This window comes from Carex rostrata, chromosome 2, assembly GCF_964058835.1.
Source record: "Carex rostrata chromosome 2, lpCarRost1.2, whole genome shotgun sequence".
In the NCBI taxonomy this organism is placed as follows: Eukaryota; Viridiplantae; Streptophyta; class Magnoliopsida; order Poales; family Cyperaceae; genus Carex; species Carex rostrata.
This window is the reverse complement of record NC_135919.1, coordinates 4,478,556-4,550,644: the sequence shown is the minus strand read 5'-3', so window position 1 is coordinate 4,550,644 and position 72,089 is coordinate 4,478,556. Positions and strand designations below refer to the sequence as shown.

The following is a 72,089-nucleotide window of genomic DNA, read 5'->3' as shown; positions in this document are numbered from 1 at the left end:
CCAAAAATTTAAATGACACAGAATGTAAAATTTGCTGCTCCAGTTAGCAAAGTTTTAGTTACATTCTTGATTCTGTTAACAAAGTTTTAATTATATTCTTAATTATATTTGTTTAATGTAATTGTTATTTATTTAGTGATCAAATTCAGATTTAAAATTAGTTAGTTAGTTTAATATTTTTCCAACAAATCTTTGCGGAAGAAATTACAAAAACATGACGCAAAATCACTATAACAAGAAATCTTTATAATTTAAAAAAGCCAATAACACAATCTCTTACATTCTCTTATAATTTTATACAATAAAATATGAAATTGTCAAGTATATTTTAGTGAATTCAAACAAAAGAGCAAAACTTGGAAAAGATGGCTTAGAAAAAAACCATAGTAGGAAATATCGGCCGATACCGATCCGTATCGGCCGATACGTATCGGTATCGGCCGTGACCGATCCGATACTGGTCCGATACTCGCGATAGTGTGTTAAAGAGCCTGAGCCGTATTGGCCGATACTGATCCGATACTGATCTGATACTGATCCGATACTGGTCCGATACGTATCGGTATCGGCCGTGACCGATCCCGATACCGATACCGATATTTCCTACTATGAAAAAAACCTCAAGTGAGACTCAAAGTATTATGGGCTTGTAACCAATTTCTGATTTGACTTCGCGGTATTTCCACATACATTACAGTTCATGCCCCTGGTTTTATATCTATTCATTTTTATATAAATAATTGTGAGAATTCGGACATTGATTCAATTTTTACATGTGCCTCATTACTCGTTAGAAGATTTATTTTTAAACTGCAAGTTTGCAACTGCAACTTCGAAAAAAATGAAAATGAACATGAAAATTTTCATTTAAGCAACAAAGTTTATGCTTTTCTTTTTGGTGCCCTCCAGTAACTTGTCAATGTCTCAAGTTATCATGGTTCAACAAAGATGCATTTTCAAACCACTTTTGAAGAAGCAAATGCTCTTTGGCTGCTATATGGTAGGTATCAGCACCTTGTTTGTGCTTGCTTGAAGGGTTGTTTTTATCATGCACTTTGTGCTAATTTGTAAGTCGATATTTACCTCATGTTGTATTGATCTCTCTTTTTTCTGAGACTACAAGTTAATTATCCAAATACAGTGTGAATCGTGCTCTTGTGCTGTTGTGTGCATCAGTAAAACCTTTAAAATGAAATCCTATTAAATCATTCGGTTACAAACTCCCATGCTATACCATTTAGAAAACCAAATTGAGTGTATTACAATGACTTATTGAGATGTAGTTAATAACCCAAAAACTGTGTCCTTGATTCTACAAAACAAGCTAGCAGTAACAGTTAGCATGCCTTCCCTCAAAGTCGTAGGCATCAGTATCACTATCATGTTAACCCATACTGATGTTCTCTATATAGATAGGTAGACACGGCGATGATATTGTCCTCTGTGGTTTTACCAGAACATAATTCATAATTATATTTTCTTAATATTTAATTATTTATCCCAAATAAATCACAGAAAGAAAGAAAGAAAGAAAGAAAAGGGTACAGGAGGTCTTGTTAAGGGGCTGAGAGCACCATTGATGAAGAGGGAGCCTGCAATGGCCACTGGAAATCTGGAACACTAACACCAATTGTGTGCAAGCCTGAAATGGAATACTTGAATATCAATTTATCTTACGAAAATTGTAAGTATATATGACAACCCACAAAATTGTACATCCAAAACGAGAGACAAAAGAGTACTGCTAAATAGGAAAAGAAATTGTGAATTACCTTGATAGGTTTCCATTATGTAGATGAAGGAGGCTAGGGCGCTATGGATGTGCTGAGATACGGAAAAAAAAAAAGTTAGCTTTAGATTTGATTTTAGAACTGTAGGTATTAGTGACTATTCGCCGACTGTTTTTCTATCATATTCACCAACGTTTTTTATTTGTAGACAAACCATTGGTGAATATTCAACTATCGCCAACAGTTCTTTTATATGAACAGTTGGTGATTGATGTTATATTCACCAACAAATTCATCTATAACCAATGGTTATGCTCTATGAAGAGTCATTGAAAGTTGGTTCACTTTCACCGACTCTGTTAGGAATGAACCGTTGGTAATAAGTTCAACTTATTTATCAATTTGACACATAGGATAAACACTAACTGTCACATACAATAACCGTTTAGTGCTGTAGTGGATTTTATAGATGGCTAAGGGAGATAAAAATATACATTCTCCATAAGATTTAAAAGCACATAAGAAAGCAAAATGGAAAGAGTTAGAATATATTGTCTTTTGTTTATACACGTACCTTTGAAAGATAAAAGTGACAAGGAAGATTATAAATATGTGTTCCCATCTAATCGGACAAATGGAATATGAGATATCTTATGCCAATCATCCCCTTCAGTGGGTTGGCATCGGTCTATTAGATATGGGCATTCGTCTATATACAGTTCAGCAAGGTTCTTTGGTAAACCGTTTTCAGGTAATGAAAGCATCTGAGGGCAATCATCAATGTGTAGCTTCTTCAAGGAAGTGAGTAACCATAATGTGGAAGGAAGGCATTTCAGTATACAACACCGGAACTCAAGCTTCTCCAGAGATGTTAATTGGATGAACCAACTTTCTTCACCTGTTGTATATTCTGCTGCAGGGGACCATTCTATCAAAAGTGTACGCAGTGACGACAGCCTTCCTACTCTTGGGAGGCTCTGAGTACTTCCGCAGTTGTGGCACAGGTGCAGATAAGTTAGAAATTGCAAACATTGCTCTTCATTTTCTTCTTGAGAAATCTGATCATTCTCTTGTTCTACTTCATAGGACTCTAGAATTTCATTGAAATATTTTATTACTAACTTTCTCAGGTTAATAAGGGACTTTAACCCTTCAACAAGGCAAAGTTTCTTAATACCCTCGAGGTGCATAACCTCAAGGGAATTTAACGGGGTAGAATATATAGACAAAAATTCAACGTGGGCTTGAGTTATGATCAAGTGAGAAAGAGAAGGCATCCCTTGCAATACTTCTCCAATATTACGAAGGTCATAACAGTTATGCAATTTAAGCTCTACCACTGATGAGATGGAAGAATCAGTAGGCAGTTCCTTCAATTTGCAAAATTCCAAGTGGAGCTTTTTGAGGCGTGGAAATATCATCTTTCTAGCCTCTCCATTCGACCAGTGTGTCCATGAGTCCATCACACGGAATTTCAATTCCTTCAAAGATGGAAATACCACATCGGACCTGCCATAAAATTCTCCACCCACCTTCTCAATTAATGGTAAAGAATCAAAGCAGAGTAGTTCGAGGAAAGGGAGCTCACCAAAAGCAGGAAGGTTTCTTAACCAATAGCTCTTTACAGAAATATCCTTTAGATTGTTAAAACCATGATGAGGAGAGAACACCCAATCTGGAAAAGATTTCCATCTGCAGCCATACACTTCTAGAGTTTCTAAACTACGGGCTGGCTTTAGAGCATCAAGAACCTCCATATTCACCTTGGTTCCCGGCATTTCTTCATAATCATTAATTAACGTTAAACTTTTGAGGTATATTTTCTTGTCTAATTGAGATTTTACTGCTTCTTCTTTACTAGGTACTGCTTTGAGATTACTTAGAACAAGGTGTCCGCGGAGTTCATTCATGTGCATCAACTCACTGATCTTATGCCCCTTGTTGATAACAGGCCGCTCACTGTCTTCTATACAGAATTCCTCAAGCTCTTGGAGCTTGGTTAGTTTCCCTATACCGGATATTAGAGAAATAGTATCAGAGCTTGCATAAAAATGTCGCAAGCTTATAAGTCGATTCATTCGTTCAGGTAACTTTTCAAACTTACAGCCTCGCACATCTAGCACCTCAAGATGGCATAAGGCACAAAATTCATCAGGAATGGATTTAATACCAGTGAAGGAGAGATCCACAAATCGAAGATGCGATAGTTGACTAGCGACATTAATGGGTTCATTTGTTTTAAGCTCAATATAAGATACATCCAACACACGTAGACGATTGTATTTGGCAAAGATATTACCAATGGATTCGGCACTGCATTTTGTCCAATTACCAAACAAAATCATAGTCCGTAGTCTTGCACTATCCTTGCATTTCCACTCTACCTCTAAATTATCACAATCTATTCCCAAGTGGCGGGCTAAAGATGGGAGATGTTTATCGTGGCTTTTAACAAAACAAAATTCATTAGAGGAAACGGCAATAGCTAAGTCCCGCACTAGATCATGCATGAGGTACTCGCCATCTCTTAATGTTGGCTGAAAGAAGGATCTGTCAACAAGTTCATCAAACCTCTTCTCTCCTATATCTTCTATTCTTTTTTCTCCTTTGTCTAGCAAATATGTCTCTTCTTTACTGGGTTGAATAAATCCCTGTGCAATCCACATCTGAACCAATCTTTTCCTTTGAAACACGTACAGTTTTGGAAATATGGAACAAAATACAAAACATTGTTTTAGATCAGGATCCAAATAATTATAGCCAACACCAATTGATGGAAGGATGTTCTTGCGAGCACCTTCAATGTTCCACCAATTGCTACGACGAATATCTTCCCAGAATTCTCTTTCTAACCTCTTACTCAACAAGGTCCCAATAAACTCGCCTGCTAGAGGCAACCCATGCAACTTGTCAGCTATTTGTTTACCAATCTTTTTCAAGTCGTCATGTTTTGACGGAGACAAAGGTGGTTGATCCTTCAAATCTCCTAATTTTAAACCACCAAATGCAAAATATTCAAATAATTCCCAAAAGGATTTTGTGTCCAAACATTCCAGTGTTACTACCGGTAGAGTTCTTATTGTGTTTGCAATGATTCTGCTTTGGGTGGTTACAACAACGACACTTCCTACCTCCCCAAAACAGAGCAATGACTTCAGGTCATTCCATTTGAGCTCTGTCATGTCTCTCAAATTATCTAAGATAAGTAAGAATCTTTCATTTTTGATAGTCATTTTAAGCATACGTCCAAGATATTCCAAATTCATCGGAGTATAACTTGATAACCTATCTCCAAAAGAAAGTATTATGTCTCGCAAAATTTTCTTATCATCACAACATTCTGAGACATAGACCCAGGCTTTTAAAGTAAAATGCTCATTCACACTCTCATTGTTGTATATCTTTTTAGCAACAACAGTTTTCCCAACTCCACCTACACCAAAAATGGGAATAACCGCTAGTTTGTGATTTCTGTTGAAATGAGGTTCTTCTCTAGTAGTAATCATTGTTTGTTCTGGTTCATCACCCTTTTTAACTTTTTGACTTTGTTCTCGCACATCACCCTTTTTAACGTTTTGACTTTGTTCTGGCACATCACCCTTTTTAACGTTTTGACTTTGTTCTGGCACATCACCCTTTTTAACTGTAAGAATAGACTTTGGTGACCAAGGATTAATCAAGCTTGAAAAGCTCTTGACAGATTTTGGTAGGATATCCCAAAATCTACTGCTCGCTTCTCCTAAATTAGGATCATCTATAGCCTTATGGTAAAAATCTCCATGTATAATGTTGAACATCAGGTCCAAAATAAACTCAATTTCTTTATCTCGGCCAAATATGGGTGCATCAGTGGCCAAGTCGGATCTTGTTTCACTACCAGGACCGTCCAAATGTTCTTTCCTTTTATCACAATTCATTATTTGTGATATTTTAATTGAATCCTTATTGCACAGTGTATCAATGTTATTCACAACAGATTTCAACTCCTTCAAATCATTATCAGAAAAAACCAGGTTTTTAACCATCTTAACAGATGAGGAGGCAATTTCACTAACCTTGCCCTTTCCCTTGATACTCCCACGAATCCTCTTGGCCTCAAAGTTATCCACAACATCTTCTGCCTCATATACAGCATCTTTGAGCTTCTCCAGCCATTCCGCGAGATGCTTGTTGGTAATTTGTCGCTTGTCGGCTTCTTCAATCACGCTTTGGATATGGGGAAGTTGAATCTCCACCAAGTTTTTGAGCAACTTTTTGCTATTGGTGTGCAGATCATAGTTGTTGCCGAGGTAGGAGCCCCCCAGATTAACCACCTTGGCAATAACGGTACCTACGAACTTCCCTCCAATAATGAACTCCATTCCTGTCATTTCGACAGAAACAGCAAAGAAAAAGAGAGGGATAGAACTGAGGAATGATATGTTGGGGTCAATGGGGTGTTTGAGGTAAGAACTAAGAAAGATGTACAGGGAAGGAGACAAGACGGAGATTAGAGGAGAAATATTCGGCGATCTAGTTTACCATCAAGAGCAATCATGTTTCTACAGAGTCGCCCACGGTTTTCCTCAAAAAAAAAAAAATGTTTCTACGAAGTAGGTGGATCGTAGCACTAATACAATTTTTTTATTAGTAAGTTGACAACTGACTTATTAATAAATGAAAAAATATTATCTTAAATTTTATATTGAAAATTTGTTGAATCAACTTGCATTTAATTATTCCAACTTGATAAAATTATGTTTTCAAATGAATTAGTTTAACATACAATGTGTTTAATTTATACATGAAAAATAATCTAAGGACTCGTCATTAGGGCTGCTAATGAGTCGAGCCGGCTCGCGAATCAATGAGTTGAGCGGCTCAATATTTCATAATGAATCGGACTCGAAACTAAAAAATGCCCTAACTCGACTCGGCTCACTTTTGAAAGAAAAAAGCTCGGCTCGGCTCGACTCATGTAAACACTTGGCTCGACTCAGCTCAACTCGCAAGCTCGCGAGTCGGCTCGTGAGCCGGCTCATATTACATGTTAAGAAAATGATCATTTAATTATTTTAAAGAAATGATTGAAGTGGGATAGAGATATTCTTGTGACTTTAAATTACATGTTGAAAAACTTTGATTATTTTTTAAAGAAATGATATAAAGAAATTTGAAAAAAATATCATTTTTTTAAAATAATTTCAAAATGCCGGCTCATATTACATGTTGAAAACTTTGAAATTTGAAAAAGAAAAAATTTGAAATTTGAAATCTGAAAAATTCGAAATCTGAAAAAGTTCGAAATCTGAAAAATTCGAAATCTGAAAAAATTCGAAATCTGAAAAATTTTGAAATCTGAAAAAAATTTGAAATCTGAAAAATTTTGAAATCTGAAAATTTTGAAATCTGAAAAAAATTTGAAATCTGAAAAATTTGAAATCTGAAAAAATTTGAAATCTGAAAAATTTGAAATCTGAATAAATTTGAAATCTGAAAATTTTGAAATCTGAATAAATTTGAAATCTGAAAATTTTGAAATCTGAATAAATTTGAAATCTGAAAATTTTGAAATCTGAATAAATTTGAAATCTGAAAAATTTGTAATCTGAAAAAATTTGAAATCTGAAAATATTTGAAATCTGAAAAAATTTGAAATCTGAAAAAAATTTGAAATCTGAAAAATTTTGAAATCTGAAAAAAAATTTGAAATCTGAAAAAATTTCAAATCTGAAAAAAATTTCAAATCTGAAAAAAATTTCAAATCTGAAAAATTTTGAAATCTGAAAAATTTGAAATCTGAAAAAATTTGAAATCTGAAAAAATTTGAAATCTGAAAAAAATTTGAAATCTGAAAAATTTAGAAATCTGAAAAATTTAGAAATCTGAAAAAATTTGAAATCTGAAAAAATTTGAAATCTGAAAAAAATTTGAAATCTGAAAAAAATTTGAAATCTGAAAATTTGAAATATGAAAAAAATTTTGAAATCTAAAAAAAATTGAAGGTAGGCCTCATGGCAAATGAAGATATACATGTATTACAAATTTGAAAATATTCGTCTCTACATGTAAATTAATTAAACATGAGCATGAAGGTAGGCCTCATAGCAAATAAAGATATACATGTATTAAAAATATGAGTCGGCTCATGAGCCGGCTCGCGAGTTCGTGAGCCGAGTCGAGCTTTTTCTTTTATGAGCCGAGTCGAGTCGAGCTTTTTCTTTCATGAGCCGAGTCGAGCCGAGTTTTTTCTTTCAAAAATGAGCCGAGTTAAGAGCCGAATCATTGAGCTACAATTGACGAGCCGAGTCGAGTTTGAGCCGAATCTTAATCATTATCAGCCCTACTCGTCATATATTTCTACAAAAAGGATCAGAGCTGTACCATTATGTATATCCCTTTTGCAACATATCTAATACATCATTTAGTAAATATTTTACATATTTGTTTCTCGCTAATTTTAAGTTTTAGCTATCATGTATATATGAAAAACATGAGGTATTAGAACCCTCCTCATATATACATTAGTGTTGAACTACTGTGCAATTTGTTCTTTTCGTTTTTGTGCCAGGCTACTTAATTTCAATAAAAATCAATGGCAAAAAAGAAAACCCTGATATTTGTAGGGAGTTGCTATGACCTTGCTGATCAGGTTTAATATTAAATGTACATCAAAAGAACAGAGTGCTTAAAATTGCTTGTTCTAAACCTAAAAAAAATGCTTGTTCTATTGCTCCTTGTTTGGTAAAACACGGGTAAAGATTTTAACAGATTACTTTTGGCTTCATGCAGTTCACAGACTATAAAATCAAAACAGCGCTACATACGGTTTGTGTGCTGCATGAAGCCAAAACTCCACTGTTAAAACCTTTACCCGGAAACGCCTTTTTATTATTTTATAAGAAAAATGGGGCTCAATTGATAAGATCTCTTCATTGGGTCAGGCTGAGAAAGCCTTCCAACGAAACAAGACCTAAAACCACTTCATCCAGCCCATTATTTTAGCCCAAGATGCTTTAATCCCAAAGGCGTTTCTCCGGTTTACTACCAAAGTTTAACGAGCATTGTCCCAAAGCGAAATTGTAAAAGGAAGAGGAAGCCCTAATATATGTGCCGTAGCACCATCTAAGCACGACCTTACTTGAACAGGATCTGTTCTATAGGATCGTACTACTGTCTCCTTGAGAGGAAAGTAGACAGGCACCAAAGTCTGGTTGATGAACCACGACCACTGGATCAGAGCGTGATTAACGGCCCTGATCTCTCTCTGGAGATCCGGTGGCTGTAGAGGATCGTTCCCTGCTTGGCCTTGGTCTGCTGGGATGGTCCAGTGGTTGTCTGACAGACTCCCTTCCCTTTTTTTTTTTGGTTTTTTGGGAGGGACAAATGACGGGGTGGATGTGTTGTCTTGAATCTGTTCGACGAAATGCTCCTGGAGAGAGCGGCAAATTTATTTTCAGTTTAAACACAGCTTCAAAAGATTTATCCCAAAATCAAGGTTATGCGTTGCTTAACAAGATATTTCTCATCATACAAGGAGTTTAATGCTAAGATGATGAACCCATTCTTAGGTTTTGCTTTTTGGTATCTTTTCCTTTTCTTAAGTATGAATATCCTACCATTTTTTTCACTGCAAACAAACTGTTTGATGCAATGCCTGATAGAAGTTAGATGTCCCTCTGTCATGGCTTGCGGCCTTCAATCTAATGATATACTTATACTAAATAAGTAATTTAAATTTGGAAAACAGCACTATTGTCATATTCATTCTAGTTGTCACTGATCAGCTGTCACCGATCTATGGCTAGAGCAGTGATTTTCTCTCACGCTGAAACTCTTATCCACGTCAAGGCCAAGACCAAGTTTCAAGCAGGTATAGGAGCTTCTTATGCTTTGATACCAGGCCTCAGTCATAGACCTTATTACCTCATTTTTTTGGTATATTTCTGAAACTCCTTTACCATTGGATTTTGGAATGGAGCTAAGAGGGACATTAGCTGTTCAACATGTTCAATCTGAACTGTTCAACATGTACAACCATTCAACATGTAGTTATTATCAGACATGAGAATCAGAGCTCCAAACCCTTTACTTTTTTGGTTTTTTGGAATGGAGTTAAGAGGGACAAATGACGAGGGGGATGTGTTGTCCTGAATCTGTTCGACGAAATGCTCATGGAGAAAGCGGCAAATTTCTTTTCAATTTAAACCCAGCTTCACAAAGATATATTCCAAAATGAAGGATATGCATTGTTTAACTAATCCTAAGGGAACATTTTCATTCTATACCTCTATTTGAACTTAATCATCACCTCTTCTCTTTTCCCCTGTACACCTACAACAACCTGGCAATTGAAATTCTGTGTCAAAACACAAAATAGGGTTATATTAAGGCCGTTTTTATTATTTTATAAGAAGAGGTGTTTGATGAAATACTTACAAATAGAGGTAAGCACTTAACAGCCCAGCAAAAAATCATTTTCAGTGAAGAACAAGAAGTTATTTTCCAGACTTTTTAGGAATTTTTAAATGAAACCTAAATGACAAGTCAAATCAGCAAGAAATAATTGATTAGATTGTTGACAATAACCTTACCTTGGATTCTCTTATATACTTTGATTAATATATTATGGTTTAGTCGACTGTCAAGCTCTGCTGAGATATTGTATGCAATTGTACGGACAAAATGGTAGTTGCTGGGCAGCTGGGGCCGTAGCAATTGCAGAAGGGTGCAATTAATTTTGTACAATGAGATGAAAATGATTGGTGGTTAGTGGTTAATGTATGGCCATTATTTGATTAAAATTACGTACTGATGAGATAATTCAAATGGCACATTTATTACCAATTAGGTATGTTACATACTTGATTAAGATTAAATCCAGACAGGTTCGGCTATTCGTTATCAGTTGATTTAACTTTTGGGCAGGAGCAGAATTAGAAAATTGAGATTAAAAATGCTAGGAAATCAAATATAATGTCATTTTATTTTAGAAGGGAGATTATAATGCATAAAAAATTTACAAAATTTAATGGACACATTTACAATTTTTGGATTTATAGAGAGGTTTGGGGCTAATTTCTTTTCTTATCTTTCTTAACAAAATCGGTATAGCTTATATTTACAAAACTATATTTTCACTGATAAAAAATCATATTGTTTTACAAGTAAAATATAGTGAGGGTGCATTGTTTTATTCTGTCTCACTTAAGAAAAAAAAATTGTCATTTAATTGCAAATATGATGGATTCATAATAATATTTATTGCGTGTTGTGTGTGTACTTCTATTTATGATTTTCTATTTTTTAAGAAGCAAACAATGAGCTTGTACAATAATTGCTGGAAGCAAAAAGGAAAATGCACCGTATCTGGCTATTAGGTAAGATACTAATTTATAACGATATCTCGGTGATTTATATAATTTAGGTATAATATACATATCAGAGAATTTCTTTTCTTGAAAATAATCCTAATGGCTTTTCTTATTTGGTGGTTGCTGTGTCACACTAGAGAATTTGTTAAATATGCCAAAGTATTATTTGAAAACGCCATTATCCCTCTCCACTTTCTTTCTTGATTGTTCAACTTCGTCAGTATCCATTTTAGTTTCGCCAACACGGCGACACGCAAATACATTCACAGAAAAAAAAAAATGCTTCACAATAACTAATATAAAAAGGTTGAACAATATAATATTACTGTGATTCTTTTTTAACATAGAACGCAAAAGAATAGAGAAAAAAAAAATATGGTGAAACTACACATGAATTGAAGGAGCCTGCATTTACCTCAGACCTTGAGTTTGAAATCTGACCGTATGATCAGAATTCAGATCAATTCGGTCTGTGCTTGTAATGCATAGAATCACTTTAATATCTATACCAATACGGGATTTGGCTACGGTGCTACGACTCAATATTCGAATTTTCAAAATCTTAACGGTCGATTCAAACTGTTCATCTTGTTCTCCAAATTAATATGTGTTTGGAGACCAAATTTTACATTTGTTTGAAAAAATTTTACTATTTTTTTAGATTTATTGAATATCGCTATTCTTTATGGTCCAGATTTGTCTGAAAACAACGATATTCAATAAATCTAAAAAAATAGTAAAAAAATTCCAAAAAATGTAAAATTTAGTATCCAAACACATATTAATATGGAGAACAAGATGAACGGTTTGAATCGACCGTTAAGATTTTGAAAACTCGAATATTGAGCCGTAGCACCGTAGCCCTCTATGCAACCCATAACACTGTAGCCAAATCCTACCGATACGAATTGGACAGTTCGCAAAAACTCAAAAATTAGATTACTACAAAACGATATAAATTCATATTAAAGGACTTGATAACGTTTACACGCTCATTTTTCAAATCCATATCCTCTAAGGTAACAAAATATTTCTGTTTACATCTGGGTCGTTCGATCTGAATCCGGATCAATCTGATTCAAAGTAGAATACACATGGCCCATTCAATATTTATATGGATTTTGATCGGACAGTCCGGATCTAAACAGAAATATTTTGTTACTTTATGTGATATGAATTCCATTTTTCCCACTTCCCCTACGTACAAAAAGAAAATTCCGGAGCAAATTAATTAGGCCGAAAAATGAAAAATTAAATATATTCTATCGGACGTACGGACTTATAATATGACAAGAAAGTTCAATTCGTGTGGTGTGATAAGAAAGTTTGAAGGGTAGAATGGGAACTCAGGGTAAAAAGTTTAAAATGACAGAGAATATAAATTTCAGTTCGCACGCAGCTGATTCAAATTGTAAGCGAAAATAATGTGTAGCCTTGGAGGAAATATAACCTGGAGGTCTCTAGAATTTGCGAAGCAATACCAAAGGGATCCAAATCCAAGGTACATTTGATTAAAAATATTCGACGAGCGTGCCGACCGTCTGATTAATGGGTCCGTTTATCAAACCCGCTTATCTTATCTAGCCCTGTTAAATTTCAGATCCATAAATTAACTCAAATTTTAGTTTAAATCGGGATCATTCTTACTAAAAAAAAAAATCTTAAAGCAATTTCGTAAAATTTTAAATTAATAATAATTAGCTTGGATTTTGATCAGACAATCCGAATTTCAAATTCAAATTTAAGTTACTATAAAAATAGATTACAAACTTGATTTAAATAACAAATTCCACCTCGTTATTTGTATCCAATCTTATATTACAAACTTTTTTCTCTATCAATTAATTTAGCAGCTTTATTTTTTATATTTTATATTTTTTACAAGTACTTAAATATGGAATGTTCTTCTTATTATATAAAATTACACTACAGTAAATTATTCACTGTTTTCAATTTCAATTTTCTAATTTCATCTCTGCTTATTTGTATTTAACATAACTCAGATAGAAGATCCGAACGAGTTTAAATATTCTGAGGTAATGCCTCATTTGAGTTTCAATTTGAACCGTGTAATTAGAATCTGACCCAATGGCGTAATGCACATGGCCTCTTTAAAATCCATGCTAGTATATAACGAACAGACCAGATTCAAACTCAAAAATTGAGGTACCTTAGGTGATATGAATTCAAATCCAAACCCCTCCACTAGAGGTCCGGATCCCCTAAAGTAACCCAATCTTTGGGTTTTTGATCGGGACCATCCGATTCGAATTCGTCGGTTGTGTGCACTCCATTTCAGATAGATTATCACGAATTCAAATCAGACTGTCCCAATTCAAAACCCAAAGATTGAGTTACTTCACTGGATCTAACTCCTTCACTAGATTAGTAGATTATACACATGACGCACCCGTGCCAGAGGCTTTAAATACAGAGGTTAAAGATCAAAGCAAGCAGAGAGCGCGAGAAAGGAATTCAATTTTAAATGGTAGGTCCAAGAAAGGCATATTATTGTACCCCTGTACCGCTTACCACATGGTCTTTGTCTCTACCATTGTATTTGTCACAATAAGGATTCTATAAGGTGAATGGGTTACATTTGCTACAATAATTGTTATTATAGCACAAATATAGCATCCTATTTAAAATCGTTTGATTTGTATTGTATTGTATATGTTAGACCTCACCTGACATGTTTAGGAGAATGATTGAAAATTTGTGCCTATTTGAATCAAACAGTTCAAACCATGTGTGATATTTGTGTCATAATAATAACAACTATGACAACAAAATAAGAATCTTTGTCATCTGATTTGCACCTCGCAATGATATAAGAAGCAAGCTAACATAGCGAGAAATATTAAATTAATACACTATAAAGAATGTTAAGTCTTCAAATTTACATGTCACATCATTCATATTTTTTATTCAGTAGCCGAGACAGATTTTCAAGTTATAAAGGTCAAATGCATACAAAAAAGTATGAGGTCAATCATATAAAATTTTTTAAAAAGTATGGAAGTTAATTTTTCAATGCTTATAGCATTTTATTTTAAATTATATAATAAAATCATGTCTGACCAAAAAAAATTTGTCCGCAGTTTTAAACTGCAGTCGTGTCAATGAAATTCTGATTAAATCATAGTTATTATTTTTTTTTTTAAGATGGCATAATGAAAGCAACTGCTTTCTGTCTCGAAATTAATTTTTTGTTCTTATAAAAAAAGGATAAAGTCAGACACTAGATTAAAATTGGAATGCACTTCTGTTTCAATTATTAGCCCAATATACAATTGTCCACATCATTTGAACTTTTTTTTCCTCAACTAATATGTGGTGTATTGGAGAATTATCTGATTAATATATCTATTAAATTCAATTGTTCTTTTATTGCTAGGGTGAAATTAAAAGCGATTATTTTTATTATTTCCGTTTTTTTTCCTTTTCCGTCAAAGAATCAATTTAGGGACATTGATTACATACAATATATTTAATTCATCGGATGACAGCAGTCAGCAGAGAGCAAAAGCTATCTCATAAAATTAATGTTTTTTAAGTGCAATTTCCAATTTTTTTATATATCCACTTAAAAATCACACGCTCATGTACATATACAGTCTTTAATCATAAAATACAGAGTAAAATTAAAATGCTACATTGTTTCTCATATTTTTAAAAGTCTAAAACTCTAAATAGTAGATCTAAACTGTTTGCTCAATATGATCTTCATATTTACTTAGAAATCAAATTTTATAAAAAATAATTATTTCGTACTTATCTTAAATGTTAATTAAAATTAAAAAAAAATATAAAAGTTGGTCTCCAAACACATTTTAATTTGGAGATCAGCGATTCGGATCAACCGTTTGAACATGAAGATAAATAAGGACGTGAGTCATGATTAGCGCATGAAAGCAAATGAGAATTTTAACCCTACTCTGCCACTAGGTTATTAATTACTGACATTGGTTCTTAGCATTGTCACAAGATTCGCGAATTAAACCTGAATAATTCATTTTTTTGTGATGCCGATCAAATGCCGAATTATTCGGTTGACCGAACTTTGACAGAATTAAACCCGAATAATTCACAAATTTTATGATTTTTTTTCGAATTTTACGAATTATTCGCAAACTTTTTCCGAATTTTTCCGAGAACATTTTTTTTTTGTTTTTGCTTTTTGCTCTCTTGCAGAACTGAGATCTATGATCCAAAATAATTCCGAATCATTCCTGAATTATATCTGAATTATTCTCAAATTACTAATTTTTGAACTCGCCGAACCTAACAGGAATAATTCATCTATTACTATGGTTCTAAGTTCTTAAGAGACTTAGTTCTTACTTCATCAAATTCGCTGATGTTGAAATAAATTTTTTTTGATACTTTTTCCTTCCTACTTAGGTTTTATAACTCCACACCTTCACCAAACAAAAATACTTTAATTAAACCAATCTAACTTTAAACAATTAATTAAGACTCCTTAACTTTAAGTCTTCATTAAATAGGTCCAATAGTAAGATAACTTGATAAAGAGAATGCGGGCCCACATGTAGGTTGCTCGCCACACCATGACCCCATCGACCCATCTCCTCAATGACCCGCGTCGTTTTGGTGGTCCCGCTCTTTTTTAAAATCAAATATTGGTTGGTTGCACAACAAGCACAGTCAACACACAACGCATAGTTTCAATACAGTATTGTATCTTGATCTGTTTCTGCTCAAATTTGCCAAATATTTCCAAAATTCATAATTCCCTTGCATTGATTGAGAATGTGAGCACTATGCTTTTAGAAAGCGCTTCTACTACATACGGTGCCTCACAAGAAAATTCTAAATTCATTGATTGCATGTCAATTTGCAAATAAACTTGGCGTACCATAATTCGTATCCTCTGCATTAACGGAACGTGCGTTAATAGATTTGGACCGTCTGATTGAGATTCGCATTAAGGCCATGTTCGGTTGCACCAGTGGGAATAGGAATGGGTACGGGAATCAAAAATTTTGAACTGAAAAATACTGTTCACGTGGGAAAAAAAAAATTCAGTCTGAGTGAATTTTTTTTTCTCACGTGAACAGTATTTTCGGGATTACATCCGAACAGGCCCTAATATTAAAGAACTATGTGTATTATAAGCGTGGGTCAGATTGGCTTCGACCCTGATCAAACAGTCGAAATACATTAAACTCAAAAGATGTTAATGTAGAAAATGCTGACTCGGTCTTCGTTGATACCCAAAAGGTAAAAGGGGGAATTGGGGGTGATGGATATCGAATCAAATTGTCAGTACAAAAATGTAAAGAGGGAACTTGGGATGGTCAAGTTAAATTTGGTCTTATATCCGGTCGGAACCGTTTGATTTGTATCAATATTCGTACAAACAACTTTAGAAATCATGCAGATCAAATGTATATAAATCTTGATGCAAATCGGACAACTCGATTCCTGTCTAATTGTTCCCACTACGTAGAGGGAGCTCTTTTTGGAGCAATTTTTATATAGCATGGTTCAAATGTCTCATGTCTTTCATGCTTCAATAGTGTCTCACATTTTTATCTTTGTTTTCCAATTTCAAGCAGTTGATCCGAACTGTCCGACGTGATTTTCAAATTAAAATATGTTTGGAGACCAAATTTTATATTTTTTTTGAAAAAAAAATCACTATTTTAAATAGATACAAAATCATTGTTATTAGATGATCCAAAATCTTCTGAAAAATAACAATTTTGTACTTCTCTGCAAAAAATAGCCATTTTTTTCTAGAAAAATATAAAATTTGGTTTCCAAATACGTTTTGATATAGAGATTGTGTTAAATGGTTAGAATCAACTGTTTTAACTTTAAAAACAAAAATAATATGAGTCAAGGTATGAAAGACACAAAAAAATTTAACCCAACTAATTTCTATATCTATACACATAACAATTTGAGTTCATAACAGGCTTGAGGTCAGGGATTTACATGTACTAAGATTTGGGGGCATCTCAGAAATAGGTAGTCTGTTTATTCTCTCTTAACTAATTGGAGAAATGTGGGGGCTGAGTGGGCCCACCTTGACAGTATATCCCAAGGTTTGATTGGGACGAACTAACCACATGATTGGGCCCCATTTAACTCACCATTACATTTTATTAAATTTTTTTTAATATTCTATAGTGATGTATTATAGGACTTATCCTCAATTATGAATCATGGTACCTAGACAATCAAAATCTAATCTGACTGTACTTGCTAGCCATACAATTTTACAATGCAATTTTATTTTGCAGAAATTGTTGGTAAATATGGTTTTATATAATAAACTATGATATGATCACTAAAGAAATTTAAGTATATGTCTATATGATCTAATACATAATCTCCAAGGATATTGGATGTTCATAACTCGCCACACCAAGTGGAGATTTGTTCCGAGTAACAGAAGATCTTTCTTTTAGAATTCTTATTTTTTAAGTCTTTTTACAATGTAGCTAACAGGCTAACAGCTCTTCAATGCAAATTCTTTTGTTTGCATGTGAGAAACAACATGGATTAGACTCCTCCTGGTTCCCCGGAGGAAAGTTTAATTGAATCAGTCTGAGAATTTATCACCAAGTTATGGGTTGAGATATATACAAAGTTATTTTGATTCCATGCATCACATAATTAACAGATACAGAATTAAAAAAGAAGATATATAATTGATGTGTTGCATGAAGTCAAAATAATTTTGTTAATATCTTTATCTCAAATTCTGTGAATTTATATCCTCTGCATTATCGGAACATGCATTTATAGATCTGAACCGTCCAACTGAGATCCGCACTAATATTAAAGATCACGGGCATCATAAGTATGGACCGGATTGACTCCGATCATGATCAAACAGCCGAGATGCATTAAACTCCAAAGATCAATCTTTTGAATTAATGCAGAAGATGCTGACTTTGTATTCTGCAATGTTAGAAAATACATATGAGTGTGAAGTAAAATACTCATTTTACTTCGTAAAATACCGTAATTCAATTGTCCCAACTCTCTCTCTCTCTATATATATTTGGAAAATAAAATATCAATTATGATATTTACATGCTAATATTTGTATATTATATAACAACTCGTTATCAGATGATGTATGCATTTCAAAAATAAATGGTACAAGAAAAAGGAAAAATTATAATACAATTAGAAAACGAAGCCGTATAACAAGATATTGAGTGATGACTGATGAGATGTTTATATTACATATCTGATTTATAATCTGTGTTGTGTACTTGTGTTGATAGATGTTTATCTCTTCGTGGATACAGACATAAACAAAAGATATAATACTCTGGTCTAAGTTCCGAAATCCGAACCAGGGAACCAGCTCACCATGTGGTGGTAGTCGATTAATATATCCCATTATTAAAAAATTAAAACCGGATATTAATATATCCAATTATTATATTAATTCATATTTCATAGTATGACTCTGTGTAGATATGTGGTAAAAATAGAGGTGGAAAAAATGCTTGTAGTTTGTGGTTTGATCGTGACTCGTACGTCATACCTGACTTGCTCATTTGTTACTGGACCGAATTATTAACAAGCCAGCTCGTTATTAGCTTTGTCCAGAATTAATAACGAGTACAAAATGGATCCTAGCTTGCTCGCCAGTTAGTTCGGTTAGGCATCAATTTGTAAATTTGTATGAATTTGTGTGCATTTTATACTGTCCAGCTTGATCCAACTTGATTCAACTCGGTTCAAAAAGTTGATAGAATTTATTTTCTTTTTAAAACAAGATCCAGCCAAATTCAGTGAGCCAGCTAGTCAGATTACAAGCTAGCTTGATGCAGTTCATGACGATTTCAAACTGCAATTTCAGCTTAGACCTCTAAAGTTAGCTCGCTTGTGACTCGGATCAACAATCTCGTTGCCCCCCCCCCCCCAATAACCCCCAATAAAAATACTATATATAATAGTATATATTTAACTAGGAAAGGTAAACTGGTAAACTGAAGGTGAAACCAAAACAGTGGGGTATCCCGAGACAGAAAAACTAGGAAAATGGGACAAACAATTAATTAGAAAAAACCGAATATATATATAAAAAAATGTACCCTCTGATTGTTTACTGAATAACAGCATCAAATTGCTGTCATTATGTTGAACTAATTAACGTTTCTCAATTGAGAAACTATTTCTTTACAATTATTTGATAGAAGTACTTGCTTATTATTTTCTCAAAATTCAATTATTATTATTATAAAATTTCAATTTAATATGTAATGGATATTGTTTTTTTCAGAGCAAAACTCGTTCAACGGTATCTAAGCACAGACTGCAGGTTTAGTAGCATGCAAACTATGTAAAGTTCATATTCTGGTCATTTAGATTTAATAAAATAAAAATTAAGTAAAATTAGAATGGGGATAATCCTTAAATCCTTAATGTTAACATAAAAAATTGCAATTACAATGGCGAGTTGTGTCAAAGAAGCTATAGGCTTACATTTGAGTGAGTCTATGGTACTATGCATATCACGGGTTGTTATCGTGCTACGGCTCTATATTTGAGTTTTCAAATTCTAACGGTCGATCCGAACCGTTCATCTTGTTCTCCATATAAATATGTGTTTGGAGACCAAATTTTACATTTTTTTAAATTTTTTTACTATTTTTTTAGATATTTAGAAAATCACTTGATCTGAAAATTCTGGACCATCCAAAAACAGTGATTTTCAATAAATCTAAAAAAATAGTAAAAAAATTTCAAAAAATGTAAAATTTGGTCTCCAAACACATATTAATATGGAGAACAAGATGAACGGTTCGGATCGACCGTTAGGATTTGAAAACTCAAATATAGAGCCGTAGCACGGTGCCAAATCGTAATATGCATAGTACCATAGACTCACTCCTTACATTTTGTCTTTATTCATTCTTTTACTGATAGTTAGTAAAATAAATTAAGAAAAATATGGTAATTAATAATATACATTAAAATTGGACATATTTATGGAGGTTGGCTAATATACCAACATTGGCACGGAGCACTTCATTATATGAAGTGAGTTTTTTATTTTATTTTTTTTATTTCTAAGTTTAAATAGTCCATCTGAAGCGCTCAATGTGTCCTCCATATTAAAACATGCATGCTTGGAGATCAAATTTTATATTTTTAGGAAATTTTTTACTATTTTTTTGGAATTTTTAAAATAACTGTTTTCAATTTTTTTTATCATATTAAAATAGTGATTTTAAAAATTTCGAAAAATAGTAAAAGCTTTTAAAAAAATAATAATGTTAAATCTGATCTCGAGTCACATTTTAATATGGAAAATACGTTGAAACTTCAAATTAATTATTTGAACTTCAAAATTATAAAAATCCACTAAATATAACAATATATCAAAGAGCTAACCTCCCTTAATATGTCCAATATTACATCGGTACTTCCTTACATCTATTAACAAAACCAATCATTTTGACAGTGATTCAAATTTACATCTGTTAGTTTCGCACTTTCGCACACTGGTCGTTGGTGTTTGTCAAAACCAATCATGTGATTATTATAGTGCATCGTCTGGGTGCAAATTGGAGCAGCTTAACGTAAGTCTTGAGAAAGATGTGAGAGAATATACAAAGTTGGTACTCGGTAGTAAGCAGAAGAGCTATCTTAAATAATGTATTCCATTATTTTATTTTTCTGAAATTATTATCATTTTTTGAACCAAACCCTCCTCTCTTTTGTGAGAGAAAGCTCCATTTCTTCTTGCCTCCCTCCTCCTCCTTTCTCACCTCACGCCTCCCCTCAAATTGAAATCCTAAGTTGGCACAGCTGCTGAAGACCAGCATTGTCGTTTAACTTCTAGATCCTTCCTTCGTTCTCCATTTTTGGCGGCGCGCTTTTCTTTTGAAAAGGAGTTATCGGGAGGAGAAGAAATGATTGGTGCTATTGTGGAGATCGGCTGTTTGTTTGCCAATTGGTGTGATCTAAGATGAAAGAAATACAGAGAGGGTTTGCAAAGAGACCTTATTGGATCGGAAGAAAACGACGGAGGAGCTCCGAATTCGAATTTGAATCTGATTTGTTGATTTCATGGCTGCCAACACCAAACGCGCTTACAAGCTCCGTATCCTTTTTTTGAACTTTTGCATTTTTTTTTATCTTGCTGAGAACGTGCTGGGGCATTAATTTGCTTTTAGTTCGAGAAATTTCCTTTTAAAAGCTTGTATTTAAACTGCTTGATTTGGGTTCTATGGCATTTTGGTGTAGGCTCAGTGGAATTAAATGGAGTAGCTTGTCTAAAGAACAAATGAAGTTTGAGTTCTTTCTCTAGTGGGTTTCTATTAGTTTAAATTAGCTGATAAGTTACTAATCTGGAAGAAAAAAAAAGTATGTACTGGTTGTTTTGATGAATTGTAGGGTTATGTCACATAGATTATGCTAGAATACACTTGAATAGCTTGACATCTAGTGTACTCTTTTGTAGTTTTTATCTTCATAAGTATAAATAAATGGTGTTTATGTTACTTTTTTAGAAACTGTTTTGAAATTCTTGACTTACATGGAAACTCAGAGGAGTTTGTCGCGCACTCTTCAAATGTGAATTGCCTCAAAATTGGTAGGAAAACATCTAGGGTTCTTGTTACTGGTGGTGAGGATCACAAAGTCAATTTGTGGGCCATTGGCAAGCCCAATTCGATACTGGTGTGTACTTAAATTACCAGAAACTTCTATATTTGTAAATATTTTGACTTTGAATGACAGGCTTTTACTTCTTTCCCTGTTATTTTGCAGAGTTTATCTGGACACACTAGTGCTATTGAATCAGTGAGTTTTGACAGCTCAGAAGTCTTTGTTGCTGCTGGTGCAGCTAGTGGTACAATCAAACTATGGGACTTAGAGGAGGCCAAGAGTATGCATTTAATTTCAAAATATCTAGCTTTTCTATTTTGGTACTTTTGCATAATATGCACCCGATATTTATTACATTTGCAGACACCAACTCAATTTTCATATATGCAACAAGGACCAATATTTCTTGTGCATTTTTGAAATGACATCCAACTGTTAAGAGCAAGGTCATGTTAATTATAGAGTGACTTGATTTACCCTGACTTGTCTATGTTTCTTGACACCTCAGCTGATACAAAAATATTAACAGTCTCCAAAATCCAAAAACATATCTTCTTTGGTACAGATACACAATCGATAATTGACGGATATAAATTCGGGGTCGGATGTAGAATGGATAATTGACGGATATGAATATTGATACTATCATTCTACTAACAACGGTGCCATCATAATAAAAATAATCTTTTTGGCATAATAACATAAAAGCTACAAAATTACAAAATTGATGACACATGCATATTATTTGATATTCATAATATATAACCAGCATACAAAATACGATAGTCTTTCAACAAAAAAGAAGAAGAAAAACTAGGATTTGTGATTGGCTGATATAAATTTGGATAACTGCATCTCTTTAAAGGACTACAAATCATTCCTATCCACAATTTGTCTTACCTAATAATTATCTGTGTTCGTATCTGCACGGATAGATATTTTGATAAAATCATATAATAATTGTGCGGATATGGACATGGATTTTACAAATAATATCTGTTCCATTTACACCTCTACTCTTGGTTCACTTCTAGTTTAACCTGGACCAAGGGGTAATCTTATATGAGAAACAAGGTCTTAGTTGCCCATATAAGAGAGAGTGCATTTTTTTTTCTCGATTTTTTTTAGACAACTGTCAACTGTTATTTTTCACCATCTCAAAGAAATTGAACATTGGTTCTGTCTGCAAATGCTGCAAAATTCTGGGTGAATTTGCAATGTGTCCATTTTTATTTTTGTGAAACATTTGTGCTTAAAGTTTACAGCCTCCTTTTTTTTTTGTCAGTTGTGAGAACCTTAACTGGTCACCGGTCAAACTGTATATCAGTTGATTTCCACCCATTTGGTGAATTCTTTGCATCTGGTTCTTTGGATACTAATCTGAAAATATGGGATATAAGAAGAAAAGGTTGCATTCACACATATAAAGGCCATACCAGAGGGGTAAATGCAATTCGGTTTACTCCAGATGGTCGATGGGTTGTTTCGGGTGGTGAAGATAATACCATAAAGGTAATTTTTTTTTTTTTTGACATTTCATGTTTCAAACAAAGAAGCAAAAAACTATTATGTATGAGCATTATGCTGATATAACCTTTGTATTTTTACATAAATAATTTCTATTGACAGCTGTGGGATCTGACAGCTGGAAAATTGTTGCACGAATTCAAGAGCCATGAGGGACAGGTTCAATGCATAGATTTTCATCCTCATGAATTTCTCCTGGCAACAGGTTCAATATCATTTCTAATGATATTTACTATGATTAAACTTTGTATTACTATGACATTTACTATGCTAACTAAATTTCTTTGACAAATACAGGTTCTGCCGATAAAACTGTTAAATTCTGGGATCTTGAATCTTTTGAGTTGATAGGAACTAGTGGACCTGAGGTATGTTATTCTATAATAAATGAACCCCACTTGATGTGCACAGAAATGTCAATTATACTTTGCTATAAGCCCTTAATATTTTCTATTTTAGACAACTGGGGTCCGTGCCATGACCTTTAATCCTGACGGCAGAACTTTGCTTTGTGGGTTGCATGAGAATTTGAAGGTATGATTTTTACATCCTATAAGGATCTAAGGTAACTTAAAAAATTTCTTTCTCTATCAGATCAAGCAATTATATCTGCTGGTTTGTTAACAAGTTAATTGAAATCAACTTATAAAAGCTTTTGAATATCTTTTAGCTGAAACAGTTGATTTGTAAAACTTGAAGATGCTTCAAATGCTTTTAGCAAGTTGTGAAGCATGAAGGCAAATAGTAAATATTAGATGATTGAACTAAATTATGTTCATACCATTGAAGATTACTGGGAACATTAAAACAGCTAATCTCAATAAAAAGGAGAAATAGCACTCTGGCATGGCGCATTAGTTTTTATTTTTGTATCTTATCTATTAAGCTGCATTAAAAACATAATTTAAATTAATTAATTAATTATTTACTTTTTACAAGACTTACTCATGGGAGCCAATCAGATGCCATGATTCAGTTGATGTCGGTTGGTCAAGGCTGTCAGATCTAAACATCCATGAAGGAAAGCTTCTTGGCTGCTCCTTTAATCAAAGTTGTGTTGGTGTTTGGGTAGTCGATCTCTCGGTAGGTCAACCTTTTTTTTCCATATTTTAGAAAGTACATTTAAATTATTTTTAATTCTAGAATTTTCATGAGATATGATTGCTTTTCTTTATACTGAATATTTCTCGGTCATTAGTGCTCTTCTGAGAAATCCATAGCCAGTAGTTGTACATTTGAAAATATTTGTTAAAACTCTTGTAATAGAAATAGTCCCCTGTAATACATCAAATAATACCTGAAAGGTAGAGTAAATTTTCTATGTGTGTGTGTGTGTGTTTTCAAAAATTGCAGGATCTCTAAAGAAAGAACAAACTCTCTTTACTAAATAAATCTGTTTCTATAAGCTTACCCTGCCCTACAAGTGACAAAATTAGCCTTTCTGCTATTGACAACACTTACTGTGTTTTTATTTTATTATTTAATAGCGTGTGGAGCCATATGTAACCGGAATTAGTGCAAAGCTGAATGGCCTAACAGAACCCAGACCAACTTCAACTGTAGCTCAGAGTGAAACCTCAATAAAGAGTAGCATGGCCCGCTTGTCAGTAGCACAAAATTCAGAGGCCAGTGTGAAATCAACCACTGTAGGCAGAATTCCAATTGCACAAAGTAACGATTCAACGACCAAGGAGACCAAGCTTGTACCTTGTATGTTTCTTATACATGAATTTATTCAATTTTTCGATGGTGGATTGCGGCTGAGTGCCTTAATTTGTATTTTAATTGTCAAATTTTGTGTTTTGTGATTTTTAAATCAAAACCAAGGGCACTTCATTCGTGGGGTTCTGATGATATTAAATTCTTTTGTCAATCTTGTGATCTTTTTACATAGTTAAAAAAAAATGAAATCCAACTGAGATAAAGTTCATTGATTCTGGATTTCTGATTCTCATTTGTCTTTTATATTTGTCCTTTTCAATCGATCAAGCGGTTTCAGCAGCTCCACCGAGCACTCCTCAAAGAACTGGAGTCTCCAGTGCCAAAATAAACACACCAACTGCATCATCTGGCACTCTAAAGAGAAACTCATCAAGAAGCCATGGCACGGGTAATTTTCAAGCACCACCTGTTATTGTCCCCAGAGCCACCACAAGAAGTGAGATGGGACCTGATTCCAGAACTGAATCTGCTGATGTGGCACCAGTTATTGCCCCCAGGAGCAACACAAGAGCAGGGCCCACTCCCAACTCTAAAAAAGAGGCTTTTGATGTGCCGGTTCAGATCTTTGTACCACCACCAAGCTCGAGAAATGAAGGGAGAACATCTCCATTTGTGCGAAACAGTAAGTTGTCAGAACCACTAGAGGGTGCAAGTCAGAATCTTCTTCCAACAAGAAATGGTTCTAGTCATGCGAGTGTTTCTAGAGATGATTATTCTGACATCAGGCATTTTGGCGGGGGAAGGGTGGGGCCTAGTCCCATGGCAGAGTCAGCTCCAAGTCAACGGTTTGACAGTTGTATGTTACCACTTTTGATTATATAACATTACTTATATGTCTAAATTTTGATTTTGTATTAGTTGTTTTCTATTTTCCTGTAATTAATTTTGAGTTGTATATCGAAAATTTTGTTTTCCGCATGGCATTGATCCGTGTCAGAATTTTCTCACTAAATATTGGCAATTTGCAGATAATATGAGGGCAGCTAAGCCGAGAGAATCCTGCTATGTGGAAGTCTCGAGAGGAGGTATATTTTTATTTATGTTGAACTTGCTCACTGTAATCTTTGTTTCAAGTTTTAATAGTTGGATCTTCCCTTCATAGGAAGAACGAGATCATTAGTTGCCAGTTGGGAAAACCGTGAGCCATCCCCTCCTAATGACCCCCCTTCACCGAGCGGGACATATTCTTCTGTAATTTTTCATTATTGTCCTATTTATTTTTTATCTGTTGATCAATTAAGTTGAAAAACTTTTTTTTTTATTTGTTTAAGAGGCCTTGTACGAAAAGCTCTTGATGTCCAACTATTTTATTATAGTATTTCCATGTTTAACTGAAGTTGCAAATTTGCAATATTTTCAGGAGTAGGGTTAAAATGCCCCATTGTTTTCGTGCCCCGATCATGCCTCACATCCTTGTGTCCGTTTTCAAAGTCCAAACAGTTGATCCGAAGCTCAACATGATCTCCATATGAAAATGTGCTTGGAGACCGAATTTTATATTTTTTGGAATTTTTTTACTATTTTTTATATGGGTACAAAGTCACTATTTTTGGCTGGTGAAAAACGGTGATTTTGTACATATCTAAAAAAATAATAAAAGATCTCCAAAAAATATAAAATTTGGTCTCCAAGCACATTTTGATATGGAGATCATGTTGAGCGGTTTGGACCGATTTTTGGACTTTGAAAACGGAGATAAGGATGCGAGGAATGATCGGGGCACGAAAACAATGGGGCATTTTGACCCTACTCTATATTTAGTTGATCTTTAATCATTATTACTTAAATATGCATTAAAATTTTGTTGCAATTTTTCAGAGAGCAAATGCCCTATCTACTGACAAGTTGGACCCACAAAGTGATGACGATGGTGTTTCTGAGTTAATGGATCAACATGGCATGTTTTTAAGCTCAGCAAGGTCTCGATTAACCAAAATGCAGGTAGTTCACCAACATAGAAAATTCTTAATTTTGTGCATTAAATTGTTGTCTGACTCGTAGAAAAGTAAATTAAATATTTGATATCATTTATTTATTTATTAGGTAGTTCACCAGCATTGGGCCAGGAATGATGTGAAGGGTGTTATTTCTTCTTTGGAAAAGATTTCTGATCATGCTGTATGTACTATTTTTACATCGGATATTCCGTGTTAAAAACCTCTTGTAATCATGCTAACAACTGTTTCTGTGCTTGTTATCTAAACTACAGGTTTCTGCTGATGTGGTGAGTGTGCTCACTGAGAAAGCGGAGACTATTACTTTGGATTTATGCACTTGTCTCCTCCCTCTTCTCGCAGTCCTTTTGGAAAGTCAAACAGAAAGGTATTGTTATGGGATTGTTGTACATATAATTTAACCTTGTGATGTTGCTGTGTTAGCATAGAACCTAAAATTTGATAGTATTCTTTAGCTTATAGTTCTATTATGATATATTGATATTGTAATGAACTTTTTGGTTATTTAAACCTACAAAATTTTCTTTGGTGATACACACCAAGGATTTGTGGTAATGAGTTTAGTTCTGTGAATTTGACTTACTTCAGGCATTTGAGTATTTCCTTGGAGCTGTTGATAAAACTTGTCAGAACATTTGGGTCAATGATACACTCTACTGTAGCAGCAGGCCCATCATCAGTTGGTGTAGACCTCCAAATGGAACAAAGGTTTGTTTGGTGTATCATATTGATATTTATTATAATTATAACTGCTATTGCTGCTGCTGTTGGTGTTTGGAATATTCATGTGCGGTGTGCAAAATATGAGATATCCTCCTCTTGCTTTACAAATTGAAAAAAAAGCCCTCCTTCCACTGATTGTATGGTTTGTAGTTATCTAAGAGCAATTTAAAAATTTTCTATGGTGTAGACAGGATATTTAGTTTAGTTTACATGGAAATTCCTTTTTTTTTTTTTTATAGTATTTGTTTGTTGATTTTTTATTTTTCCAGGGTTGAACGGTGCAACTTGTGTTTTATCGAACTGGAAAAGGTCAAAAATAGACTCTCTTCCCTTGTAAGGTTAGTAAGGAGATTAGTCTCTTATAATTTACTTGGTACCTATGCATTTGCTATGTGTCACTTTGCATTGATTGATTTATTTCTATTGAATTGTATAGAAGGAAAGGAACCGTTGGAAAGACAGCACAGGAGCTGAGCCTGGCTCTTCAAGAAGTTCTTTAAGTTCACTGACAACTACACTGATCTCTATATATACACAATAGTTAACTGCAACATGGTTGTTACCTTTGTGGCACCACCGGTGTGGCCTTTCATGTGCTTCATTTGTTCTTGATGGACACATGCTAACCCGATTGGAGTGTTTTGTATGCAAGTGCCTTGTTGCCCAAGTGGTACATCATGTGAAAAATATGGTAATCGATCGGCTGTGCAAAATTTGGTTTGGGCATCTGATTTGTGATTCAACCCATGCTTAGTGTAGTAGAGATAGATCTGTTAAAGGTGTTTGTTTTGGTAGGTTAGTTCTTCTTATGGATTATACTCAACGAATTAATACTACTTTAAAGTGTTCAAGATATTATGGTTTGATCCAGGACCATTATAGTGATAAGATTGCTACTGTTTTTCTGACTTCTGTTCGACTCTTGTGGGACGGATCTACTGCTAATCGTATGGTTGCTTAGTCATTCTTATGATTAAATTTTTTTTAATTATGTATATTGAATTTTTTTAAAAGTTTTCATATAATTCAGTCTCCATCATGAAATGCTAAAAGTGTTTTTTAGATTTTCACATTGTGGTCATAGAAATTTGAGTTCAAATTTCACTTGTAACATATGCATTTTATGTTTCTCTCTAATCTAAATTTTTTAATTCTGCACCATTCTAGAGATGAGTGCTAAAGAAAAATTAAATGAAAAACAGCAGCAAAGATTGTCAACCAGCTACATAATTTACCGATGTGAAAATTAAACTGTTTTTGACAGAAATAGCAGCAAAAATAAGATTATGGTGGCCGAGATAATTAGATAACGCTTGACTATCGTTACGTAAGAAGTATTATCAAGCTGATTTGACAGGCTTGGAAAAGGTTTTGTAGTGCGTAGATGAAAGTTTTTCACGATTTGTTTTTTTTTGTTTACGATAGAACGTTAATTAGAAATTTATCGCCTGAGTAGAAGCAAATTTAATAAAACACCAAACAAAAAAGGTCGCGACGTCTGAAAACTTAGATACAATACAAATGATCGTTTATATATGAAGGGTTATATATATATTGACTGTGATTTTGTACGATTGACATGACAGGTAATATAACACTATATATAAGAAGGATTCATTAAGAAAAGCAAAGTCATTTTTCTACTTATTACTACAGTTCTAATTTTGATATTTATTATTTTCTTATTTATAAAAGCATATGACGAGTCAGTAAATTATTTTTCATGTATAAATTAAACACATTGTATTTTATACCAATACATTTGAAAACATAATTGTTTTCTTCAAGTTGGAATAATTAAATGCAAGTTGATGGATTTTTTAATTTATTAATAAGTTTGTAGCAACTTACCAATAAATAAAATGGGCAAAGGCTTCTATGGACATAAGGACCTATTTATAAAATGAATATATTTTTATTTTCAAAGTTCAAACAGTCGATCCGAACCGTTCATCTTGTTCTCCATATTAATATGTACTTGGAGACCAAATTTTACATTTTTCTGAATTTTTTTACTATTTATTAAGATGGGTACAAAATTCAATGGTCTGAATTTGATATTTTTTGTACCCATCTTAATAAATAGTAAAAAAAATTCAGAAAAATGTAAAATTTGGTCTCCAAGCACATATTAATATGGAGAACAAGATGAACGGTTCGGATCGACTGTTTGAACTTTGAAAATAAAAATATGTTCATTTTACAAATAAGTCCTTATGTCCATAGAAGTATCACTCAATAAAATGTATTAGTGCTAGGACCTAGGTGGCATCGAGTTCGAATCCAGTGAAATAATTCAATTTTTGGGTTTTGGATCGAGACCGTCCGATTCGAATCCGTTCCTCGAGATCTGAAGTGAAACACACATCTCGAGTAACGAATCCGAATTCCGAGATAATTTTGAGGGACGGATTCGAATTGGACAGTCTCGATCCAAAATCCAAAAATTGAGTTACTTTACGAGATCCGGACCCGGTGGCAGCTACCCACTGCGAACGGGAGGTCCAAAGTCCGATGCCCATCAAACCAATTTTAGGTTAGATGGACAAATCCACCGTAGAATATTACATCAATCTTCTCGCGTTAATCAGATTGACGGAGCAGTTCGTTTCGGTTTTAAACCCGATAATTAAACTAAACCCAATTAGACCGATCTCCTTACTTCCCAAGTTCCGCCTCTCGACTCTCGAGTCTCGACGCCCTCTCTCTCATGCGTTTCTCGCTTCACCTTGCGGAAGATAGATCTAATTGGGTTGAATAACTCTATCGGGTCTATTGATGAAAAGCACTAGCAGTTTGCTCCGTTAATCATATCAAGAGGAGTTTCATAAAATTTACGGTGGATTTGTCCATTGAACTGAAAATGGGTTCGATGGGCATCGGATCTCCTCCGTCCCACCCCCACACAACACTCCGTTGACCCGTGAATTCGTATTCTCAGCATCAACTCAAAAAGGAATCTTTTGAATTAATGTATCTGGACCGTCCGATGCACTTTATGTTCGTGCGGATTAGATTCGCACTGATATTAAAAGACACTACGTTATAGACGGAAACCAGATTAGCTCTGTTGAAAATCAGACGGCTGAGATGCATTAGATCAAAAGATGCTAAAGAGTTAATGCAGACGATGCGGACTCGTTGACCCCCAAGCTATCCCTCAATACTCAGTAGTCAGTTCTATCTTTTCCTCAAAAAAAGAAGTTCTAACTTCCATCCCTCTCGTTTTCTTTGCTGTTTCTGTTGAAATGACAGGAATGGAGTTGATTATTGGAGGGAAGTTCGTAGGTACCGTTATTGCCAAGGTGATCAATCTGGGGTGCTCCTTCCTCGGCGACAACCATGATCTGCACACCAATAACAAAAAGTTACTGAAAAACTTGGTGGAGATTCAACTTCCCCATATCCAAAGCGTGATTGAAGAAGCCGACAACCGACAAATTACCAACAAGCGTCTTGCGGAATGGCTGGACAAGCTCAAAGATGTTGTATATGAGGCAGAAGATGTTGTGGATAACTTTGAGGCAAAGAGGATTCGTGAGAGTATCAAGGGAAAGGGTAAGGTTAGTGAAATTGCCTCCTCATCTGTTAAGATGGTTAAAAACCTGGTTTTTTCTGATAATGATTTCAAGGAGTTGAAATCTGTTGTGAATAACATTGATACGCTGTGCAATAAGGATTCAATTAAAATATCACAAATAATGAATTGTGATAAAAAGAAAGAACATTCCGACAGTGTTGGTAGTGAAACAAGATCCGACTTGGCCACTGATGCACTCATATTTGGCCGAGATAGAGAAATTGAGTTTATCTTGGACCTGATGTTCAACATTCTATATGGAGATTTTTACCATAAGGGTATAGATCATCCTAATATAGGAGAAGGGAGCAGGGCTATAGATGATCCTAATTTAGGAGAAGGGAGCAGCAGATTTTGGAATCTCCTACCAAGATCTGTCAAGAGATTTTCAAGCTTGAATATTCCTTGGTTACCAAAGTTTATTCGGACAACAGAACAAAGTCAAAACATTAAAAAGGGTGATGAACCAGAACGAAGTGATAGTGTATTACCAGTGTATACTAGAAGAGAAGAACCTCATTTCAACAAAAATCAGAAACTAGCGGTTATTCCCATTTTTGGTGTAGGTGGAGTTGGGAAAACAGTTGTTGCTAAAAAGATATACAACAATGAGAGTGCGAACAAGCATTTTACTTTAAAAGCCTGGGTCTATGTTTCAGAAAATTATGATGATAAGAAAGTTTTGCGAGAGATATTACTTTCTTTTAAAGCTGATTTCCTAAGGGATCCTTCGATGAATTTGGAATATCTTGGAAATAAGCTTAAAGAAATTATCACAAATAAAATATTCTTACTTATCTTAGATAATTTGAGGGACATGACACAGCTGAAATGGAATGACCTGAAGTCATTGCTCAGTTTTGGGGAGGTAGGAAGTGTTGTTGTTGTAACAACCCAAAGCAGAAGCATTGCAAACACAATAGGAACTCTACCGGTAGTAACACTGGAATGTTTGGAAACAGAATCCTTTTGGGAATTATTTGAATATTTCGCTTTTGGTGGTTTAAAATTAGGAGATTTGAAGGATCAACCACCTTTGTCTCTGTCAAAACATGACGACTTGAAAAAGATTGGTAAACAAATTGCTGACAAGTTGCATGGGTTGCCTCTAGCAGGCGAATTTATTGGGACCTTGTTGAGTAAGAGGTTAGAAAGAGAATTCTGGGAAGATATTCGTCGTAGCAATTGGTGGAACATTGAAGGTGCTCGCAAGAACATCCTTCCATCTATTGCTGTTGGCTATAATTATTTGGATCCTGATCTAAAACAATGTTTTGTATTTTGTTCCATATTTCCAAAGCTGTATGTATTTAAAAGGAAAAGATTGGTTGAGATGTGGATTGCACAGGGCTTTATTCAACCCAGTAAAGAAGAGACAGATATGCTAGAAAATGGAGAGAAAAGAATAGAAGATATAGGAGACAAGAGGTTTGGTGAACTCATCGACAGATCCTTCTTTCAGCCAACATTAAGAGTTGGCGAGTACCTCATGCATGATCTAGTGCGGGACTTAGCTATTGCCGTTTCCACTAATGAATTTTGTTTTGTTAAAAGCCACGATAAGCGTCTCCCATCTTTAGCCCGCCACTTGGGAATAGATTGTGATAATTTAGAGGTAGAGTGGAAATGCAAGGATAGTACAAGATTACGGACTGTCATTTTGTTTGGTAATTGGACAAAATGCAGTGCCAAATCCATTGGTAATATCTTTGCCAAATACAATCGTCTACGTGTGTTGGATGTATCTTATATTGAGCTTAAAACAAATGAACCCATTAATGTTGCTAGTCAACTATCGCATCTTCGATTTGTGGATCTGTCCTTCACTGGTATTAATTCGATTCCTGATGAATTTTGTGCCTTATGCTATCTTGAGGTGCTAGATGTGCGAGGCTGTTACTTTAATAAGTTACCTGCACGAATGAATAACCTTATAAGCTTGCGACATTTATATGCAAGCCCTGATACCATTTCTCTAATATCTGGTATAGGGAAACTAACCAAGCTCCAAGAGCTTGAGGAATTCTGTATAGAAGACAGTGAGCGGCCTGTTATCAACAAGGGGCATAAGATCAGTGAGTTGATGCACATGAATGAACTCAGCGGACATCTTGTTCTAAGTAATCTCAAAGCAGTATCTAGTAAAGAAGAAGCAGCAAAATCTCAATTAGATAAGAAAATATACCTCAAAAGTTTAGAGTTGAGCTTTTACTCTTATGAAATGAACATATCGGGAACCGAGGTGAATATGGAGGTCCTCGATGCCCTAAAGCCAGCCAGTGGTCTAGAAATTCTAAATGTGAATGGCTGCAAATGGGAATCTTTTCCAGATTGGGTGTTCTCGCCTCATCATGGTTTTAACAATCTAAAGGATATTTCTATAAAGAGCTATTGGTTAAGAAGCCTTCCTGCTTTTGGTGAGCTCCCTTTCCTCGAACTACTCTGCTTTGATTCTTTACCATTGATTGAGAAGGTAGGTAGAGAATTTTATGGCAGCTCCGATGTGATATTTCCATATTTGAAGGAGTTGACATTCTGTGAGATGGACTCATGGACACACTGGTCGAATGCAGAGGCTAGAAAGACGATATTTCCACGCCTCAAAAAGCTCCACTTGGAATACTGCAGAGTACTGAAGGAACTGCCTACTGATTCTTCCATCTCATCAGTGGTAGAGCTTAAATTGGTAAGGTGTTATGATCTTTGTAATATTGGGCAAGTATTGCAAGGGATGCCTTCTCTTTCTCACTTGATCATAACTCAAGCCCACATCGAATGTTTGTCTATATATTGTACCCCGTTAAATTCCCTTGAGGTTATGCACCTTGAAAATATTAATAAACTTTTCCTTGTTGAAGGGTTAAAGTCCATTGTTAACCTCAGAAAGTTGGTAATAAAAGGTTTCAATGCAATTATAGAGTCCTATGAAGTGGAACAAGAGAATGATCAGATTTCTCAAGAAGAAAATGAAGAGCAATGTTTGCCATATCTAACTTATCTGCACCTACGCCCCAACTACGATAGTACTGTGCGCCTCCCAAGAGTAGGAAGGTTGTCATCACTGCGTACACTTTTGATAGAATCGTCCCCTATAGTAGAATATACAACAGGTGAAGAAAGTTGGTTCATTCAATTAACATCTCTGGAAAAGCTTGAGTTCCGTTGTTGTAGGCTGAGAAGCCTTCCTTCCACATTATGGTTGCTTGCTTCCTTGAAGAAGCTACACATTTATGATTGTGCTGAGATGCTTTCATTACCTGAAAACGGTTTACCAAAGAACCTTGTTGAACTGTATATAGACGGATGCCCATATCTAATAGACCGATGCCTACCCACTGAAGGGGATGATTGGCATAAGATATCTCATATTCCATTTGTCCGATTATATGGGGACAGACATTTACAATCTTTCTCGTCACATGTATCTTCCATAGGTACGTGTATCAACAAAAGGCAATTTATTCTAACTCATTCCATTTTGCTTTCTTATGTGCTTTTAAATCTTATGGAGAGTGAATATTTTTATCTCCATTAGCCATCTATAAAATCCACTACAACACATTACTAAACGGTTCTTGTATGTAACAGTTAGTGTTTATCCTATGTGTCAAATTGATAAATAAGTCGAACTTATTACCAATGGTTCATTCCTAACAAACAGTCGGTGAAAGTGAACCAACTTTCAATGACTGTTCATAGAGCATTACCATTAGTGATAGGTCAACTCATTGAAAAAATAGACATCAATCACCAACTGTTCATATAAAAGAACCATTGGTGAATCTGGTAGAAAAACAGTTGGCGAATGTTCACTTATACCAACATTTCTAAAATCAAATTTAACAATCAAATCTAAAGCTAACTTTTTTTTCATATCTCAGTTGCAAGTCCATGGGCGCCCTAGCCTCCTTCACTCTTTATATATCCCCACTCCCGCTACCGCTTTCAACCAGCTGCTCCACTCTGCCTCGCCCCGTTCTGCCGCTTCTAGCACACTGCATTGTCCAACCACTTCCTCTACCAGGTTAGAACCCGAGCTTGTATCTCCTTTCAATTCAAGCTTAATTGCTGTGTTTTATCTGCAATTCCACTCGGAAAGGCTCCACTCGGAAAGGCTCAAGGAGTGACATCTTGTTTAGAAAATGGTATGTCAGATTTTTCTTCTCAATCCTTACTTCTTTTTAATGTCTATTTTTACTTCAATTAAAAATATATTTTTATTTATTCCTATATTTTTGAAGTTTTTAACGAGGAAAAGGGAATTCCCAATTTTTTATTTTTTTTTTGCTATTTTAACATCTATTCTGTTTGAAATTTGTTTTCCATGTAAAAGGGACTGGACATTTGAAGGTTGCTAATCTGATAGCGCTTCAAATGCAGGTATTATTCTTTGATAGGAACAATGATGAAATCATCTATATTAATAAAACCTATCAAGGTAATTCACGATTTCTTTCCAATTTGGCAGTACAGTTTTGTCTCTCTTCTGTTGGATGTACAATTTTTTGTGTTGTCAAACTTACAATTTTGGTAAGCTAAATTGATGTTCAAGTATTCCATTTCAGGCATCCGTGCAATTGGTGTTAGTGTTCTAGTGGCCATATCAGGTTCCCTCTTCATCAATGGTGCTCTCAGCCCCTTAACAAGACCTCCTGTACTCTTTTCTTTCTTTCTCTGATTTATTTGGGATAAATATTAAGAAAATATCATTACGAATTAATGTTCTGTTAAAACCACAGGGAACAATATCATCGCAGTGTCTACCTATCTATATAGAGAATATCGGCCAGGGTAAACATGATAGCGATACTGATGCCTACGACTCTGAGGGAAGGTATGCTAATTGTTATTGATAGCTTATTTTTTACAATCACGGACACAGTTTTTGGGTTATTAACTACATTTCCATCAGTCATGGACATGGTAATACACTCAATTTGGTTTTCTAAATGTTATAGCATGGGAGTTTACAACCACATGATTTTATAGGATTGCATTTTAAAGGTTTTACTGATGCGCACAACCGTCACAACAACACAATTCACACTATATTTGGATAATTGACTTGTGGTCTCTGAAAATGATCAGAGCAAGGATAGAGCACCAAAGCAACAAACAGAAGAGAATAACATGGACAACAGCATAAAGATGGTTGCACAGTTTTGGTCATATTACTTGGCTGTACGACAGGAGCTAGCCAATCATTTTTGCAAAGAAAATTAGTTTGGTAGTATACAAAATTTCATGACTCTTTTTTGTCAGATTGTTTTCCAATATTTGCTTTGATTTTCGCTGGACCAGATTCATGCAATTCTTTCAGAGTTACTTATATAATTGTCGAGAAAAAATGAACTTCGATCTTTTCATCTAGCCTCACCTGATTCCAAAATTGTAGGTTTGTTCCAGAAAAGTTTGAACAGATATTCACAAATTATGCAAAAACAAATCCGAATGCGCTAACGCCACAAGATTAGGAGGACATGATTCAAGTAAACCAAGATCCTGGTGACACTAAAGGACAACAAGTAATTTTGCCTCTTGAAGAAAATCTTGGGTTTTGTTCTTTGTGCAAAGAGAATCATAGCCTATCTTATTGTTAACTTTAAAAAAAAAATCAGTCTTGGAAATATCTTTGCACCTGGATACTAAAATTCCATTATAAAATTCTGACCTGTGGTAATTGATTTTGATTTTTTTTTTTATTTTCTTGGACTTCGACAGTAATGTTAGCAAGAGTGAGTGGAAGCTCCTGTATAATCTGGCCAAAGATGAAGATGGATTTCTTCAAAAGGATACTGTAAGAAGTGTATACAATGGCATGCAGATTGTTTTATAAATTGGAGTTCAAACGAAGAATCGACTTCAAAAGAAGAATCCAAACCGTACAAACCAATCTACTTCATTAGTTGTACTTTTACATGCAAAATTTATAATTTTTTGAGTTTATTTAGTATCAAGTCAAGCGGTCAAATGTGAGAGTTTTTAAGTTAATTTTAATGCATTCATTTTTCAACATTTTTCACCGCTTGATTTGATACTAAAATAACTCAAAAATATATAAAATTGGCATGTAAACGCATCACTCATATAATAAATCAGTTTCAACGGTTTGGATTTATCGTTTGAAATCTATCCGATAAATTTTGGAGTTGGTGTCAAATGACACCAATATCATACTAGCCGGAAGATGAGAGACTAAAAGCATTAGAAAACTAACGTTATAATTTAATTTAATTTTCTCCGATGAAATTGTATATGTTGTATGGTTATGTAATTCTGCTAGACTTGTTTTCAGAAAGCTGTTGAGCAGAATGGGGTGCCGCTATATTCATATACTCAAAAAGCTGAGCAAGCAACAGCTAGTGGCTGAGACAGTTATCGAGGTACAACAGTGGTACCGACAGGCGGATGCACGATTTTCCCGAAATTTTTATTAATAGGAAATATAATAAAAAAATATCCAGATTAGAGAACACTTTTGATTTTTTTCGAGATATAGGGAAAACGTTTTGATTTATCACGGCCTCTGGCCGTTATGACTTATCACGGCCAAGATTAGCACTAATTACCGCACTTATTAAAAAAAAAAAAAAAAAAAAAAAAAAAAAAAAAAAAAATTTCATGGCCGTGATTGATAATCACGGCCAGCAATGCCATATTAAAATGGACAAAGGACAAACTCAGATCTCATTCTACACGGTCAGATATTGCACTGGATTTGAATTCTGGCCGTGATTATCAATCACGGCCAGGAACTCTTTTTTTTTTTTTTTTTTTTAATAAGTGCGGTAATTAGTGTTAATCCTGGCCGTGATAAGTCATAACGGCCAGAGGCCGTGATAAATCAAAACGTTTTCCCTATATCTCGAAAAAAATCAAAAGTGTTCTCTAATCTGGATATTTTTTTATTATATTTCCTATTAATAAAAATTTCGGCACGATTTTCACCAGGGTAAGGCAAGAAATTATCAAGTTCAAACCCATTAGATTGAAATTCGAAACTAACTCTCAAATTTTCTAATCAAATCATGGTTAGCAATCGAATCTATTTCAAATAGCTAATCAAATAACGATTAAGTTTAAATTGAAACTAACTCTCAAATTTGCAATCAAGCTTGCGCTGACGGAGGAGGAGAGGAGTTGCCAAGCGATCAGAGGAGCGCCTCATGACGGCCTGAGGTTTTGAGTGGTTGAGCATAATTGTGGCTGTTGAGGAGGTGATGCATCGCCAAGATGAATTTGCTAGCGGAGCCAAGAGAAAGTAAATCATGAGCGAAGCTAGGAGAAGAGAAAGGAAATTGCGATAGTGGGTTGGGCGGATTTTTTCTTTTCAGCTGCGCAAATTTTAAATAAAATAGGTTACACTTTATTTAATTTCCAAACAAAATAAATTACGCCTGTACAAAGTTATTTTTCCAGTGCTGCATTTGGGATTTGGCTGAGCTCAAGATAGGGCAAGAGCTAATAAACTCATATCTGTAAATTGAATTTTATAATCTAGAGTGAGGCAACTGCCATGTTGGGTCCACCACTTGAGTACGTGTCGTTATTGCTGATATCTACAGCTCTATGCATGAATATGTCTGGCAAGATACTGGGCAACAGGGATGACTAAATTAGGAAATAACAATGTATCTCATGTAATTGCTTGTTTAGGATAATTGGTGATGTTATTGTAAGGCTAGAGAGTCCGATGTAAATAATTTTTTTTTATCAATGAAGCTTGCCACCTTACTAGATTTATAAAAAAAAATGAGCAAGAGGTTGGGGGTGTCAGTCTCCTTTGTGAAATTGGCTCGTTTAATTTTATTGAGGAAAGGGTAAGGTTAGTTATTTTGTCTCCTAGGTTAAAATTTGTTTTTTTTTGTTTTTTTAATTTTATTATTATTTCAAGGAGTTGAAATCTGTTGTGAATAACATTGATACGCTGTGCAATAAGGATTCAATTAAAATGTCACAAATAATGAATTGTGATAAAAAGAACGAACATTTGGACAAGTAGCAAAACAAGATCTGGCTTGGCCACTGGTGCACTCAAATTTTTAGTTTGTATCCTGACTGTCTGATTAGAATCCACACAAATATTAAAGGGGCCATGTGAACCCTGACTGTCCAATTAGAATCATCTTGAACCAGATTGATCCAAATTATGATAAGATGGTACAAATTCAAACTCAAAATTCGAGTTTAGTGGAGAAACACTGAATCGGACGTATACAAATAAAAAGAGAGAAAAAAGATATAAAGTTATAAAGATATAAGGAGAGAAAAACTGAATCGGGCTTATACAAATAAAAAGAGAGAAAAAAATAAAGTTATACGATGAAAAAAATAAGGAGAGAAAAACTGAATCGGACATATACAAATAAAAAGAGAGAAAAAAGATATAAAGTTATACGATGAAAAAATAAGGAGATAAAAACTGAATCAGACATACAAATAAAAAGAGTATGGCTACTACAACATCATCAATGGTTATAGTGATACTAACTCCAAAATCAATCAAATAAATATCAAACAACGAATCAAAACCGCTCAAACCAATCTAACTTACGAGCTATTCATTTTATATGAAGGCGAGTGGTAAAAAAAGTGATAAAAAATGAATGTATAATTAGTAGTTAGACTTAAATAAAAATATTAATGATGGAACATGACTAGTAAATTTGAAGATTTAATATTCTTTATAGAGTATTAATTTAATATTTATCGTTATGTTTGCTTGTTGCTTATATCATTGCGAGGTGCAAGCCATATGCATGACAGAATTTTATTTTGCTGTCATAGTTGTTATTATGACACAAAAATCACACACGGTTTGAACTGTTTGATTCAAATAGGCACAAATTTTCAATCATTCTCCTAAACATGTCAGGTGAGATGTAACACATACAATACAGTTATACAGATCAAACGATTTTCAATAGAATGCTATATTTGTGCAATAATAACAAGAGGGGCAAATGCTCATTGTTTCATGCCACAATTGCACTCTAATATTTTTTTCTTTAATTTCAAAATTCAAATAGATGATATGAATTTCTCAACATAATATCCACGTTAAAAATATGATCGGAGACTAAATTATTTTACTATTTATTAAGATAGGTACAAAATCATTGTTTTTAGATGGTCCACAATTTCTTGAAAAATAATGATTTTGTAACGTGCATATCATGTTGAGAAGTTCAGATCTTTTATTTGAATTTTGAAAATGAAAATAAAAACGTCAGATACAATAGAGCATGAACAATGAGGTATTTGAGCCCTCCTCTATTAACAATTATTGTAGCAAATATAAGCATGCACCCTATAAAATCCTTACTGTGAGTTTGTGCCGATACAATGCTAAACCATGTGATAAGCGGTACAGAGGTACAATAATATGTCTTTCTTGGACCTACCATTCAAAATTGAAATGCATTTCTGGCGCTCTATGCTTGTTTTGATTCTGATTTTTTTTTTTTTTTTAAAATTGAATTTTTTTTTTTGGTTGAAAGTCCGTAGGCGATTGCATTGATCCAACGATATACAAGATAGCTATTACATAGGTTTTCTTTGATTAAAATAGAAAGTACGAAAACCTATACATTGCGCTACCTATAAAATCATCTAATTTGCTATGTCAGAAAATAACAGATATGTGAAGCCAGAGAATGTGAATTAGTCTATTCGCGCCCGATTAATAAGTAGCCTTCCAATTTTCTTCCCTGGAAATGTAGACACAGCAGTAATTTTTGAGTTGCATGGCTGGCGAAGTACGTCGTATTGAGTCCTTCCTTGAGGACGAAACGTCTTCTTCTTTCCAAAATCGACGCCGCCGCTCAGGGGAATGCGCAGCCAAGAGGCACTGAATCAAACCGGACCGAGACAGTCACCACTGCGAGAGGAGGAAGAAAATGGCACTGAATCCAATCGGACCGGGACAGTCACCACTCAGCCGAGAAGACACTGAATCAAACTGGACCGGGAACTGAATCAACTGGCCCAGGACAGTCACCACTCAGAGAGGTGGAAGAAGAAGAAGAAGAAGAAGAGAGGAGGAAGGAGGCAACTCTTTGTAATCTCGTCATCAGCAACAACCATAAAAACACGTACCTTATTTTTATATATAGATAGTAGCTAGAGATTACATATGAGATGAGCGAATTCACAGCCTCCCATTCGAACCTGGTAAGTTGAGACAAGAGAGTAGCGATCTGAAGCGGTGACCAGATCCATTAAATGGAAGCACTGCTCAGATTGATTGAGACGGAGTGGACCGGGACAGATGGGAGAAGGGAGGGCGGAGCTGCTACTACTTCGACTCTCAAAACTGCAACAGTGGAGTCGGCGATATCTCCAAGAAACGAAGCGGAGGTTCCGAGGCCGCTTTCCTCTTTAGCCTGCTTCAACAGATATAAAAAAAATAATAATAATAAAAAAAAATTGAAGTTCTTGTCACGCACTATTTAATACTCCTGTTATTATAACAATTTGTTTTTTCCATTTAAATTTCGAATCCATGATGTCTTACATAGAAACCATCTATCTTTAACTTCTGTATTTAATAAAGAATCTGGACCGTTCTCTTTACTTGGCACAAATCTCAAAGCAAATCCCGACAGTCTCTATAAACACTGGATTAAATATGATTCGGCTGGGTGGATCATGTGTATAATCCAGTGAAGGGGGATTGGATCCGATTTCATATCACCTAAGGTACCTCAATGTTTGAATTTGAATCCGGCCTGTTTGTTACATACTAGCACGGATTTTAAAGAAGTCATGTGCATTACACCATTGGTAAAATTCTGATTAGAGAGTTCAAAATGAAATTCAAATGATGCATTACCTCATAATACCTGAAGTTGTTCGGATCCTCTATCTGAGTTATGTTAATTATAAATATGCAGATACGAAAATAGAAAATTAAGATTGAAAACAGTAAATAATTTTATTTCATAAGAACGACTAATTTGTAATTAATGTTTAAGTACTTGTAAAAAATAAAAATATAAAGAATAAAGAATAAATTTGATAAATTTTAATTCGTAGATATAACTTTAACCACTCCTAATTAAGACCCGCCACTGTAAATATGGAGTATTCATTTTATATCAGAAGTATAATTAAATGTCTGAGGCAGTTATTTCATCACATAGGACACTTTAATTTAAGTCTTTTTTAATAATTAAGTCCAAGTCTACCTTAAATTTGTTATTAAACTATGAAATTTTTTTGTAATATAAGACCGGATACAATCATACAAGCAACAGTGTGGAATTTGTTATTTAAATCAAGTTTGTAATATATTTTATAGTAACTTAAAATTTGAATTTGAAATTCGGATTGTCTGATTAAAAATACAAGCTAATTATTATTAATTTAAAAATTTACGGAATTGCTTTAAGATTTTTTTTTTTAGTAAGAATGATCCCGATTTAAACTCAAATTTTAGTTAATTTATGGATCTGAAATTTAACGGGGCTAGATAAGATAAGCGTGTTTGAAAAACGGACCCATTAATCAGACGGTCGGCACGCTCGTCGAATATTTTTAATCAAATGTACCTGATACGTGTTCAATTTGAAGAATTCGTATCCTCATTGGCTGAAATTGACGGAAAAGTATCATCTGCGGCTTTTTTCCGTGCGAAGCTGTGCGGCGCTTTTAATTTGGTCCGTTCATTTCGAATCAGACGGATCAGATCAGATCTTGCCCGAATTTAAAAAAAACTCAAAATTTGGTGAACTCTTAATCCAGTCCGTCCGATCCGAAACGAACGGACCAGATTAAAAGCGCCGCACGAAAAAACTCCGCAGAGGATAGCGTTTCGAAATTGACACTCTCTATCATTTAAATTTTTTACCCTGAGTTCCCATTCTACCCTTCAAACTTTCTTATCTCAAATCCGTAGTCACTAACACCACCCGAATTTGAAAGCTAAATTTGAAGATTGGGATCAAGAAATTGATTATATTATTGGGGTTAATAAATTTGAACAGAAGCAATGAGTTCAAGAATATTTGTCATCCAAATTATATTCTTGGGGTTAATAAACTTATTTCTTGATTAACGGAAGCCTTTATTTCTTTTGTAAAAAGGAAACACGGTTGTGGTAACTTTTATTTTATTTTATTCTAGCTAAAGATGTTCTATGCAATATTTTTTTTATTAATTTTAACGCCATTATTAATCATTATTATACATTATACAGATGATATAATTCATTTCTTGAAATTAACATTTGAACATATTGACAATGTCAGGCTTTGTCTAGTTTTAATATTAGCTACTATATTTGACCGTAAAGTAGCAAAAATTCTCCTAGGTAACAAAAAATTGACAAATTTAAAATGGGATTTTTTTTAATTGATAAAATTCAGAAAATGTTTTCAGAACTAAAACTAGTGCTTTACCGTCAATAGAGGGATGAATAACATTATTCAATTGAAATAACATATATAATATTTCTTGATCATTTTCAATTAATAAAAATATTATATTTATAATTGCTAATAATAAGTGTCAAGCAATTAATATATATACAACCCAATAGTAGAGGGGGGAGAATGAGGAAGGGAGTAATTGAGTTTGTATTACCTAATGTAACATAATATTTATGTTTGGATCTAAACTGTCTAATCAGAGTCCTAAATTTAGCAATCCTAAATTATGCACATAAGTCCAAGTAAGCTGTAATTTTGCAACGCTCAACAGGTGTACTTCTGAAATTAGGAAGTTTAAAAAAGAAGTAACTTGAACAGCCAACAGACTTTTAGTTGCATTGATCAACTTAGAGTCATTAAAAGATGCTTTGATAAAAAATGAGTCTGAGAAGAGCAAAATCACAACGGATCGACAAAGTTGCAGGTAGATCCCTACGAATATTTATTTTTGAAATCAGGGTTTCCTTTTGCAAAATTAGCATCACAATGCCATTTTCTTTTTTTTTTCTTTTTTGCAAACCAGGTAGTGACTACCAGGTGATCACAATGCCATTTTCAAAAAGAAGCTTCAAGAATCAAATTAAAAACATGGATATGCTGTCAAAGCAGAGAACAATACTTCTCTGTAAAATACAACATAAGAAACATGAACTTGAGAATTTTTCTATGTAAATTTACTTATGTGTAAAGTTAGACATAAACAACTGCAAGGTGCAACAAAAACAAGTCAAAACTCAAAAGCACACTAAAATTTCATATCTATTAATTTAACATCCACAGTGATCATTATTGACACAAGATTTCCTTACATTAACACTTAAGTTCTACATCATAAGAGAACTAATACAGACACAATGAGATCGAGTATATCTATAAACTTGAAAGCTAAGAAACAACTTCAGACCCTAAGAATAAAAGAAAGGGAAAGTAATGCTATAAGAAAAGGCCAACAGGACCAAGTTCCCTTTACATCAATCTTAAAATGAGTTGATGTCATATATAGTTTAAAGTAGGCATAAACCAAGTAATGTTGCTTTCTGCATTGAAAGGGGTTTTGATAAATCCTGTTTCACCATTCTTTATGTCATACATGTTGATCAACTGAACGTCATCTAAATATGGTATGTCATTGTATACGAAGTAGATGCAGTTCCCTTTGAATCCGGCAGAATCACTCGCTCTGAGACTGAAACCACGACCAGTACCAACTGGAAAATCAAAGAACAATATTCTGTCTCCAATGCTGCTAAGCTTGACCCAACAAGGATTTCCTTTTCCATTGTCAAATTCAAGAAGGTGAACAAAAAATTTATAATTCGTCCAATTAGTGTCCCGCTTATAACCAACGGCCAATATATCTCCACAAGACTCGACGAGGTAAGGACCCAAGCACATATCTTCATATACGGGTGGTGGTATGACATAGAGCTCTTTACGGCTACTAATATCCCAAATTTTTGTAACCCCATTTTGATTCTTACGATATTTACAAACCCTTAAAAGAAAACCCTTCAAAAAGTAACAGCGGTATTTAAACTCGTGTCCAGGTCCAATGATTTCCCACCTATCATCACTGGGCTTACAACGAACCGACATTTTAGTCTTGGAGGCATGCATATAATGGTCAATTTGAAAACTTGGAGGATTACTGTTTGAAAGCAGATATGGATTACAATCATGTATTACAGGGAGAGGAAGCTCTCTATTGTTCAGGGGATTCAGAAGAAACAAGCTATCGTAATAACCAAATTGGCCAGTGAGCATGTAACCACCAACAGGTTTAAAGGGTCTCCTACCGGAGGAGCAAGGAGAACGGATGGTGTATACTTTGTTGAAAGCCATGGAGTAGAACTCCAGATCGGATCCATCGCTTTCCCTGAGGATCCAAGGGAATTGTGGTGGCAGGTCGGCCACAAAGGAAGAGAGACGCCAAGGCTTGCAAACTGCTCGGGATCGGACAAAATCGGAGATGTAGGGGAGATTTTTCAGGATGAGAGGGAAAAGTTCTGGCAGAAGGTCTGCCCAGTTCCTTTCTGTTTGAATAGCCTCCTCCTTCCTCTTCTTCATCATACTATGGCACCTTGAGGTGGAAGCCAAAGGGTTGAGAGAGAAGTATGTTTTGCTTTTGTTAGGGTTTTGTAAAAGAGGGATATGTGACAATATTAGACGAAGGAGAATTTTATGTGGAAAAATTTACATATACGATCATCTCGTAACATCTTTAATTAGATATTTTTCCTTCAAAACTTTAAATGAATTATTTCTCCATCTAAATATAACTATATATATTATTAGATGGCTTGACTTTAATATGTCATGATGCAGGACCTGTTTTTGCATATTTGATAATTGATAGTAACTCAGATTTTACTATTCTTTTTCTTCTTTTATGTATCTTACATGCCAAAAAGCTATTGTAAAGTGTTAGTCATGCTATGCTTTTGTGAACTTCAAATTGATTGGAAGGATCTATTTTCTTATTTTGTAATTAAGAAATGTAATGCACTAAGACTTCTAACATTAATTGTGTTTTTGTAAAATTAGCTGATATATATTTAGTTTTTTTTTTTTTCATTTTTTTGTTATACATCTTTTTCATATATTGCACAATTTTATCATTTCAACTTTTTTCCTGTGAGGTGTTATTTAATTTGCTTAAATACTATGAGGTTAACAATTTATTTGAGTTATGATTCTCATGTCTGATAATAACCACAGTAGTAATTTATCATGTACCAACTAATAATTTCATGTGAAATTAGCTGTTATTTTTTCTTTTTTTTTAACTAACAATCTAAATATTCAATTATCTAGAAAATAATTCAGGGAAAAAAAAAAGCGCAAGTTACAGAGATTATCTCAGCAAAAAAAAAAATTCATGAACCAAAATCCGATGGTAGAGGAGCTTCGGAAATGTACCAAAAAATGGACCATAAAATGAGGTAATAAGGTTTATGGCTGAGGCGAAATGGACCACAGGAATACAGGATCTCTCTGTCAGAGATCAGGGCTGTTAATCACAGTCTGATCCAGTGGGACTAACTTGTTAAGCAATTTGTAGTAAACCGGAGAGACACCTTTGGAAATAAAGCATCTTGGGCTTGACCGCTGGATGAAGTGCTTTTAAATGTCAATTGAGCCCCTTTTTTCTCAGCCCAACCCAATGGAGAGATCTTATCAATTGAGCCCTTTTTTTTTTTATCGAGATTCTAGACTGTTTATAGTGGCTATATAAACCTTTGTTTAACTCTGATATTACTTCTTCTTTTTAATATTTTGGAGGAGTTTACGGGTTAAGGTTTTAACAGATCAGTTTTAGCTTCATGCAGCACACACACCATATTTATTGCTGTTTTGATTTAATGTCCGTGCGCTGCATGAAACCAAAACTGTTCTGTTAAATTATTTACCCGTGTTTTACCGAGCAAGGATGCTGTACAATCATTTAACTACGGCAGCTAGTTGATGAGGTTTAAAACTGTTAGGTATCATCCCTTTTTGCTTAACACATTTAGTTATTTTTAACTTAATTAGCACCAACCTAAATGCTCTTTGAGGTACTAAACCTATCATTCTCTTTGCAATACCCTGATAAAATTAGTGCCATACATAATAATATAAAAATTATAAGAGCATTAGAGAGTTCAAATGCCTCCATTTTTTGTGCCTCCACCATGTCTCCTTTTTTAAAACTTTAATAACTCAAAATTTAAAACTTAAAAGTCAAAATAATACCGTTAGATATGATCTATGCTATTTTCTCTCTGTGTTCATAAAAAATTATGACATTTCAATTTTGTTTTTATGTGAATCAATAAGTTCAAAAATTAACGTCGAGAAATCATCCACATTAATGTGTTTTTTACAAGCTTTTAATGACAATCAAAATAAAATTGAAATGTCATAATTTTTTACACGTGCATAAATAAAATGATGTAGATCATATCTAATGATTTTATTTTGACTTTTAAGTCTTAAATTTTGAATATTAAAGTTTTTAAAAATAAAGACAATGAAGACACAAAAATAGAGACATTTGAATCCTCTCTGTAATCATCAAATGGTCAAACAAAACCTGATGATTCGAAAACCGTTTTTTTCTAAAATAAATGGTTTGATAATTGCAAAGTAGAATTACTTTTTCGTGCCATTTTTTGCTTTCTTAAATAAACCCCACTTGATGTGCATAGAAATGTCAATTAAACTTTGCTCATAAGCCCTTAATATTTTCTATTTTAGACAACTGGGGTCCGTGCTAGTAGAACTTTGCTTTGTTGGTTGCACGAGAATTTGAAGGTATGATTTTTACGTCCTACAAGAATCTAAAACAACTTAAAAACCTTCCTTTTCCATCAGATCAAGCCATTATATCTGCTAGTTTGTTAACAAGTTGATTTGTAAAATTGCAGATGCTTCAAATGCTTTTAGCAAGTTGTGAAGAACGAAAGCAAAAAGTAAATATTAGATGATTGAAATGAATTTTGTCATGGTGCAAAGGACTGAAGAACATGTATATTTGTATCTTATCTATTAAGCTGCATTAAAAACATAATTTAAATGAATGAATTAATTATTTGCTATTGACTTGATTTGAATCACTAAACATTTCAGGATATTCAAGTTTTGTTACATATGGGTATTCAAGCCTAGGAACAAACGACTCGGTTTTTCAATTTTTAAAGTCCAAACAGTCGATCCAATCCGTTAGATGTTTAATCTATATTAAAATGTGCTTGGAGACCAAATTTTACATTTTTTAGAATTTTATTATTATTTATTAAGATGGTTTGAAAGTCACTGTTTTTCAATAGTGCATAATTTTAATAAAAACAACGTTTTTCAAACCATCTTAATAAATAGTGAATAATATCCAAAAAATGTAAAATTTGGTCTCCAAGCACATTTTAATATAAATTAAACATCTAACGGATTGGATCAACTGTTTGGACTTTAAAAATTGAAAAACCGAGTCGTTTGTTCCTAGGGCTAGGAACAAAAGTTTTGAGCTTAGCCAACCTATATATATATAGAGTAAGGCTACGGTGAGTTGCGAAGTAAAACACGTTTTTACTTCACGCAATATCTTCATTTTCAAAGTTCAAATAGCCGATCCAAACTGTTAGATGTTTAATCTATATTAAAATATGCTTGGAAACTAAATTTTACATTTTTTGAAATTTTTTTACTATTTATTAAGCCACTTTGAAAATCTGAAAATCCGGGTGAACAGTAAAACAGTAAAAATTTCTGGACCGCTGGATCGGCGATTTTCAAAGTGGCTTAATAAATAGTAAAAAAATTCCAAAAAATGTAAAATTTGGTCTCCAAGCACATTTTAATATGGAGATCATGTTGAGTGGTTCGGATCGACATTTTGAACTTTAAAATCGCAAAATATGAACGTGAAGTAAAATAGTCGCTTTATTTCGCAACTCACCGTAGTCCAACTCTATATATATATATATATAGAGGTGGGCTACGGTGAGTTGCGAAGTAAAACGCGTTTCTACTTCACGCCGTATTTTTATTTTGAAAGTCCAAACGACCGATCCGAACCGTTAGATGTTTAATCTATATTTAAATGTGCTTGGAGACAAAATTTTACATTTTTTGGAATTTGTTTACTATTTATTAAGCATTTTTGAAAATTGTTGTTTTGCTGTGAACAGTAAAAAATAGTAAAATTTTCTGGACCATCAGATCAGCGACTTTCAAAATTGCTTAATAAATAGTAAAAAAATTCCAAAAAATGTAAAATTTGGTCTCCAAGCACATTTCAATATGAAGAACAAGATGAACGGTTCGGATCGACGTTTTGAACTTTAAAATCGCAAAATATGAGCGTGAAGTAAAATAGTTGCTTTACTTCGCAACTCACCGTAGCCTAGCTCTATATATATATATATATATATATATAGAGTTAGGCTGGGGTGCTATGGATAGCATAGTGGCCTCTATGCTACGGCTCAATATTCGAGTTTTCAAAATCCAAACGGTTGATCCGAACCGTTCATCTTATTCTCCATATTAATATCTGCTTGGAGACCAAATTTTATAATTTTCTGAATTTTTTTACTATTTATTAAGCCACTTTGAAAATCGCTAATCCAACGGTTTTACTGTTTTGTGCAGCCACCGTTGGATCAACAATTTTGTAAAATACTTAATAAATAGTAAAAAAATTCAGAAAAATGTAAAATTTGGTTTCCAAGCAGATATTAATATGGAGAATAAGATGAACGGTTCGGATCGACCGTTTGGATTTTGAAAACTCGAATATTGAGTCGTAGCATAGAGGCCACTATGCTATCCATAGCACCCCAGCCTAACTCTATATAAATATATATATATATATAGAGAGAGAGAGAGAGAGACCGGCTAATTTGCTACCGGCAGCATTTTTGCCTAAGGTGCTGCCGGGCTTTTTTTTATTTGGTGATATCCAAACAACAAATCCAAACTGTTATATGTTTATTCTATATTAAAATCTACTTGGAGACTAAATTTTACATTTTTTGGAATTTTTTTACTATTTATTAAGCTGGTTTGAAAATCGCTATTTTCAGTAAATTTCTGTAGCATTGAAAACAGCGGTTTTCAAACCAGCTTAATAAATAGTAAAAAAATTCCAAAAAATATAAAATTTGGTCTCCAAGTAGATTTTAATATAGATTAAACATCTAACGATTTGGATTTGTTGTTTGGATATCACAAAATAAAAAAAGTCCGACAGCACCTTGGGCAGAAATGCTGCCGGCAACAAATCAGCCGGTCTCTCTCTCTATATATATATATATGAGATGAGCTACGGTGAGACATGGAGTAAAACTCGTTTGTACTCCACGCCATAGTTTCATTTTGAAAATTCAAACAACCGATTCGAACCTTCTAACGTGTTCTCCATATTGAAATGTGCTTGGAAACTAAATTTTACATTTTTTGAAATTTTTTTACTATTTATCTATGTTGCATGATACGGGTACGGGTACGGGTACGGGTATCGTGTCGGACACGACACGGGTACGGCGATACGGCAATTCTCAAAAATTAAGGATACGACACGCCTATTATATTATATTATTAGTTTAATAATACTTGTATTATATAAATTAAATATCAAAAGTTCTGGATATACATTAAATAGAAACGCCATAGATTATATCACCAAATGTGAAGTAGTGCAGTGGTCAAGCCCTTTGGCGCTGTCAGCTGAAATCCGAGTTCGAATCCTCCTTGGAGCGATGAAATAAACATTTTGGCGCGGTTCACAGCATGCTGGGTGCACGGGGAGCAGCAACTAGCGGGCGGTCCACTGCAGGCGCAGTGCACAGGGGCTGGGATGGACCATGCGACGAACTGTGTGGTATTTATGGCGTATCCAGACGCGTCAGATCGGTGTCCAGGCCGTATCCAGACGAGTCAGAGCGTGTCGGAGACCGTATCAAAGGACTAAGGATACGCCACATAAAGCAACGCGCCAGCTGGCGTGTCTGATACGTATCGTGGCCATGTCGGAGGCGTGTCAGTGTCGGATACGTGTCAGACACGGGTACGATGAGTTTCTAGGAGTGTCAGGGTAACATAGCTATTTATTAAGCAATTTGGAAATGGCTGTTTTGCTGTGAACAGTAAAAAAACAGTAAAAATTTCTGGACCATCGGATCAGCGATTTTCAAAGTGGCTTAATAAATAGTAAAAAAATTCCAAAAAATGTAAAATTTGGTATCCAAGCACATTTCAATATGGAGATCATGTTGAGCTGTTCGGATCGGTCGTTTGGATTTATAAAATAAAAATATAGTTCCATAGAGCAGCAACTCATTTTACTCCATGGCTCACCGTAGCCCATCTCTCCCTCTCTCTCTCTCTATATATATATATATATATTATCTATCTAATATCACAAAATATAAAAAAATTATAATTTTTAAATCACATTTATAATTTTTTATCCCATTAATTTAAAGATTTAAATTGTTAATTTCAAGCTTAGTATGGCTCCAGCTGACACTTCGCTTGAGAAGGGGTAATTAATAAGATTAGTTTAAAACATAACAACCTGTCGGTTAGTTGAAGTGGCATTCTTGTAATTACCAAAGACTCAATAAATATAGTGTTTAATAGAATAGCAAACATATAAACCCATACGACTGCTGATCCCTTGAAGCCAAAACCACAAATGGATATACACAACAGAATTGCTTGAGGCAATCGATTTTAGCAAAAGTGATTTCGCAGAGGTGGTCGCCCAGTACAACAATGAATTCCCACCTGGCAGCGTGAACCGTGATGAAGACTTGGATTCTATGTTGCGTGAACTGAAACAAGTGCATGCTCATTTTGATTCACTATGGTATACTCAACCGTTGAGAATGGAAGATGGTATAACTTCGAAACAATTCTTAGCAAAGTTGAGATACTGGGGAGTAGCCAATTTGAGATGCTGTGACAAGCTTGAACCCTTGAAGCGCAGATATCTTAATCTTTATCGACTCCTATATTGGGTCGAGGAACATGAATCGCCTTTGGGCAATGCGATACGACAACTCGAGAGAGCGCACTATAACTTCCGTGTTACATGCAAAGAAGTGATGGATTCTATTAATGTGATGACAGATGGACTGCAACTGGGCCGTAATGCCAATGCCGTACAACTCCCAGTACAACCCCCTGCAGCTGAGCCAGTCGTGTCTAACGTTTCAGAGGAGCAGAACATGGCTGCAATACCAGAACCAGAAGAGATGGTGGAGGGTAACAGTAACACATCTGCATCTGAGGATCCAGTGGATGACAACTAGCATCAGCTTGCCCTTGATCCAAGCAAGAAAGATTGGACTTTGGTGGTGCAAGAAAGTTCAGAAAAAACTGGTTTTGTGTTTACATTTCTTGATTCTTGATTCTTCTTTGTTCTTTTTTCTTTATTCCTTTTTCTTGGGTTCTGTTGAATGTGGTTTAAGCAATGGTGTGACATACTGAGATGAGTATTTTTGGAATATGTTCGTTGAGTTGATAATATACAGAGTATATTTGTGAGTGTTAAAAGGTTCTTAAATTTCTTGTTTTCTTCAATCTCTGATCTTGCTTGTTGCTTGCAACAAAGAAATAAAATGCAGTTTAATACATTCATTTCTTTCTTTTTCTTATTCCCATTTTGTAGTAGAGTTCCTACAATAACATGCTCATGTTATATTTACAGTGAAATAATGCTATTTTACTGTTCTTGAGCGTTCAAAAGTCAAATAAGTGTTTCAAAACTAACAAAACAAATATTGATGAAAATTACCAGCACAGTGTTACTTAGTAGATGAATTGACTGGAGCTTTATTTTCCTCCTAGAATTTAAAGTCTATTAGACATTAAAATTGTTTGCTTTCACTTTATTTTACCAGCACATTCAAATTGTTACTAACCCACATTTTACAATTATCAAAACCTAGTACTGGTCAGCAAATACTGTTACCAGTAGTTCAGTTAGTGAGGTGAGTGTCCAAAGTTACACTTTAATAAAATTCAAATGCTTTCAAATTAAAGTATTAAACTGAAGAATGCTAATTCTCCAATTATGAGGATCTCCTGAACCATATATAACGTCAACAAAATCCATTTCATGCCAGAAAACAGATTGTTCTTTTTATTTACTGAGAAAGCACTTTTTTATTTTGCAATTAAAAATCCTAAATTTAGCAAGATCATCAGTTCTTTCAAGGTCTGAAAAGAAAAATAGAGGCCTGAAGAAAAAAGAAATTATGCACATAAGTCCAACTAAGCTTTAATTTTGCAAAGTTCAACAGGCATACTTCTGAAATTAGGAAGTTTAAAAAGAAGTAACTTGAACAGCCAACAGAGCTTTAGTTCCATTGATCAACTTTAGTCATTAAAAGATGTTTTGCTAGAAAATGAGTCTGAGAAGAGCAAAGTTGCAGGTAAATCCCTATGAATATTTATTTTACAAATCAAGGTTTCCTTTTGCAAAGCTAGCATCACAATGCCATTTTCAAATAGGAAGCTTCAAGAATCAAAGTAAAGACATGCATGGATATGCTGTCAAAGCAAGGAACAATACTTCTCTGTAAAATACAACATAAGAAACATGAACTTGCGAATTCTTCTATGTAAATTTACTTATATGTAAAGTTAGACCTAAACAACTGCAAGGTGCAACAAAAACAAGTCAAAAGCACACTAAAATTTCATATCTATTAATTTAACATCCACAGTGATAATTATTGACACAAGATTTCCTTACATTAACCCTTACGTTCTACATCATAAGAGAACTAATACAGACACAATGAGAGTATATCTATAAACTTGAAAGCTAAGAAACAACTTCAGACCCTAAGAATAAAATAAAGGAAAAGTAATGCAATAAGAAAAGGCCAACAGGACCAAGTTCCCTTTACACCAATCTTAAAATGAGTTGATGTCATATATAGTTTAAAGTAGGCATAAACCAAGTAATGTTGCTTTCTGGATTGAAAGGGGTTTTGATAAATCCTGTTTCACCATTCTTTATGTCATACATGTTGATCAACTGAACGTCATCTAAATATGGTATGTCATTGTATACGAAGTAGATGCAGTTCCCTTTGAATCCGGCAGAATCACTCGCTCTGAGACTGAAACCACGACCAGTACCAACTGGAAAATCAAAGAACAATATTCTGTCTCCAATGTTGCTAAGCTTGATCCAACAAGGATTCCCTTTTCCTTTGTCAAATTCAAGAAGGTGAATAAAAAATTTATAATCCGTCCACTTAGTGTCCCGCTTATAACCAACAGCCAATATATCTCCACAAGACTCGACGAGGTAAGGACCCAAGCACATATCTTCATATACGGGTGGTGGTATGACATAGAGCTCTATACGGCTACTAATATCCCAAATTTTTGTAAACCCATTTTGATTCTTACGATCTTTACAAACCCTTAAAAGAAAACCCTTCAAAAAGTAACAGTGGTATTTAAACTCGTGTCCAGGTCCAATGATTTCCCACCTATCATCACCGGGCTTACAACGAACCGACATTTTAGTCTTGGAGGCATGCATATAATGGTCAATTTGAAAACTTGGAGGATTACTGTTTGAAAGCAGATATGGATTACAATCATGTATTACAGGGAGAGGAAGCTCTCTATTGTTCAGGGGATTCAGAAGAAACAAGCTATCGTAATAACCAAATTGGCCAGTGAGCATGTAACCACCAACAGGTTTAAAGGGTCTCCTACCGGAGGAGCAAGGAGAACGGATGGTGTATACTTTGTTGAAAGCCATGGAGTAGAACTCCAGATCGGATCCATCGCTTTCCCTGAGGATCCAAGGGAATTGTGGTGGCAGGTCGGCCACAAAGGAAGAGAGACGCCAAGGCTTGCAAACTGCTCGGGATCGGACAAAATCGGAGATGTAGGGGAGATTTTTCAGGATGAGAGGGAAAAGTTCTGGCAGAAGGTCTGCCCAGTTCCTTTCTGTTTGAATAGCCTCCTCCTTCCTCTTCTTCATCATACTATGGCACCTTGAGGTGGAAGCCAAAGGGTTGAGAGAGATATGTTTTGCTTTTGCAAGGGTTTTGTAAAAGAGGGATATAGACGATATTAGGCGAAGGAGAATTTTATGTGAAAAAATTTACATATATGCTCATCTCGGAACATCTTTAATTAGATATTTTTCCTTCAAAACTTTATATTAATTATTTCTCCATCTAAATATAACTGTATATTATTAGATGGCTTGATAGTTGACTGTAATATGTCATGATGCGGGAACTGTTTTTGCATATTTGATAATTGATAGTAACTCAGATTTTACTATTCTTTTTCTTCTTTTATGCATCTTACATGCCAAAAAACTATTTTTTTTTTAAATTTTGTAATTAAGAAATGTAATGCACTAAGATTTCTAACATTGATTTTGTTTTTGTAAACTTAGCTGCTATATATTTATTTTTATTTTTTTCATTTTTTTGTTATACATCTTTTTCATATATTGCACAATTTTGCCATTTCAAATTTTTCCTGTAAGATGTTAATTAATTTGGGTAAATATATTAGGTTAATAACGTTATTTGAGCTCTGATTGTCATGTCTGATAATAATTAACTACACTAGTAATTTATCCTGTAGCAACTAATTTCATGTGTTTTGTTTTTCTCTTTTAACTGACAATCAAAATATTCAATTATCTAGCAAATAATTCAGAAAAAAAAAAACGCAAGTTATATATACAGAGATATGCAGTCAAAAAATAATTTCAGCAAAAAAAATGAAAAAGTCATAAACCAAATTCCGATGGTAGAGAAGTTTCAGAAATGTACCAAAAAATGGACATTATAAAATGAGGTAATAAGGTCTATGGCTGAGGCCCCTTTGGTATCAAAGCATAAAAACTAAAAAGCCCCCTTGGTATCAAAGCATAAAAACTAAAAAGCCCCTTTGGATGGTGCTACGACACATATATTAGCGCTTCCTCACTCAAAAAAAAGAAAAAAGAAAAAGAAAAATATCTTCATTTTATTATTAAGTAAATTGGGTGTCCGATCCGCCAACGGCTACGATTGAAAGATGAAATTTTAGATTTAATCTCAGTTCTCTCATTACATAATCTATGTTCTTTTGATTAAATGCATCTGAATAATGAGTAGAAGTCTAAATTTAACTAAAAACATACTCACCACACAATGCATTACAATTAAACTTAAATAAAATGTGAAATTTAGCTATATAATATGTTTCTTTATTTCATTCATTTCTTATTTCTCTATCTCCAATTTAGCAATATAATTACATTTTCTTATTTCTTTCAATTCATATTTCATTCCTTGTCTCTTTTATGTTTCTATAACTACTACCATGAAAAATCTAGAAATATTATCAATTTTGTTTCTATACAATACTACCGGCCATTTTTATTAATAACCCAAAAAAAAAAATCTTTTTACCAAAATAACCCCAATTTCTGAGTTTTTTCAAATCTGACCAGACCGCCAGGGACCTGGGCGGTCCGGTTCCATAGCAGACCGCCGGTGATCCTGGCGGTCCACTATGCTGCCATATAACAGCTCTGTCTGCTGTCTCTCCAGCACAGTATCATTTATTAAACCACAGAGAAGAAAGAGAGAGCGATTTTGGCGATTTTGAAGCGATTTTAAGCGATTTAGAGGCGATTGCTAGAGGCGATTGAGAGGAGTTGGACACGGCTTGGTCTGCATGGCGAGGGATGATTGGCGAGCTATAGGATGCCAAATGCTCGAGCACATGGCACTAGTCGTGGAGATAGGCGGTTGGGAAGGCCGCCTCATTGGCATGCTGCGCGATGCTGGAGAGAACATCAATTGGCGGGAGGCGATCAAGACTACCAGGCGAAATCCGGATCAGCCACCAGTCCCTATCTACGCCTTCGAGATGCCGCCACCTCCTACAGGTTCTTACAATTTAATATTAAAAGTAGGACACACATAATCATTTCATTTTCCTCGAATTCTCGGTTCTAATTAAGTTAACTTTCAATTATGCAGCTGATGACTCAGGTTGGGCATTCCACGAGTGGATTCTGAATACCCAAGGATGGAACGCTTACTACAATAAATATGGAGTTCCGCTGGAGATTGGCCCGGTATGTCAGCTTTCTATATTTTATAGCAGAGTTTTTTTGTATATAGCAGATCTGACCTTATTTAAATTTAGGATGGAGTACCTGCTCGGCAAGACCCTCTCGGTTTTAGCACGAATGACCTTCCCGAGGTGGATACAGATGACGAGGTGCTTGCCTCTTCGAGACCACGATACAGAGATACAATGCAGCACGACTATGAGGCTGGTGGGAGTGCATCTCAGACCACAGATGGATTTGTATCTGCATTATTTGGCGCACCGCCTCCTGCCACCTATGCACCTAGCTGGGCCGAGGATCCATGGGAGATGCGTACGCAGACCACCGATGATGGGTCAGCCATTCCATTTGATCCATGGGATATGCGTACGCAGACCACCGATGATGGGTCAGCCATTCCATTTGATCCATGGGGAGATGCTACAGGTACGCCGTACATGTATACACAGGGCCCGGGGGAGGTTGACCTCACTGGTGATGAGAGTCAGGGTGGAGAGGAGGACTTAGGAGATGTGAGTCCTTACTCCCAGCAGATACCGAGGCGTATGCAGCCGGACAGGGAGCTCAAAGGCAAAGCAGCTGCTAGGTTCAGTCCCTCGGGGAGGAAGCTTAGGAGATGATTGCAGTTTTTTTATGATGTATTTTGGACTGTAGTATTATTATGATTGCAGTTTTATTTTATATTTCATGTTGGTTTTTATGTTTTTTCTGCCTTACATTGAAACGGTCTTCTGAAATTACAACGTATCTGTTTCGTCAAATTATAACTAATCAAGTGTTAAAACCAAGCAATTCCATTGATTCGGTCTTATACCTGCAGCAATCGCCTCAAAATCGCCCAAAATTATTCAAAATTGAAACAGTCTGCTATTTTTTTTTAACAAATCAAATCAAATTACATCAAAGTTATAAAGAGTTATGACATCACTTATAATTATAGTCTAACATAGTCTGACAAGTGAATTTCAAGAATACAAAATCAGCTGCTAGGGACCAGACCGCTGGTATCCCTGGCGGTCCACTAACTGTCCTACAAAATCAGCATTTTCTCTCTCCAGCACACACAGCAAAGAAGGAGCAACATCGCAGGCGATTGTTTCGGCGATTTCAGACGATTTTCTAGGCTACTAAATCTACAGGTAATTTTTTTCATTCCTTTATAATTATTTTATAATTAGTATAGGTTTACTGTACAATTAGTCTATGTTTGTGTTTCTGTTGAACAGGATGGACAATAGCGAAAAAGGTACTCATGCTGCCAAATGTCACTGTAATGCAGTACTTCTTTTGAAAAGAGTTGGTGTCAAATGTCCCATTGAAAATCCACCGCTTTCAGACGATGACTTTGTTGAAAATCCATATGGATATGGTCTGAAAAAAAAAAAATTCATGAAGACCCTCCAACCCCAGACTTTGTTCCATGTACTCATACTAGTAAGGCGAGCACATCGTCGGGTGTCACAAATCAGAAGCCGGCGGCTAGGAATAAGGTTGTTAAGAATTCGGCTGCTAAGAAGTCAGTTGGTAAGAAGCCGACTGCTAAGAAATAGGATTTTAAATTCGTCAATTTAGTTTTTCCGTTGTGAGATGTTTCTTAATGTATTTTATCATCTTGTCAGACAATTTATCATTTATCTCTGAATTAATTATTGAATATGCTAGATAATATTTTTAAAGTAGTCTAACATAGTCTATCAAGTAGAGTCCACGAATACAATTAAAGTTCAATGATACAAGTAGAGTCCACAAAATAACAAGTTCATCTTTCACGTCGTCGGAATAAACCCAATAGACGAGAAGATTTTCTGGTGCCAGCTGCAGGTGCGGCAGTACTTGTAGACCCTTGGCTACTAGATGATTGAGTCGCAATAGGTGGTTGTGTTCTACCAGTTGCTTCAGCAACACCTCTCGCATTTTCTCTTTCATTATGTTCGTTTATGGCATCTGAACATAACAACATAATCCAGTTATTAATATAATAAGATCATAAATTAATTCCGAAAAATGCAACATACCTGCCCTGCGCCTGTCAGAAACGGAACGACGAGCCTGATTTCCCGATGGCCTCCTACCACCCATCTCGTCCATGGTCATTATAGCACGTTTGTGTCTCCTCCTCCCCTTCCTTATCCATCCTTCTGAAGGGAGTATTCTATCATTGACATATACAGGCCACTCATGCTGGTTGGGATAAGAATGGAAAGATCCACCCCAAGTAGAAGCAAGGTAAACGGTACGATACATGTCAGCGACATAGTGATCCTCGCAGAAGTTTCTCACTTGGCATACCGCCATCACGTGACTACAAGGTATTCCAGATAGTTGGGGTCCTTGGCATGTACAGGTCACCTCTCTTGCCTCTCGGAATTGCACTACGTACTTGAAAGCCCTCTTCACAAACTCTATAGTGCCATCTGGTCTACGGCTGGAAGGAACGTACTCATTTGGATTGTGCACTTCGAATTCTGTACCGTCATTACCCATCGGGATCACGGTCATAGTTGCATCTTTATTCCTGTGTTTTCTTAGTTTCTCCTCCACCCTTGTTGAAAATGACTGGTTCATCCTTATTAATTCTGCGGCCTTAGCACGCCGTTCCTGAAACCAGGTATTTAACTTGTAGAAAGTGTCTTCTACAACTGCAGCCACAGGCAACGTCCGGCTCTCCTTGAAGACTGCATTCAGCGATTCAGAGCCGTTGGTGGTCATAATTCCCCAACGGTAACCTCCATCACGTGCTTGAAATATTTTCTCGTATGCTGGTGGCTCTTGGACATCTCTGGGGTTATTTTTGCCCACCTTCATTAAGTAGAGATTTGCTTTCGGCATATACTACATATAAATAAGGAAATAAAATAATATAAGTAAACAATTAAAATAAAAATATGTTAACAAAGTACAATAAGACATGTAAACAATCAACAAACACATACCTTTGCAAATTCTCTACTAATCTCTTCCACCCTTCTCGGCTTCTTCTTTTTGCAATTACGTCTGAATGTTTCTAGGACCCAGCTATCGTTTCTGGTTGCCTTGCTAAGGTTCTCCGCAACGTGTTGCATACACAACCTGTGCACACACTCGCCAGTATGTGTTGACCAACCGTATTCTTCACGATCAAAAACATATTTTATTCCTTTGTGCTGGTATGATATTACAGAGAAAAACTTTGTTGGCCCAACCACCCGTCTTCTTAAAAATTGCATAAAGAATCCCAAGTTCTCACCATCCTCTTTTCGAACAATTGCAAACGCCAGACATGAAGCATGCATCATATGCACATGCTATCAGTAGCCTCCCCTCGTAACGGCCAGACATGAAGCATGCATCAATGCTGATAACGGGTCTGATGAATGGCACAGCTTGGATACAAGGACCAAAAACCCATGCTATGCCCTTGAATTGTTGAACTCCCTCTATTAGTACTCCATTCTTGTCATAAATGGAGCCATGCCACCGCTGAAATACAGTGCCGGGATTTGTACTTGCCATAGCCTGGAGCAATGGTGCCAGATAGTTGTATGAATCCTTCCAACTATCAAATATTCTGCAAATCGCAAGTTCACGACCTCTCCACAACCTGTTATATTTTGGGATTACATGTATGTATTTGTGTCTGACGGCCATAGCCACTGCCTTGATGCTCATCGATGGATCCAACTTAATGTCTGCCTCAATTGCATCGGCAATTAGTGATGCTGTCAGGTTTGAATGGTCTGTCCTTGTGGACGCAGACTTGCATGTATGAGGTGGTTCACACTTTTTAATTATCCATGCTTCCCCCGAACCCGCAGGGGTTGCATAAAGGTGAAACTCGCAACGAGGGGCATTTTTGCATATCACAACCAATCTTTTTGATTCCCTTTTTTCTAATATACATTCCCAGTTGCCGTGAACGTAAGTCTCATGGATTTTCTTTACAAGTTCATCTATGTTGGTATAGACTTGCCCTGGGGCAAGTTCACGATTGTATACAATACGAGGACCAAAGAAACTAATGTCAGCCTCTTCAAAAGCTGTGGTATCGTTGAATGTGGCGACAGGATGCCTATTCCCCCGACCCCTGATTGGGAATTTTTCTTCCCTGGACAAACCTGGTACATTTGCATCACTATCTGATAAGTCATCAGATTCCCAAATTCCTTGGTATTCATCTCCGGTTTCCATTTCTCTTTCCGGTATGACATCAATAGCATCAACATCAATATTAGTATCATTTCGATTAACGGATAACTGTATCGGTACTGACTCTGGTATAGCTGGAAATGTAGGGATTATGGGTGTCTGTCTGGGCGGTGGTGGTGGTGGTGGTACAACTTCAGTAAACTCACGGGAGTTATGGTACCCCGGGTTGTCATAACAGGGACTGTGGTACCCCTGGTTGTCATGAGGGGAGTGGTGGTACCCCTGGCTGTCATGAGGGGAGTGGTGGTACCCCTGGCTGTCATGAGGGGAGTGGTGGTACCCCTGGCTGTCATAAGCCGAATTGTCATAACCTGAAGGTCCAGCAGGGGGAGCCCTAGAAGGTCCAGCCCCAGCCGCACTAAAAGGTCTAGCCCCGGCCTGGGGAACCCTCATGAAATATAAGTCTATCATAGCGACCCCCCTAGACTCAAATTGTTGGTACACAGCCTTCCACAACTCCTCATCTGTTATAGGAAAACTCACAAAGTAAGGTCTACCCGCCCCAGCCCGTTGTGTGTCAATTCGGGTAGTCAATTCTAATTCATACCGGTTGGGGTTCACACCAGTCTTTTCATATACTAGTTGCTTAAGTTCAATAAATGTGGTTCTTTCATTAACCTGCAAGCCGAATGAGGCATCTTTCGAGTAATACACGCCCTCTACACCCTTAATTAGCCTACCGCCCACGTACAGTGCAACCAGCATTTTGTCCTTAACAAACTGCATTTAAAAAAAAAAAACATTCATAAGAATTACAGTATAATAGATTCATTATTTTTTGGAATTTAAAAGTTAATTATAATATTAATTAAAGCCTAATTTATAGTTTTTACAGACTGCGGGTATAATAATTCTTAATTAAAAATTAAACATAAAATAATTAAATAAAAAATAATATACCTGTAGCAATCGCCTCTAAATTGCTTAAAATCGCTTCAAAATCACCAAAATCGCTCTCTCTTTCTTCTCTGTGGTTTAATAAATGATACTGTGCTGGAGAGACAGCAGACAGAGCTGTTATATGGCAGCATAGTGGACCGCCAGGATCACTGGCGGTCTGGTCCATAGTGGACCGCCCAGGTCCCTGGCGGTCTGCTATGGAACCGGACCGCCCAGGTCCCTGGCGGTCTGGTCAGATTTGAAAAAACTCAGAAATTGGAGTTATTTTGGTAAAAAGATTTTTTTTTGGGTTATTAATAAAAATGGCCGCAATACTACTAAATTAAAATCAATTTTTGAGTCTTTTAGTTTGTGTTATTCTATTCTATTTATTTGTATACTGATAAACACAACACAATAAGCACAAAGATACTGGACAATACAAGTTAATGTTCTGCACTATAATAAAAATAAAGCCCGTTAATATTTACCACAAATATGCTTGACTTTTTGGTACAATAGGCATAGTCTTAACAATAACAATAACAATAACAATAACAATAACAATAACAATAACAATAATAATAATAATGAAATATAGCCCGTTAATATTTAGTATTTTGATACTTGTTGACACTAGCAAATTTAGTTAAGTTTATTTCACCAGAGATGATTGACGATCTTAATTTTAGACTTTTTAAAAAATATATTGTTTATCATTTCAATAAAGATGTATGTTTAAAAAATAAAATTTAGTATTAATAAATTTTTAGAATGATGTAAAATTTATCATTTTAATTTTAATAAACGTACTGCAGTACCTGCTTTGCAAAAAATTGAAAAAAAACTATACAAATTGTCAAACCTGCTTTTCATTGATTTATTTTTTATAATATCCATGAATATTTTTTATTTATTTTTTTTATGAAAATTTGTCATTTTGTATGAGAATTTATTTTTGTTATCTTATAATATATTCCGTTGCAACTTGCAACTCAAGTTACGATATTAGTATATATATATAAATATTAGCGCTTCCTCTTCCTTCTATAATTCCGCTTTGGGACTATACTCTTTGACAATTGGTTGTAAACCGGAGAGACGCCTTTGGGATTAAAGCATCTTGGGCTGGACCGCTGGATGAAATGGTTTGATGTCAATTGAGCCCCTTTTTTCTCAGCCCGACCCAATGAAGAGATTATCAATTGAGAATTCCCATCCTCTCCATTACCTGAAAAGGAAATCTTTTACCATTACCAGATCCGAACCGTCCTTTTTAAAGTCCAATTATACTGCTCCCTGCACTAGTATGAATCCTAAAGAATCTCAAACCATAAAGTGAGGCCCAACTTCTACAGTATTGGAGAGGAGTTGAATCCATCAATTGAGCCCTTTTTTCTTATAAAATAATAAAAAGGCCTATATGTAATTATCGAGATTCTAGACTGTTTATAGTGTCTATATAAGCCTTTGTTTAACTCTAATATTACTTCTTCTTTTTAATATTTTGGTGGTGTTTACGGATTAATATTTTAACAGATCAGGTTTAGCTTCATGCAGCACACAAACCATATGTATTGCTGTTTTGATTTAATGTCCGTGCGCTGCATGAAGCCAAAACTGCTCTGTTAAATTACTTTCCCGTGTTTTACCGAACGAGGATGCTGTACAAAGTACAATCATTTAACTACGGCAGCTGGTTGAATTTTTGTCGTGATGCAAAGGTCTGCACAACATGCATTTTTATTACATATTTTAGAAATAATATTTAAATTATTTTTAACTCGAGAATATTCATGAGATTGATTTGCTATTGACTTGATTTTAGTCGCTAAACATTTCAGACTATTCAAGTTTTGTTACGTAAGGGTATTCAAGTCATTTGGAAACAAAAAAACCAGTTAACTGGCAAATGGAAAAGGAACTAGTTTAGAGCATTGTTTCAATTAGAACTTGGAAACCAGTAACATAAAGATGTCAAGATGTATACCTAAATGAACCTTAATCTAACTTGAGAAATCATTAGAAGCTGGTAACACTGAGCCCAATATTTCACAAAAACTAACACAAAGCTGGTACCGGTCTCACACGGACTAGGAAAGACATTGTAATTTGCAATGCATTTGCACGGGGCATGAAACCAGTATTAAAGTCAATGAAATATTGCATTGCAAATCACATAATAACAGCAATATTTTAAAGGCTTTCTGTCAAGCCTTTTTATATTTAAATCTGATCAACATAATTTAAAGGCTATTACTGTCAACCATCTACCAGAAAAACAACACAAAAACTGTACCACTTTCATACTGAAAATCACATAATTATTTAAAACCCTACTTCTCAGGATTCGAAGATACTGGTATAGAACAGAAACAAACAAATGTACCAGCAGTTAGTAACAAGAGATGTCAGTTAGTCCTCTGATTGTAACACACTCAAATAATTGAAAGAATAGATTGAATTTCCAAGTCTTGCTTATCTTGTTTAGATCACGAACTAACCCTACAAAGCCATTATCCATGGAAAAATGAACACAATAATTAAAAGCCAACTACTATTTTTACAAATTAAACCACTAATTTCCTCTTCTAAGCATTTAAAAAGCACCTAGAAGACTGACAAAAAGGCACCCAGAAAACCAACATGGACCTGGTGTGTGTGTGTTTTTTTTTTGGCTTTCTGGACCAAGTGAAAGTTAAATTCAAGAAAAAGCTAGGGGCAAATTAGCAAAAAAAAAAGATAAAACAACCACTCGCTTCTGTACACTTTCACCACTACCAAAACGTAAACTTGATATCACAAAATTGCAGGACCTCAATGCAAAAGAGCATCGCTGGAGTGGGCCAGCTCCTTCCGCAGCTTATGAGAGAATGATCTGCAAGCGTCCATACTAAGATCAACGGCTGCAGCTAACGCCACAAAAGCAGCCGCATCTTCAGCGCATCCAACGTGATTAACACCAACCTCTACAGTAGGTTTGGAACACCTCCCTTCGCCTTCCACCGTGGTGGACATAACGAAGCCCCGATAACCCGCAAACGGCCACAGACCATACCCGAAATCCCCACTCCCTCTAGGGCTGCACCCGGGAGAGCCACCTCTAGACCCGTTTTTGTTCATTGGAACCGTACCCGTCAAGTCAATAGAAAATTTCCCACCTTTGGCTGAGCTCAAAGAGGTGTCAACCAATGAGACACTAGAGTTCATGGAATTATCAGGTAGGAGATCGAAGCGGAAACCAAGCCCGTCAGTTGAGCCAGTTGAGCCAGTTGACCCGACTTTCTCGCGCCAGGCCTCAAGACGGCCCCAAGGTTTCCAGGTCCCGTCACCAGGTTGGAGTATGAGCCATGCACCCGGGTTGGATCGGCTAACCCGGTCGGACCCGGGAGAGGCCACGAAAGGGGTGACCATGGAAGCCATGGCAACTGGAGAGCCCGAGAGGTCGTGAACAGTCACTGACCAGCCCTTGCGCTCCTTAGTAGTTCTTTCACGATCAGACCCGAAGTTTGGGAGCCAATTGCGGGCACCATTGCCTGAGTCCGATTGCATGGACCTGCAATTTCTCAAGTGGAGATCACTGTTATTGCGGCAACTGAACTTGCATGTAAACATAGGCTGCTTCATTGAACCGTGGACTTGGAGCACTTGAGGACTGCATTCCGGTTCACCAGCGAACTCAAATACAAAGCGTGGGTCTGGTTCAGCCCGAACCGTTAGATTTAACTCAACCGCTGCACCGTTCGTCTTCTTCTTCCCCACCGATACCCAGCCACTGTGGAAAACAGTGGCTTTCCCCTCGGCTCCTTTCAGATTCACAGGTAATGTAACCTTGCCGAGCAGCCTTCTACCAGAGTACACTGCGACCTTGACCTGCGAAGTGAGATTAGACCCAAAGAGAGACGATTTGCAAGAAATCTTCTCCTCTAGGTCAGCCTTGGAGAGGTGAAACACAGCAGCAGGGGTTGTTAAGACGGCTGTGCTGTCAGAGTCAAGTGCGATCGGTGCTGTCTGGTACGGGAGCTTGTTAAGACGGATTTTACAATAGCACGGGGTGGAAGAAGGGTGCACTCCGGCTCCGGCGCCGCCGGAGCGAGTTGATGCGGGAAGCTTGAGAGAGAGATTTCCAACTAGAACCTGGACGAACTGACACGGGTCCATTCCAATGAGAGATTTCCGTTTCCGTAGTGTGGGTTTCAGACCCTCTCTTTCTCTTCTCTTGCTTTCGCTTTGAACTGCGGTTCTAGTGTTCTACCTTCTTCATAATTCATACAAGAAAATCCAATTAATGGTGCCAGTGGTGCCAGCCTGGAAGTGTATAGCTGGAATACAGTCTTTTGATTTGATTTGATTTGATGTGCCCCTCTGAAATCTGAACCTGGTCTAACATCTAAAGATATGAACCATGATAATTCACTTCCCAACCCAAGAAAAAAAGGTTGACTCTTCACTTTGTTACAATAACACTTAATTATTACCACAGAAATTTAATGGTACGACGGTCGTAAGTGGGATTATAGAGGGTGAGTGTTAGTGGTGTGGATTGTGGAAGCGTGCAAACTGCGACAAGACCTGCCAGCTGCTGCTTTACAGGATCCGCTGCTGTGCCAACCCAAACAGAGTCCAGTCCAACTCCAGCCCAAGAATAAATTAAAATCCGTATTAATTGAGTTCCTACTAAATAATGAGATTCCTTGCGGCAGAATTCTGAGATCGGATATATATGTGTTTTACCTGACAAAAATTTTCAGCCAAGTTATGTGTCTTTCACCCGCTACATTATTCAGAGTTCCCTTTTCGACACAGTTTTTCTCGTGGTGGATGCTCCTCTGGCAGAGTGCGTTTCCTCTGAGATATCTCAACATTTGCGTGACCGACGTGTCCGGTGCCTATTCGGGGGTGATGTAGGGTCAGTATTATGTGTGCTTCAAGATTCGTGCAGAACGTATTTAAACGGTTGACATTTTCCATAGAGTCACGCAGAGTTTGAGATATCTCAGAGGATACGAATTCCCTCTGGCATCTGTACTCGTAGGGAATTCTCGAATTCGTATCCTCTGAGATATCTCAAACTTTGCGTGACTTTATGGAAATTTCCAACCGTTTAAATGCGTTGTGCACGATTCTCAAAGCACACATAAATACCGAACCCCATATCGCCACCGAATAGGCACCGGACACGTCGGTCACGCAAAAGTTGAGATATCACAGAGGATACGCACTCGGGAATTCTCATCCTCTGAGATATCTCATATTTTGCGTAACTTTTTGAAGAATCTCAACCGTTCAAATACATTTTGTACGAATCTCAAAGCTCAAAAATACTGCCCCCCTGCGCTATCCCAAATAGGCACCGGACACGTCGGTCACTCAAAATATGAGATATCTCAGAGGATACGCACTCAATGGTAGGGGTGTTCATTGGGTCCAGTTTAATCGGTTTTGAATCGAACTGATTAGTTTGGATCAAACGGTTTGGTTTTTTTCGGTTTAATGGTTCAGTTCGGTTTGAAAATTGTCAAAACCGAAATAGTCGAACGATCGAACTTTTATATTTTATGAATTTGGTCAGGCCTTCTCGATTTATTTCTTAATATCCCGATTTATTTCTTAATCAATTGCTTAAAATACTTCAATTTATTTCTTAATATACTTTGTTTTAGTATAAATCAATTGCTATAAATAAATAAAAAATTAATATATTTTGGTTTGAATCGAACAAACTGAAATAAAACTTTGGTTCGGTTCAGTTCGGTTGCAATTCTAAATCGGTTCAGTTCGATTCTATTTTTGAAACTGAATTATAACTTTGGTTTGCCTAATTTGGTTCAGTTTCAACCGAATTGAACCGATAAACACCCCTATATACTGGAGGAGAAATAAATAATGAATTATAAAGTAATAATAGTAACTAGTAAGCAATATGGTAATAGGAAGGGAATGAACCAGACTAAACTATGCACGGATGGACTCATGGACATTAGTTTATTCACCACCTTACAAGAATTGTATATATAGACATTGCTCTAATTACAATCAGTCTATATATAGACATTGCTCTAATTAATTACAATCAGCAGCTATAACTAACTTAATAGTGGATCCGTTAACCTATACAGATCTATTAATCTTTTCCTAATTATGCATAGCTATGCTTTGTCTAATACACCTCCACTGCTCCACCTCATCTAGTTATTTTATTTAATGGTTTTATAGATTTGTATGTACTTATATGAATTAGACCCCGGTAATTATCACTTATTACCAACGTCAACCCCATGAATATTAAAAAAAAAAAATTAAGGTTTCTGCAAATGTAACTGATCTTTCTATTTCTGTCATGCGTGAATTGAATTAGATACATAAAACGTTTATATTAAAGTATCAATGTTTTTTCCTCTAGTTAGCTAACAAAAAACATTAATTTAATACTTTATACTTGCTACATAAAGTGTTTATACTTTAATACTCTTTGAACGAAATGCATACTAGTGGATATTATCAATTATGTAAATTTTGTACCTTACATATAATTATAAAGACAGTTTTTTTAGAATTAGTAGTTAAATACCAGTAATTATAGCACTAACAAATATATTTATAAACAAAAAAAATGTTATTTGCAAATTTCTAATTTCTAACCTCTCGCCTTACGGAGAACTATTTACATCACTCTTAAATTGTGAAAAGGGTTGCCAAAAGCGTGGCAAATACATTGGCAGGATCAAGGCCTCATGCGAACCGGGTCCCACGATTGACCAAAATTGATACAGCAGCATGAGAAATTCTGAAGAAAAAATAATTAGGCATGTTTATGTATGTCTATGATAATTTTTTAACAGTATGTGCAAAAGCATTTTTGCAAAGTTAAATTTGAAGGTTATGAGGTGCTTTCTGTAATTTTTAAGCTTACCGTACCATTTCTAAGGAGTCCCGCTAGTATGACAGCGGTGTCATATGACATTAATTTCAAAATTGATTAAATAGATTTCAAACGATTAATTCAAACCGTTTAAACCAATTTACTTTATGAGAGATGTGTTTACATGTAAATTTTTTATATTTTGGAGTTATTTTAGTATCAAATCAAACAGTAAAAATATTGAAAATTAAATGTATTAAATTAACTTAAAAACTCACTTATTTGACCCCTTGACTTGATACTAAATAAATTCAAAATTTTATAAATTTGAATGTAAACGCACAACTAATGAAGTAGATTGGTTTGAATGTTTGAATTTACCGTTTGAAGTTAATTCGATAAATTTTAAAATTAGTGTTATATAGGTTATATGACACTGATACTACTCATACTCATTTGAGTCATTTCTATGTTGATCTCAGATTTTCAGGTAGTTATTTGTACCTGGTTTGGTACGAGCAAAGAGTAATTGTTTTAACATTTGTTCTTTATACACTTGTAAAGAAAAAGACAAGACCAATCAATTAGACTTGCAAGAAACAAATACCGGATATATTAATTCACCTAACCCGGATTAAAAACCCATTATATTCTTTCAAAACTCTAACACAAAAGACGTTATCATGCATGATAAATTAAAACTTCTTGTAATTTTGTATGATTAAAAGTTTCTTTGCTTTTATTTTGTTTAGTTTAGTTTATAAAAGAGGTACTTAATTATTGTCTGAGTTTTACATTTCCTAAAAAGAGAATTTTTTTTTATTTCAGATGATATTTCAGTTCAAATTTTCTCTCGAATGAGATGCATGTCACTCCTAAATAGATTCTTCTATAAAAGACCGGCCGATGGATTGCTCAAGTTTAGAAACTATCGAGGGAAATGCAAAGTGAATTAATTAGCATTAACGGTCAATATTGATTTTTTTATTATAATAACCGATACAATTTATAAATTATTAAAATATTTTTTTATTATAAAGTCTAGTGATAAACACAAAATTTACAAGCTATTTAATTGTATTTATTTTCATCAATTTACATTAATTTTTTAATCATTTGACTTTATACTAAAATTTTAAATTAATTTTAAAGTTTATACTAAATATTTAATCAAATAGCAAAAGCCTTTCTATATATATGTGATATTTAATTTTTTTTTTGAGGAAAGTGATGTTTAATTAATATTATAAAAGTGATGTTTAATTAATATTATAAATCATATTAAAGAGTTTTGTGCAGGTCATAAATGATAGAATTTATCAAATACATACTAAAACTAATGATTCTTCCAAATATTATATACAACTCCGTGATATATATTTCATCAATTAATTAAGTAATAATGTATTTGTTAATATTTTTTACTTTCTTATTCTTCCAAATTTTTTACTGATTTCCTCGGTCATTCAACAAAACCATGCATGTAACCAAATAATGACGATCAAGGAGATAGGCTTGGGATGCGAGAAGCATGTCTCACTACAAAAATAAATAGACGAGGAGGAAATAAATCTGCTATTATTTCTTGAGAATAACAGAAACCTGTTATTTCAATTCCAACCGCTGGCTTTTGTTGGTACTCGTGTATGAGATATTTGCACATAAATTTTTTAGAACGGTTGCGATCGGAATAATAGGTAGGGGTGTCAATGGGTACGATACGGGTAGGGTGGAAGCATTTTCATATTCATACCTACTAAGAATGATCTTACTCATATTCTACTCTTACCCATTAAGATTTAACCTTGCCCTACCCTACCCTTATCAGTTAAAATTATCGGATAACGAAACAGTAACGGGCGAATAACGAATAATACGACTATAATAATTAGTTTTATTATATTTTACAAATAGAACATCAAAACTTATTTATTTCGCACATATACAATAATATTACTAATAAAAAAAAATAAAAAAATTGTACAATCAATTTCACCTAAATTATATTTTTTTTATAAAACAAGAAAATTCAAAAACAAAAATATATCTTTCAAAAAATTTAAACTTTAATTAAAGAACAAAATATACAAATAAAAATAATATGTTTAATATTTTTCTTATAACAAAAATAATATACTAAATAATAAAAGTACTCACTAATTATTGCTCAAATATTATCATATTATTATATTTTATATAATTATCCTATAGGGTAACGGGTACGAAATAGTCTTTACCCGTAACCTTATCCATTTAGCTAACGAAAAAAAATCCTTACCCATACCCATACCCAATAAACTAACGAAAAAAAAATCTTACCTATACCCGTCTTATCGAATACGGTATGAATCGGGTAAACGACTAAAAGGGTATCATTGACACCCCTAATAAATAGGCTCTGTTATTTCCAACTTTGGAAGGGACTTTTAACAAATTGACCAACTTCTTTAATACAGTAATCGGTAACTATTACTAGGAAAAGGAAGAGTACAGTAGAGTAGAACTAGGGTGCTCTTAAGCTCACCAAAGTGTTTGGTGAACTTGATTCTAAAATCCATCAAATCGATTTCAAATGACGAATCCGAACCGTTGAAATCCACCTACCTTACGTGTGATGTGTCTACATGTGAAATTTTTAAACATTCGAATTAATTTAGTATAAAGTCAAGCGGTCAAAAAACATTCAAAAAATGAATGCACTAAAATTAATTTATTAACACTAGTGGAAAAACATGAATCAGGATCGGCCTATCTGGATCGGTTATATGAAACAACCGATACTAATACCTATCTGGATCGGTTTTCTGATCAAAACCGATCCTAAAAACTAGTTAGATCGGGTTTTTTAGTCAACCGATCCTAATTTGTGAACTATCAGGATCAGTTGTTCTAAAAAACCGATCCTAATAGTTAAACTATTAGGATCGG

At 35.0% G+C, this 72,089-nt stretch overlaps 7 protein-coding genes and 1 non-coding gene across 9 annotated transcripts; 4 read left to right on the top strand and 4 right to left on the bottom strand.

Annotated features, from left to right (window-relative positions):
- Positions 1–1,796: 1,796 nt before the first annotated feature.
- On the bottom strand, positions 1,797–5,239 carry LOC144569858 (putative disease resistance protein RGA4). Its single transcript, XM_078320334.1, has 2 exons — positions 2,305–5,239; positions 1,797–1,824 (listed from the first exon to the last, which is right to left on the bottom strand). The coding sequence occupies exon 1, from the start codon at positions 5,234–5,236 to the stop codon at positions 2,333–2,335; it is 2,904 nt and encodes a 967-aa protein (XP_078176460.1). The 5' UTR covers positions 5,237–5,239; the 3' UTR covers positions 1,797–1,824; positions 2,305–2,332.
- Positions 5,240–8,840: 3,601 nt separating this feature from the next.
- On the top strand, positions 8,841–9,057 carry LOC144550729 (small nucleolar RNA U3). Its single transcript, XR_013510570.1, has one exon. It is a non-coding gene; the product is annotated as a small nucleolar RNA U3 (small nucleolar RNA).
- Positions 9,058–20,716: 11,659 nt separating this feature from the next.
- On the top strand, positions 20,717–28,522 carry LOC144569868 (Transducin/WD40 repeat-like superfamily protein). 2 transcript variants are annotated; one of them, XM_078320353.1, is made up of 18 exons: positions 20,717–21,185; positions 21,633–21,763; positions 21,854–21,971; positions 22,977–23,203; positions 23,321–23,423; positions 23,516–23,586; positions 23,678–23,752; positions 24,158–24,301; positions 24,706–24,928; positions 25,218–25,736; positions 25,909–25,965; positions 26,043–26,131; positions 26,759–26,881; positions 26,984–27,058; positions 27,150–27,262; positions 27,484–27,603; positions 27,888–27,956; positions 28,055–28,522. In XM_078320353.1, the coding sequence occupies exons 1-18, from the start codon at positions 21,152–21,154 to the stop codon at positions 28,116–28,118; spliced, it is 2,355 nt and encodes a 784-aa protein (XP_078176479.1). In that variant the 5' UTR covers positions 20,717–21,151; the 3' UTR covers positions 28,119–28,522. The 2 variants fall into 2 exon arrangements, with proteins under 2 accessions (XP_078176479.1, XP_078176470.1); XM_078320344.1 differs by having other exon boundaries at positions 20,719–21,185; positions 25,209–25,736.
- A 2,295-nt stretch (positions 28,523–30,817) lies between these two features.
- On the top strand, positions 30,818–35,214 carry LOC144569837 (disease resistance protein RGA2-like). Its single transcript, XM_078320312.1, has 2 exons — positions 30,818–34,632; positions 35,080–35,214. The coding sequence occupies exons 1-2, from the start codon at positions 30,867–30,869 to the stop codon at positions 35,100–35,102; spliced, it is 3,789 nt and encodes a 1,262-aa protein (XP_078176438.1). The 5' UTR covers positions 30,818–30,866; the 3' UTR covers positions 35,103–35,214.
- LOC144569847 (peroxygenase-like) lies at positions 35,214–38,726 on the top strand. The gene is made up of 7 exons (XM_078320324.1): positions 35,214–35,343; positions 35,532–35,636; positions 35,764–35,852; positions 35,938–36,032; positions 36,920–36,995; positions 37,494–38,150; positions 38,313–38,726. Exons 2-6 carry the CDS (start codon positions 35,573–35,575, stop codon positions 37,566–37,568), a joined length of 399 nt encoding a protein of 132 aa, XP_078176450.1. The 5' UTR covers positions 35,214–35,343; positions 35,532–35,572; the 3' UTR covers positions 37,569–38,150; positions 38,313–38,726.
- Positions 38,727–44,622: 5,896 nt separating this feature from the next.
- On the bottom strand, positions 44,623–45,225 carry LOC144567269 (uncharacterized). Its single transcript, XM_078317370.1, has one exon. It carries the CDS (start codon positions 45,223–45,225, stop codon positions 44,623–44,625), a length of 603 nt encoding a protein of 200 aa, XP_078173496.1.
- Positions 45,226–54,055: 8,830 nt separating this feature from the next.
- LOC144567261 (putative F-box protein At1g44080) lies at positions 54,056–55,129 on the bottom strand. Its single transcript, XM_078317358.1, has one exon. It carries the CDS (start codon positions 55,127–55,129, stop codon positions 54,056–54,058), a length of 1,074 nt encoding a protein of 357 aa, XP_078173484.1.
- Positions 55,130–64,818: 9,689 nt separating this feature from the next.
- LOC144569814 (uncharacterized) lies at positions 64,819–66,564 on the bottom strand. The gene has a single exon (XM_078320293.1). The coding sequence runs from the start codon at positions 66,458–66,460 to the stop codon at positions 65,117–65,119; it is 1,344 nt and encodes a 447-aa protein (XP_078176419.1). The 5' UTR covers positions 66,461–66,564; the 3' UTR covers positions 64,819–65,116.
- Between the last annotated feature and the right edge of the window lie 5,525 nt (positions 66,565–72,089).

Excerpts from the sequence above, each read along its gene's own strand:
- LOC144569858 (XM_078320334.1), bottom strand. The coding sequence starts at position 5,236 with ATGATTACTACTAGAGAAGAACCTCATTTCAACAGAAATCACAAACTA.
- LOC144569868 (XM_078320344.1), top strand. The coding sequence starts at position 21,152 with ATGGCTGCCAACACCAAACGCGCTTACAAGCTCC. Across the intron at positions 25,966-26,042 it reads TGTGGAAGTCTCGAGAGGAG|GAAGAACGAGATCATTAGTT; the intron begins GTATATTTTTAT and ends TTCCCTTCATAG. Across the intron at positions 27,059-27,149 it reads AAAAGATTTCTGATCATGCT|GTTTCTGCTGATGTGGTGAG; the intron begins GTATGTACTATT and ends TCTAAACTACAG.
- LOC144569837 (XM_078320312.1), top strand. The coding sequence starts at position 30,867 with ATGACAGGAATGGAGTTGATTATTGGAGGGAAGTTCGTAGGTACCGTT. Across the intron at positions 34,633-35,079 it reads GTCACATGTATCTTCCATAG|TTGCAAGTCCATGGGCGCCC; the intron begins GTACGTGTATCA and ends TTCATATCTCAG.
- LOC144569847 (XM_078320324.1), top strand. The coding sequence starts at position 35,573 with ATGCAGGTATTATTCTTTGATAGGAACAATGATGAAATCATCTATATT. Across the intron at positions 35,637-35,763 it reads TATTAATAAAACCTATCAAG|GCATCCGTGCAATTGGTGTT; the intron begins GTAATTCACGAT and ends ATTCCATTTCAG. Across the intron at positions 35,853-35,937 it reads GCCCCTTAACAAGACCTCCT|GGAACAATATCATCGCAGTG; the intron begins GTACTCTTTTCT and ends TTAAAACCACAG.
- LOC144567269 (XM_078317370.1), bottom strand. The coding sequence starts at position 45,225 with ATGTCGGTTCGTTGTAAGCCCAGTGATGATAGGTGGGAAATCATTGGA.
- LOC144567261 (XM_078317358.1), bottom strand. The coding sequence starts at position 55,129 with ATGAAGAAGAGGAAGGAGGAGGCTATTCAAACAGAAAGGAACTGGGCA.
- LOC144569814 (XM_078320293.1), bottom strand. The coding sequence starts at position 66,460 with ATGGACCCGTGTCAGTTCGTCCAGGTTCTAGTTGGAAATCTCTCTCTC.